The 72089-nt window shown below is 38.4% G+C and overlaps 3 protein-coding genes and 1 long non-coding RNA gene across 6 annotated transcripts in view; 3 read left to right on the plus strand and 1 right to left on the minus strand.

The window, feature by feature from the left end:
* Positions 1–5462: 5462 nt before the first annotated feature.
* Positions 5463–8994, plus strand: LOC113973699. The gene is made up of 3 exons (XR_003536375.1): positions 5463–5655; positions 5757–5971; positions 8682–8994. It is a non-coding gene; the product is annotated as an uncharacterized LOC113973699 (long non-coding RNA).
* Positions 8995–17987: 8993 nt separating this feature from the next.
* On the plus strand, positions 17988–34951 carry TTPA (alpha tocopherol transfer protein). 2 transcript variants are annotated; one of them, XM_027705450.1, is made up of 5 exons: positions 17988–18242; positions 25462–25615; positions 26730–26923; positions 30076–30186; positions 32124–34951. In XM_027705450.1, exons 1-5 carry the CDS (start codon positions 18003–18005, stop codon positions 32301–32303), a joined length of 879 nt encoding a protein of 292 aa, XP_027561251.1. In that variant the 5' UTR covers positions 17988–18002; the 3' UTR covers positions 32304–34951. The 2 variants fall into 2 exon arrangements, with proteins under 2 accessions (XP_027561251.1, XP_027561332.1); XM_027705531.1 differs by lacking the exon at positions 30076–30186.
* Positions 34952–35133: 182 nt separating this feature from the next.
* On the plus strand, positions 35134–50672 carry GGH (gamma-glutamyl hydrolase). Its single transcript, XM_027705658.1, has 9 exons — positions 35134–35336; positions 36191–36305; positions 37695–37745; positions 40660–40744; positions 43810–43948; positions 44809–44915; positions 45012–45102; positions 46371–46508; positions 48667–50672. The coding sequence occupies exons 1-9, from the start codon at positions 35198–35200 to the stop codon at positions 48786–48788; spliced, it is 987 nt and encodes a 328-aa protein (XP_027561459.1). The 5' UTR covers positions 35134–35197; the 3' UTR covers positions 48789–50672.
* An 18507-nt stretch (positions 50673–69179) lies between these two features.
* Positions 69180–72089, minus strand: part of NKAIN3 (sodium/potassium transporting ATPase interacting 3) — a 357930-nt gene continuing 355020 nt past the window's right edge. For both annotated transcript variants that reach the window (XM_027705861.1, XM_027705785.1), the window contains one exon: positions 69180–71100. In XM_027705861.1, the coding sequence (XP_027561662.1) occupies positions 71087–71100 (14 nt within the window). In that variant the 3' untranslated portion in view covers positions 69180–71086. The remainder of the gene's footprint in view (positions 71101–72089) is intronic.

Below are 72089 nucleotides of genomic sequence, written 5' to 3' on the forward strand. Positions count from 1 at the left end.
AACAGGGATTTTCAAAATATGCAATAGGCATTCTGGAAAGTACATTGATCATGAAAGAGTGATAAAATTACATGGTATGTTAATGTTGTTGATGCACTTTTTGGGAATGAGGAAGTACAAGCTTGGACTTAGGAAAGAGTTTGGAGGAGATCATTATATGAAAGGACTGCGAAATTGTAAGATAGATTGTAAATAGTTGTAGAATAAAATCATAATTGATGGACAGTTAAATAGAATGTGATATCTCAAAACTATCTGTGAAAGAGTTAAGCAGCTAAATTAGTGTATGGTGTCTTTAGAAAAGAGATTACTGTGTTTAACCAACAATGATTTCACCTCCTAGATACTTTGATTTTATTTCCTTTGTTATGCAATGTATTCTTTTTGGTGGACTCCATTATCTGGGAGCATGAGGTAAGACAAAAGCTTTTCACACTGGCAAGCTCTTCTCCAAATAGATCCTAATGTACAGTATTAATATATTTGATACCAGTCTGTGCTGTCTATTTGGCTTAAAGGGAGCATGTAGCTGTATTACAGTAGGCTGGGTCTACAACAATGATTAATTACTGATAGATCTTCTCTGATTAGTTCTTATGAAAGACAGTCTTAAAAATTATATGTATATACTCTATTTCTTCCATCTCTGTGTGAAACCCTCTCCTGTCCTTCAGTCTATTTTTTTAATTTAAATTTCATTCATATTCTGTTTAATGTCTCGTGCTGTCTTTGCTCCTAATCCCATAGAGCAATACCCCTTTTGGTGTACAACGTTGCTCATCATAATTGCACGTTTGGGGCTTGGCCCTGTCATCCTGGCTGCAGTCCAGAGGGCACAGTAACACTGTGCTACAGAAGATTCCCAGTGGACATAGTTTATGTAGCTAGGTTACTTCTGGTCTGCATCATAGTGCTATTCAGATTGTACTTTTCCCAGTCCGTTAGCAAACAGCCTATGGCCTTTTCCCGCCTGTTTCAAATTATTTCATATGCCAGACCAGAAAAAGCATGGAGCTGTTCTACAGACACTGCTCAGATACCGTACAGTTTGTGCAAGTATTTTAAGGTGACCTGTAGTAGGAAAAGCTTCTTTAGTTCCATTTAGCCTGTGACATTTTTACTCCAGGACAGCTGCTTATATGTTTCACTCCTATCTCAAGATCTGGCTTGGATGAGCTGTAGGTAGATATACACAATAAGCATTTTAGGAGCCTCACATGGTAACCTTCCTGCCTGAGAATATGCACTGAATGCTAATCTCTAATTTAAACTATAATTTTCCTGATGTTTAAGAAAAATTGTCATGACCTGGATTCTGTAATTATTTCAAAGACAAACCATGTGATTCCTACCTCAGACATTAGATGCAAGAATAATCTTTTTAATTAAAATGAAGTTTACTGTATCAAAAAGACCTGGTGTGCATTTGCTGAGATGGTCACTTATTCCAGAAATTTGCTTAGGCACTTATTTCGGAAAAAAGGATTAAATAGATTATGGAACGGATACATGATTCTACCACCGTTTTAATGATTTTCTGTTCACTGTGGTGGAAAATACCTGTAAACCTTTCTGAAGTCAGATTCTGCATGTAACTGCAGCATTTTGACTCCTGCACTTTTTGTCTGTTTCATTAGATCAATGAAGCATTTTTACTGCCTGGTTCTTCATGTCACAGGAGTGCCCTGTTTCTCTTTTTTCACCTGAAAACTTTTACTACTTTTTTAGTCAGAAATGGCAGAAAGTCATGCCTTTTTGCAAGTATTCTGTGTTTTTCATTCTTGCTCAAGAAGTCCTGCAAATTTTCAGTAGAATGAGGGGTTTGGCTCTGCTCCCAGCATCCATACAATGTCCCATTCCATTAATCTGATTTCTGAACTTGGAAATTTTTCATCAATTTTATAAGCTTACAAAACTTTCTAAAATCTTTCTATCACTGATGCTTACATTTTGTCCTAGATGCCTTTTGCTAAGTAGTTCATTAGTGGTTAGATTCAAAAGTCGTATAGCATAATGTAGATGTTAGCTGCTAACCAGAAGGAGAGGTACTGGAAGGTTATCTCCAGCACTAGCTCCAAGCTCACTTTCTTTGACAGATCCAGAGAGAATTAAAGCAATCCCTCTCCCAAACCCTGTACCTCTGTCTAGATCTTGCTGTCTACAGAGGTATGAATATGCAAGATGAGTCCTCTGTTAATGTTCTTAAACCATTTATATAAGGAGAGGATGTTGTCAGACTTCATTATTTGAGTGTTTAATGTCTACAACACCAATATAATCTCTGTTGTGCTCCACAGAATTTACTGAAATTCAAATCAGTGTGGTGTTCTTCCTATCAGAAGCAGTATTTTTCATGCCATACTTTTACATGTTGGGTTATTTCTCCACACTTCTTTTTTTCTCAAAAATATTGCACTCTTATATTGCACCCGCACCAAGTAAGGGTGTAATAAGGCAGTAAGTGAAGAGTTGTGTTCCTGAAAGACATTTGCCTTAGAAATATCTACAATAATTATCCTTTCTTTCTGTCTGTGTCATGTTGCTCTGCTAAATTATATGCTTATTTTATACATATCACTTTGTATTATCACTTATATTATCACATCATGCATAATTGTGTAGATTATATTGTAATATTTGTTTATTTAAGATCTATTTTAATGTTCAGAATCAGCATTTTAGAATTAAGCTTATTTACAATGAACTATGGTAAATTTGTTCTTGGATGGCATACTGCATGTATCTCCTTAAAACTGTTTACTGTTTGGGGTGCTGAAATCTTGTTAAGAAATCCTGATCCAGATAGAAGCCAGGGTTTCAGAGTCCTTGCAAGCACCATTCTGAGTGGTCAGAAAGGTTGTTGGTTTTCTCTGTGTACTTTGAGTGCCATGGTCTCCCATTGACCAAAAAAACAGGAATAAGTTCTGCATCCATTCTCCCTGAGCAATGCAAGAGGATAAATTCAACCCTAGTATTGGTGTACAGTGTCAGTGGAATTTTGCTCATTGACACTAGGCTGAATTTGACCCTCAAAAACATAGAAGCTGCAGAAGGCAGCAGGTGTTAGTTCTGCATTGCTAAACCATCATTAGAGTTTACCTTTGCTAGCACAAAATCCAGCCACCCACCCTTTTATCAGTGTGATAATAAAAGAAATTAATCACCAAAGGATGATAGAATGTAGTTAATTTTTCTATTTGACTATTCTCTTGACCATAATATGTGGGAGAAAGAAACCTATGAATCAGAATATTTGATATTTTGTATTCAGTCATACCTTCCTGTAAAATAGCAAGTTAAATCTAGACTGCGAGTTCAGTGTAAAATGGCTAAAAAGTACTTTCAATATACAAAAAGTAGGACTAAGACCTTTCTTTTTCTGAATATAGATTAATTGAATAAATAAATATAAAATACAGCTGACATTACTAATTAAATGATGGAATCCATAACCCCTTGTCTATTGTGAATCCATTTTTATTTCAACAGCCTCCTCAAAGAGAGATATACAATCCTTTCTACATCCTGTATTTCACTGCAGACATAGAAGCTGTCCATTTTTTTAAGGCTTTTCATTAACCCATGTAATCAAACGTCTGATCAGCTGCTGGATCAACACCGTTAATTCTAGTCCACTCAAAAGTGTCTTCAGGGAAGAGAGCTCAGGATTATTTTTTTCTGACCAGTGTTTTCTGCTTTCAATTATTTTACTAATTTCTGTTTGCCTATTGCTGTTTTGATCTTTCTTACTGTTTTGATCAGTAACTGCGTCTCGTAAATGGTCCTGTTGATTCTGGCATGACAGTGCTTTCTCTTACTGCTGACACTTCACAGTATTTTTTCTATTTTACATTTTAGTTGCCTAGTCATGTCCATCTTTATTCCCTAATCTTAATTGCATGGTCTGCACTGGCTAACTCCCTAATTAGACAAGGCACAAGTTCTCAGGTGCTCAAGATTTGGTACCAATCCTCAGTCAGGGCAAACTCAGTTTACTTTAGGCTGACCACCCATCATTTAAAAAATCTCAGTATTTTATTGTTTTCAATCAAATCTCAGTTTCTCGCAACAGTAAGTCTGAAGTCTTGCTGAAAAATGCTCTTCATAGGTAATATTTAATGTATGGATTATACACATTATGATGCAATGCTCAGATCCAATGCAGAATTTAAAATAAATAACCATCTCTCATACTTAAATCAACAAAAAATAATAGAGGTATTAATAAATTTACTGTATTGATTCTTATTACATTATTTTTGTTTTAGGAAATTGCTGAGAGAGGAGGCCTATGAAGTGTCTCTTAGATTAATATACTACATTTTTTAAATTATATACTTACATAATTATATAGCTACATTTTACTGACTAGTGAAATAGGATTAGAAATGTCTTCTTTGGTTAGTTAAATGACATCTCAGTCTTGTTTTCGTTTGAAGGCAGAATTTAATTTTTCTTTACTTAGGGAATTCTGATCATTAAAGACATATGTCTCCTAATGTTTTGGGCCTAACGAGTTGGGAAAAGAATGTCCTATGCTGAAGCTCAGTTCAAGACAAATATTGTGCATCCTCAAACAGTATTTTTTTGCCTTTTTTAATTTAGTGTTTTTCAGAGCTGTTGTGACTTGCTACTAACAAGCAATCAAATAGCAAGATTTACAGGAGGGAGACTGACAGCTGCCATTTCTACCTTCAAAAGGAAAAATATTTTGCTAATTGCTTTATTTTTGGTAACTTTTAAATGGATCCACTAGGTGGTGCTTGAAATAAACTACCCTGGTGTGACTTGCTTATGGCTGCCAAGCCCATCTCAGAAATCCTGGTGTAACAGGAAGTCATTGTGACTGAGAAATATTAACCTATATTTCATTAGTCAACACTCTAACAGGAATATTCTGGGCAACATGAATGAGATTGCTATCTGAGTGCTTGGGTTCCTCCTTTTCCAGAATTGAGTTTTCTGTTTCAGAAGTAAAACAAGATGTTCACCATTATGGAGATGCACTGCTCTCCATTATAAATTGAAGTTATTCTTCACCTCTGGTACTCTCAGACCTCTGGTACTCTCAGAATAGATAATTTTCCATTCGTATCTTTGGCATTTGAAGAAAAACTTTATTTCCAGGCTCAAAGTGATTTGGATAAAGACAAAGCTTGGCACTACCTGAGCGCTTCATCAGTCCCAAAAAAGGTTTAACTTCCAGTAGGGAATAAAGGAAGACTGTTGTGATGTTACTGCACATGGCCACGGGAAAGGGCAGGAAGGCCCCTATGGCCAGTTATGCAGGTATGAATTATGGACACAGTGCCAAATTCCTTGTGGAGACCAAGGCTTGTTTTTCTGAGTTATTCTTTAGCCATTTGCTGTGTAATCACTCATCCTAATGTAAACCAACTTATTTGGACCTTTAAAAAAATCACAGCTGCCACAGACTTCTTGGTCAGCTGCACACTAGTCAGTTGCCCAATAATTCCCTTGCCTTTCCATCTGACACTGAAAGCTTCTGGCATAATTATTTGTTCCTGACATTGCTTCTCTATGAAAGATGGTGTTAGTCCTGTCAAGCTGCTGCCCAGTGCCCTGATGGGAGCTCTTAAGCCCCCCAGCTGCTCAGAGAAGCTGTGACACTCTTAATCCTCAGGTCACCTCCAGGTGCCTCTGCTTCTGCCTTGAGGGTGAAACCAGGCTTCACTCGTGTTTTTGAGGGAAGTGCCCTTCAGAAGGCATTTCTCTGTTTGCAACTTTCTTTGCAGATTTCCAGGAGAGCAAACTCCTTCAACTCATGGCAAGTGGGGGATAGATGGAGAAGGAGAGGGAAGAAACATGATGAACTTGTTCCTATCCTTTTTACTTGCCTGTGCTCAGATGCTCAGGCAGGTGGCTGAGGGCAGCTGCCTGGGCTGTACCCATGCAGTGCTTACACATGCACCACCCATTCAAGTCTTGCCTGAGAAGCAGGCTGGCAAAGGTGAGACCTGTGAGAGGGCTCTGATTATTAGGGCAGGTCTAGAAGAGCTTCAGTTTTGGGGTGAGGGAGCTGAAGAACTGAAGTGGTGGAGCCCAGTGGGAAAGTCAAGGTAATACTGAGAGCTGAGCAGGAATTGGAAGTGCTGAACTAGCAGCTACTGAAGATTGGGAAAATCAAAGTAACCACAGCTGAAATAGTTTAAGAGACACAAGCCAAATTTAGAGTAAGCCAGGCTTCTGTTATTCACAGAAAAAAATGTTTAAAATTACTATTGAGGTAGGGTATGCAGGAGAAGCATGTGTGAATTGCCAATGGAGGAAACTGTAGACAGTTTGTTATAAAAGCCACTAAAGTGTTCACATCTCAACTCAGATAATATAGGCCTAATTGTTGGTAAGTGCACTGCAGTCAAATTTAATCTGTCATTTAGGTGTAGTGAAAAGTCGGTTTTGCTCATGGCCAAAGCACAAAGGCTCTTTTCACCACAAGGTTGGGAAGCAGAGTAAGGTATATAAATTAGGATGATGTATATGAGAAGCTAATCTTTCACCTTTTGTGTGTCTATATCATGCTAGGTATTTTTTGTCTATGAAGAAACAGCCTAAGGATATTGATCTTAAAGAAAATAAAGGATCTGGATCACTGGAAAGCTATAGAGAAGAAATTAGTCAGAAACTCAGCATTTTGTGCAAAAATTATTTATAGGACATGAAAAAATAGGCTTAATTATCTGCTGTGCATCTTGGAATAATGCTGATATCCATAATCTGAAATATGCAAATTAGAAAATATTAGTGCAGCCCTTAATTAGTATGAACTTGATTGTTCAAAGGCTTCCTTCTTCTCTTTTTATTTGTTATTGTAGGTCTGAAATGGATACAAAAGTTTTATATTTATACTACTTTCTTTCTTCAGTTTGTTGTTGCTGCTCAAGTTTAACATCAGTTTTAGTTTTGTACCTGAGCGTCTTCATTTTTGAAATTGCTAAATTGCCAAAAATCAAAGTCTTTTTTCTAAACCGGAAGTCACAGTTGGATTGATCAGGTAGTTAATTTTATTCTTTATTTAGCTTATTTATTTATTAAGTTTGTGGGAGGGAGGTTAATAACCTAGTTCTTTTTTTACTGCTTCTGTTTCATTTTCATGTGAAGAGGCTGATAAAATCTTTGTTCATGACCATGTGAGTCTGCCACATAGGCAGGGCGAGAACTGTAGGTGGTCATCTGAGCAGAGAGCCAAGAAAGAAGCCCTTGGCTCTGTGAGCCCTCAAAGTAGGGCGGGAGCTACTCCCTGTGCCAGGCTCAGGATAGAGTGTCTTGAAATCCAGACGCAGAAGGAACATGCTCTGATCTCCATGCTTTAACATTGCACTTATTGTTATGATCTTTAATGTTATTTGAAAAGAGAGAATTCAGTTTCAAGAGCTGAAAATAGATCGCTTTGGTGGGACTTCAGCTAGGAATGGGAAAGAGTTAATTTCTGTTTCACTGGCATAAGGTTGTATAAATTTTCACTTGTTTAAACAAGGGATTTAATTGTCATTTCTTGTAAAAAGAACTAAAAACAATTTATTGAGTTTCAGGATTAAAATAAGACTATATGGCTTTTTTAGTATTTAATGCTAAGATAGGATAAATGATTTTTGATTTCTTCAGTTAGTCTGTAAATTTTGTGATGCAAGGTAACCAGAAAAACTTAGGTTAAGTACGGAATTTTTTTCTCCTACCGTGTTCTGAAATTGCTATTAGTTTTAAACCAGACCTAATTAATTCTTGGTGTAAGTCCACATCTTACAATAGGACAGAGATGACTAATAAGAATTCTGAGGTAGAGTACAGTATGTGCTCTGATTTGTGGTTGTATTGCCTTCAGATATATATCAAGTACCATTTAATTCTATGCAATCGGTCATGTTCTTTTAGGATTGTCATATCCACTTCTCACTTCCAAAACATTTATCACTGGCAACTAAAATACTAATATGTCTTTCTGGCTTCCTCTGATGGATGATTAGCCAACAGTCTCTCCTTCACAGCCTAACCCTTTCCTGCCTTCTCCTTGCTGCTGTGGCAGATGTCATCCCTCTGCTGTCATTTTGGCTATACCTGAACATCTATCAGGTTTCTCTGTATCTTCATCCCTAGATCACACCTCCTTTTTAAATAGCTCACTCTGTATAATGTGACCAGGATAGAATTCTCTTTGTCTACTCACAAAACTAAAGTTCTCGTTCATGTTATGGTTGTCTCATTTCTTGAGACCTTTTTCTGGTCTTGTCAAATTCAGTCTTGCCCTTGTCACACCTACCTACAAGGCTGCTGTAAAAATTCCTTTTTGTGCACATCTGAAATTGTTAGCTTTCTGTGTGCTTCTGTATACTCTCATTTCTCTGTCACATCAAACCTAAGATGCTCACCCTCAAATCAAACACTTTTTACTGTTGCCATCTAACCTATGGCATCAGCTTTTCTTTCTCTGTGAGTTAGAATTAGGTGCAGGCCACTGTCTGCCCTCACTGTTGGGAAAAGTTCCACAAAATGAGTCGTCTTTCAATCCCTACTTGAAGCTCTTGTCTAGGCCATTTGTAGGCTTCTCAAGACCTGGGATGTAGACATGCAATAATTTAGCCTTATTATTTTGACCAGTAATGTTTCCACTGTTTTCTTGTCCTCTGTCTAACTCTGTCTTTTTATGTCTCTTTTATATGTAGGTGTAGGCTGCCTGAGGCCAGTGACCAACTTGTTCTGCATCTGCAGAGAACCTCAGAGAACGGAGTAACCTCAACCATAGCAGTCGTACCATCAATGCATACATAATATTCATCTTGCATGATTTTTTTTAATAACAGACATCTTTTTGGATTAACCACATCATAGAACTACCTTCTCAGTCCTTCTGTACACATGCCTTTTATTTAATTTCACAGATATTATACCAAGTTTCCCCACCAGGACAGCTAAAAGTACATCACAGTGAAGGACTGTTTCAGTGCCTAAGAGAAAGAGTGCACTAAAAGAAAGTAAAACATTAACAAAAGATAGAAATGGCTCTTGTATGATTCCTTCGATGGTGCTGCAATAGAGACTGTTAATATGATTAGTATTGGCAATATAGACAGCATTCTTTTCTAGTTGAATACACTGAGGAAAACAGTAAAGGAAATTAAGAATAAAAATACCTAATGTATTTATTAACTCATCTGAATCAGTGAATACCCGGTGATTGCCAACCTGGATTAAAGTTTATATCTTATTGAAGAACTCAAATATTGTTTCACTTGGCAGGCAAGGGTCTAAGTAAACAGGATTTCCCTGAAGGTAGCAAGAAATGTTGATGCAATGTGGTTATTTATTAGCTTTGGTTTTCCTTTTAGGGAGATGGGCAAATAATGCCCTAGTGCTTAGAATTTAAATGGGTCAAACTATTTGTACTGCTTAGACTCTGCCCAATGTCTTCGTAAGTTCCTAGAGATAAGCTTCTCAATAGACATAATTTTTTAGAAGTCCTTTATCCTCCTTTGGTACTTTGTGCCAATTTAAGCACTTTTGAAAATCAAGCTATTCATCTAGGTTTTGCAGTAAAACTACCCAGAACCATTTCTTTGCAGAAGATATTCCTCATTTAAACTCAAAGCTTTCCCAGGGAATTACCAATCTGCTTGCATTGAGATCTGCCCAATTTTGATTGAATTTTTTTCTTGAAATGTCCGATGTTAATGGTCTAGTCACTGCAAATGCAATATCTAAATATCCATCTAACATCTTAAATCCAAATATTTTAACTGAGAATCTCTCATAAGTTTTTGTTTTTATAACATAAAATAAAAGCAAATTTTGTAATCCTAGAATGCAGTAAATGGATGGTTGTCCTCTGGACAGATTTATTCACATCCCTAGCTTAAACTGGTGATTTGAAAAATATATAAATAGGTCTTTGTTCTCAGTTTAAAGAAATAGCAATTTAAAACTAATTTGTCCTTTTCTTAAAAAGCAACTTCCCTGGGAAAAAAATACTGATAGTGAGATCTTGGTCCCACTGATGAAATCTGCTTTCCATTTGACTAGGGGAAATTAGTTTTGATAGTGATGCACACCAGTCTTACTTTAACAATGCCCAGCAGACACAGGTATCACATCTATACTTCTAGTCACTCTACTCACTTTTATCTGCAATATTTCTGGCATATAGTTACCAGCCAGAATTTGCTCACAGGTCCTGACAGCATCAGTATGCCTTATCTACCAAGACATATGGCTCTTTGCTGCACACCTTGTATATAGAAGTAATGCAAACCAAATGAAGGCCTGCCTTGACTGTGCCTTTGCAAAATTTTCCTTGGTGGTCTTCTCTGACATACTATGTGTTTTATCTGGCTACAGAAAATGGGACATCTCTTACCCAATATTTATTTTATTTATTTGTCTGTGTCAATGGGAAAGTTGTAGGAACATTTTTTCAGTGTTGACTATTTGGCACCAATCTAGGCTTTGTTTTCCCACTGACATTTTTACCAATGTGTGAACTAAGGCACCTAATGTTGTAACTTTATATTTTTCAAGGTTTTCAGGCATTACCATTGCTCTTATGTAAGCTTTACAAAATTATAGACTTTTCAAAATCAGTGCCAAAACTCCTATCGTCCACCATTTTAAATACAGCAAGTGGGATTAAGGCTACTCCAATGATACAGCAAATCCTATTAAAGTCATTTAGATTAGACTTTTAATGTTACTTAGGTTCCTAATTCTCCTTTTATCCGAGTTAAGATGAGGTGCGTAAATAAATTTACCGCTCTGGGGCTTAAGAACTTTTGAAAATCCCACCCACCAACATACAATCTACAGTTTTTTGTATGACTTAGAGATCTGATTTCTCAAGGAAATAAATGTGGTCATGTTGCCTGCCTGTCTCTCTCTCTGACACTCAGTCTCTGACCTATCTCTGTCTTATAACTTTTGAACCTGAGACCTAATGTTGGCTACATTTGACAGAAAGGCAAGAGCCCAAAGGTATTAAGTCATTACAAAGCATAATGATTGGAGAAAGGCAAGCTGCAGCATAATCTCAGCTGTCCTCACTTCTCTCTTTTCTGCACAAGCTCACAGGTCAGCACACGTGTTGGTCACAGCCAGCACAGCACCACTGTCTCTGTCAGGCAGAGGATCTTAGGTCCAGGAATAATCCACACAGAGAAGGCAGCAGACACTACTCTGATGAGGATGGTGAGGGAACTTGAAATATTTGTCCAGTGGAAACTGGGCCACATTGATTTCATCATCTAAAACTTGTCACTTGCTAACCTGCAATAGCCAACAGTGAACAGTAACTTCTCAACACAGCTGGAAAAATGCTATTGAAAAATGACACGTTTCCTCTGAAATGGTATCAACAGATTTTATTTAAAAGTAATTGTTCTCTGGACCTTCACAACTTTACTGTCTTGCAAAGAGCAAAAAATTTTGATGTGTCCCAGTGGCAGCAGCTGTACTGAAGAACTGACGTTGATGCCTACTCTATAGAAGGTTCTCCTATCTAGATTGGCTCTGTGACATGCCACCAGCAGCACATGCACTATCATCCAGTCATGGTTCACAATGGATATTACTTCTCATCCCCCAGGTTACCTCATCTTGATCCCAGGCAGTAGGACATATACTGTGTCAGGACAACTGGAGATCTATCCGCAGGCTGTGGCTCTAACTTGACTTCTCACACTTGAGCTCTTTTGTAAATGAAATACTGATGTCCAGGCCCATGAAGCTTTATGTCATCAAGGCAGTAGACAATATTTTTACATGATCAATTAAAAGTACATTAGGAAACTCAGTAGAGGTGATTGACCTTCAGCTGGAAACAGAGAAGCTGGTGTTAAATGAAATTGAGTAGTCAAATGGCTCATCTTAGAAATTTGTGTTGAGACAGTACCCATTGGAGGCAGCACAAAACAGTTTTTAAACCAGTATGTGGAACAAAAATTAGGATAGAAGAGTAGCTATTTTCTCACCTACTCAAAAGAATATTTGTAAAAAGTATTTATAAAGAGTTTAAGCCAGTGATGTATCTGTCTGGAATCAAACAGTTTCTTTTCCTATAAAGACACAGTGTTTATTGATGCCTGATTTTTTTTAAGTATCTAAATCATGATAAGGTAAATTTTTTTTATTTGCTTGAAATAAAAGGCAGTGCAATACATTCTTCTCCACCTCACAAACCTGTTTAGCAGTAGGGATGCGTTCTGATAAATACCATGTACCACTGATGGTACAAGAGTACATGAAAAGATGTGAGGGCTAAAGTTTTTATTTCAGTTCAGGTATAATGTAAATAATGCATAGATTGTGCATAGCAGTTTGTTACAGGAGCTCAATTCTAGTCATAGCGCCTATGTTTTGGCAGTCCAAAACTTGTCTAGGTGAGAAGATGGACATTGTTTCAAACAGAATGGTGGTTTGGTCACATCTAATTGACTTGATGTATCTTGGAACTGCTCGTTAAAATATCTACTAACAAAACTGATAAACAGCATTATTCAAAAAATAAATAACTCTGTGTTTTACAACATAAACATATTTTGAAAAAAAAATTACAATACCACATTTTCTTCATTATAATCTTAGATATGGCATGTTGTCCGTTTACTGTAAGAATTGATCTGTACAGCCATATTCGTGTATAGTATTCCAACAGACCTCAGCTTAACACATATCTCAGTGTTCTCCAGAAATAAAAGCTTCTCTTTTCCATATAACTTAGGAAGAATAACTGTGTTGCATGTCTCTCATTCTTTTACAGTGTAATATGCTGGATTCCCTCCTATGTAGAAAGAGAATGACAACTGCATAAATTCATCAGGACAGATTATTTATTTAAAGCATAAGTAAAATAAAAACCTAAATCCTAATAAAATATAAGATCCAAAGAAAAGTTTGCATTTATCTTGCTGAGGTATATAGAATTATAATAGTCACAAAAATAAAAAAAGAGGAAAATGTGTCAGCTTATCTGGTATGGAAGTGAAAGATAACTATGTATGGTTAGTTTTTATATTTCTGCATGCACACGTATTCATGGTGCATCTGGATATTCTTTTTTTTTTTAATTTTGCAGGTGCCCTTTTCAATATTAAGTTTTTATTTACTGGCTTCAGCTTGCAAATGGTTTTACCAGTGTCTCTGTCTATGTTATTCTCACTTATAAAGCATGCAGTAGGTCTGACTCTGCTTTTTTCAGAATCTTTAAACTTCCAGATTTCTGAAGGGTGAGTGTTTTCAAAGGTTCACAACCTCCACTGAACAAAGTTTACGATATACTAATTAATTCCCTGGAAATTGATTTTAGTAGTCTTTGTAGTGCTATCTTATTTGCCAAACGTATTTTTTTTCTTTTTTGTTATATTTTAGTGCAGAATTCCAGTGCAGGGCTCGAAGATAGCCACATCTTGAGAGCACACAACATCTAACTCCCTGGCAGGTACAACTTCATTTAAAGTCATCTTCTCAGGAAAAATTTGAGTCAGGACACTGGACACTGCTTCTGTGCCAGGGCTTGCATTTATTATTCTGTGTATCCTGCTGTGTAGCCTAAACAGGAATAAAAATACAACAGGATGAACTAGCTGCAGAGTGTGATCAAATTCAGTACAAAGCAGCAAAGAACCACACCTTGAAACAACACACTTTGTTTGAGTACTTGGCATTAAAGGTAAAGGAAAGAGGAACTTGCTACAGGAAATCGTAACCCATAGACTGCTACCTTGCAGGCAGAAACCATATGCTGGAATGTATGCAGGAAAGAGAAGGCATGTGAATGCACAAATTTTGCCCGCAGCTTTTCTGTGATCCCCGGCAACCTGAGTTAGCATCTTTTACCATCGGTATGCTTATACAGTGGAAACGTTGACAAGCTGCAAAAGCAGCAAAAAATTGTGAGCAAAGGTCCCAGGGAGGGACACTATTGCCAGCCAGACCAAACACACTGTCACAGACAGAAGTTGTGAAACACAGAGATGGAGGGAATAATGAGAAGTTTATTGAAAAGCTGTTGTGTTTGCTAGTTTGGGAGGGGTTTTGGCTCCTCCTCACTACCTCACCAGTTAACAGAGTTAATTTGGATAAATTTCAACTGTAAATGAGTGATAGGTAGAAAATTGTGAAAGGTGAAAATAAAGCCTGAAGTATTTCATTAAATATACAGCCAATGGGTAAATCCTTCCCATTAGTTATGGGCACAGGTTAAAATGAAAGGGGGAAGACATGAGAATTAAGGAACTTACAAGTCTTTCCTCTCTTTAAACACATACAGTGTGCTGCATATTCTCACAGCCACGAGACAGAGCTGGGTCTACCAAGTCCTTATTGCTTCCATAATATGCTCAAACTTCAAGGGGATGTCCATAAATCTGGCAGTAAATAAGCCGATGATTCATACTGTTCCTACAGCAAGACAGCAGGATCAAAGTCTTTCTCCTTCATCACTTGCTCAGTCCTTGAGTTACCCTGCCAGTTCCTGGCCATGAGTGTTTTTCATTATTTCATCGCACATCAAGAATTGCAGTGTCTTACAGAGCAGAGTAAACTAGATTTAATTTAAGTAGAAACTTGGGCTGTGCTTATACGACACTCCTTTTTTTAAATTATTTTTACACCAAGATGGTTTTGTAAATAGTCTATTGTGCTGTAAAATGAAAGCCAAGTTCTCTGCCATGTACCTACCACCAACTGTCTGCTGAGATTGCTGAATTATATTATAGAGTAAGACTTAGGCTATTGCTAAGTCGCTGAGTCACCAACCAATCTTGCTAGACAGTATATTCTAAGCTTTTGGTCTAGCACAATAGAAAAAGCTTTGACATAGTTTCAAGCAATGCTATCAGCACCAGTAAGTAGACAGACATCAGGAAGGATGGATCATGGAGAAATTCAGACAAAAATCAGAAAGTATTTACTGCAACCACACCAGTTACACTTTAGGGTTTCAGTTGCACTGAAAGGCTGACAGCTTCCCCGCTACTATGCTGGGTCATTCCTACAATATGGATTCAGAGAAGGATGACAACCATTATACACTCCTTTCAGCTGTACAAGATGGTCAGCCTTCAGATACAGGCATGAGTTCTCAATTCAATTTTGCTTAGTTTGAAAGATTTCTTTCTTCAATAAAAATATTCCAATTTTGAAGTACTTTACATGAACAGATTCCTATGAAAAACTGGGAGTCCTACTGATATGACTTTGTTCTGGATTTCACTGGAAGCTTGCATTTGTATAGGAGTTTCCTTGTATAGGACTGTTGGTTTGGGGGGTTGGAGTTTTTTTACTTCTACATAATAAATACCAGAGGGATAGATAATATTTTTTCATGTGCATGCAATTTCCTCTTTTTCTAGTTAATAAATGTTTTTTTAGCTCTTACCAAGTATCTGTTCACCCTGGAATATGTGATAATCTTGAAGAATAAACAAGTATACTTTTTTGTTAGAGTAGGGTTATTTTGTTTTACCTGGTGTATGCTTCTTTGAGTAGAAAGACAAGAGGAAAGAGCAAGCCATTTGGCACCCCATAAATCAACTGTCCCAATTATTGTCTTGATTTCTTTACTCACGTGTCTGCATTTAAATGTTTTAAATATGTGAATTCTTAGTACAAAAATGAAAGACCTGAAAATTAAACATTCCATGATGGCTTCCTCTGCACAAGTTTCAGCAAGTTAACTAGGAAATGCTGACTACCTGCTATGACCAGTGGCTGAAATTAATTGTTCAACATCTATGCAAGTTAAACTCTCAATCTTGATCCTAATGAAATTTATTACCAATGCTAGCTTAAATGCATATGCATGAAAGACAAGGTCCTTCTATTTACCCATAACAGTCACAGAAAGAACATACAAGTACTACTGTAGGGTTGAAACTCAAAAATCTTTTACAATTTTTATAGTGTCCTATAAAAGAAAAGGGCATAGGTACATGTATATGTTAGTCAGTCTAACATGGTTGCCTCCACACCTCTTGAGCACTTTCCACAGAAGACCTGTTAAAATACCATGTGAGTTTTACACAGACATAAAGCTTCTGCTGAAGGACTGCAAATTCCACCTATCTGTTAAAAATCTGTTTGTCACAGGAACATCCCAAAAGGGAACATCGAAGAGCTATTGCCACAATTTCAAGTCTTTGTTGTAACAGTAATCATCCTGGTCCAAGGACACAAACAAGGCAAAGTTTACAAACAGGAATAATTTATTTAGGCAGAGGTTTTAGACACTTGAGCTCTTATCCAGATATAATTAAACAAAAAGAAGTCTTTGCCTACAAGATTCATCTTGTAACAGGTTTTAATTGCTCTGATGCAGTGTCAAGTATATAACATATTGGCTCCTAATAATAAAATAATAAAAAAATGTAACAACCCCTTAAATTTACAGATATTTTTGTAACTCAGTCTTGAGGGAAATCACTGAAACTGCTAGTAAAACTAACTTTGTTCATATATGAAGCCAAAATCACAATCCATATTTTGTAGAAAAGCTAGTTAAATGCTATGAGTTGCTCAGCTGAGAGGTGTAATGAAAAATATCTCTGTTTTCCCACCCTTTTTGTTTTCACAGACAAAACACTTAGTTGTAAAAATATAGAGATGGCAAAACTAAGTGCTCAAAACTTGTGAAGTGGTGTTTAAAGGCCCTGTATGACCTTGCTGGAATATCACCTTGTTTGTCCTGCCACCCCTGATTGGGTTATACGTTTGCATCCCAATTTTTCCCACAGAGGCTCTGTCCTGCTCTGTGCAGAAGCAAAAGGGTTGGGTTTTTTAAACAGTGTCCCCCATGTTCTGTTCTCTCTGTTTCTTCCTATATTTCCAGCTTGCTTTTTCCTCTTGATCTAGGGAAAGTTCATACTTCCTCCCACGTCCTTGCCATTCTACCTGTCCATATCTATACACTCTTGACTGCACACTCGCACGTTTCCCAGTTTTTATCCTTTCCTTCAACACTTTCCCCCTCTAAGTTTATATTCCCCATTCAGTCCCTCTACTTTCTCTTCTATTTGTTTTCTTTTTTTTTTAGCAAAAAAAACCCACAACTCCCACTTTCTACCTATCTGCCTTTAGATAGTCAGATTTTTTTTACATTTGTAAAGCTGAGGAGGATACCTGTAGACATTCCAGCAGTATGTAATAGTCCAAGACATGGTAAGATATGACCAAAATGTCAATCAAAAAGTATTAAGTGTAGCTGTAGAAAGCCAAAAAAAGGAGAAAGTAACCTGGAACAAAGTTTTGTAAACCTTTTACTAGGCCTAAGTATGCCTTATTAGTTGTATGTTAAGTGAAATAAGCTTTTTAGCCTCAGTAGGCCAGCAAGGACACCTAAATATAGGAAAAGGTTATAATAAAAATATTATTAACAGCAATGAACTCTTCACCTTTGATAATTGACCTCAGTGATGGGCAGCAAAGTTGGACTAAAGCTGAATTCAATTTCACCACCTTTTCTCCAGGTAGAGTGGATATATTTCTATTACTGCATATCCATGTCAAGGATTAGGTGCTCTAAGGCAGTTTTCGGCCAGCACCGATCTCCCGTTTGCACAGCACTTCCCAGCTGCAATGAGGTTGCAGCTTTTTGCCATAAAATATCTATAAATGGGTTATTTCCGCCTAAAAGACAGGCCACCACCCTTAGCGGGTTCCAGGGGTCCGGGATGACCCTCCTGCGGCAGGAAGCAGCGTCGGGGGGCTCCCAGCCCCGTGGGGCCACCTCTCGCCTTCCCCAGGGAGCAGACACAGCTCGCTTTTAGGGCTGTAAGCGAAAAACAGGAGATGGGCTTAAAGCGTAAAATTCTAAAAGCTGGTCAAGTCCATAAACGCGGAAAAAAACCCGACCTCGAAAGACGAGGCGTCGGAGCCGAGCCGGCTGGGGACGCGGCACACCTGCCTCCTCCCTTGCCCTCGGGCCCGGGAGGGCGCTCAGGGGTTAAGCCCATTCGGGGGCGGAGGCAGCCCTGCCGGGCTCCGCCGCGCCGCGGGTCCCAATGGGGCCGGCGGGGCTGAGCGGGCCGTGCCCTCGGAGCGGGGCGATGTTGCAGGGTCCGCCGGGCGCGAGGCACCCCAACGACCTGCCCGACCACGCTCCGTGGGTGCGCAGCGCCGTGGCCGAGCTGCGGCAGCGGGCGGAGGCAGAGCCCGGGCAGCGCTGGCCGCAGCCCCTCTCCGATGCCTTCCTGGTGCGGTTCCTGCGCGCCAGAGACTTCCACATGGACCTGGCCTGGAGGGTAAAGAGCAGCGGTGGCCGCCCGCGGAGAGGAGGGGGAGGAGGGGGCGGCGGCATCTCTCGGTGCCTGGGTAGCCCCCGCGGTGGCTGTCACCGGCCTGCCCCGGCCCGGGGACGTGGGTAGCAGCCGGACGGGGACTATCGCTGGGTGTTGGGTGGGTGAGTGAGCTCTGCCCTTCTGGGGTCGGCCGAGGCCAGCCGAGGAGTTTCAGGGTGTAACTTAATTGCTTGTCACGCGTGTCTTCAGCGTGGCACCGACTGAATGTGCTGTCTCACATTCAGCGTGGCTGGTTCTGTGCAGTGTCGATGAGGTAACATAGAAGTTGTGGTAAGTGTGGTACAGTCACTCCCGTATGCAGTAAGTGCGGTAAGGTTACAGCTCCCGTTAGGAAACAGTATCCTTGAAAGGACATCCTTGTCATGATTGTCGGGCTCAGGTTACTCGTTACTAGCAGCGATACAATTACTCTAAAAAAAACTATGTGTAAAAACTTCTTTACTCTTGAAGTTTAGTCATTTACACCACTCCTTGCAGGTTTTGGTAAATCATAGTACTTCCTGGCTCTTTGTATGGCTTTTTGCCACAGCGCATGCATATCTTTAATATCCAAAGGTACAGATTGTTACCTTTTTTTTTTTTTTTTTTTTTTTTTTTTTTTTTTTTTTTTTTTTTTTAAAGAAAGACTGGCAACCACTAAACCTTTGGAACAGAAAGTATTTCCAAATCTTCCCAGGGCAAAAGCTGATTCACAGTGTGCCAACTGGAAGCTGTGTTTCCATGGAATTTGATGTTGATTACATAGCGTTGCCCAAGAGACTTCACCTATTACTTTCCGACTTCTCTGTACTGTAGATTTTCCAAGTTTAGTCACCATAAGAGAAGATTGTTTGCATACAGATGTATTGCAGGACTGAGATATCTAAAAAAAAGAATGTGAAAAACTGAATTAGGCCCTTAATCATAAATAGCTTTAAAAATTAGATTTTTGTTTTTTTCATTTGACTCATGGGATTTGTGTCATAGATTTAAACCTTTCCTCCTCAGCAGAAAAACTAGGGAGTCAATTCAGATTCCTTTGGGTATTTATGGATCTTACTTTTGCTTGAAGTTCATGAGATTTTTTTATATCAAAGCTGTGCACTAACAGTTGTAGGACCATGTTGGTTTTTTTCTTTCCCAACAAAAGCCATTTTATTTTCCTATATTCCTTGGTTCCAAAAAGCAGGGCTTAATGAGGACAATATGCACTACTGAATATCCACTCCTGCTTGCATTGCAGTTGGTTGTTACTCGTAATCCTGTAGACAGGACAGTGAAATTCAGAATTTGGCCCATGCACTTCTGCACTTTGATGTGACTAATCATGAGGTCCATTGTAGGTAGGTCTAATATTTGAGAGTGTGGAATCTAAGCTAGGTTTAGGGATGGAGTCCATGAAGTAGCAAATTTCCTATACTCCTCTTGAGAATCAGTCCTCTAGACTGGGGACCTGCTTTGAAAAAATTAAGTCTTTTTAGAATCTTTTATTTTTTTTTCTGGGTCTCCACAGGCTGCTAAGTTTCTGAATTTCAGCCCTTTCTTTGAATTGAGAAATTCTGATGTCCAAACCAACCTGTGTTTAATGTTTCTGTCTAGAATTTCTGTTCTCCCCATGCTGTAGGTATTTGTGCTTAATGTTTCACATACTAGCTGACACTTTTTTTCTAGAATACTTCTCTTGCAGCATAGGAGGAATAAAAGAAGCATACCCCCCCTCCCCTTTGGCCAAAGGAATGTGCTTATTGCAATCGGGAGATCAAGGCCCAAGAGAATTATTGTGCAAAAATCTGTGGTGGTCACAAGACGTATATTCATCTAACCCAAGTGAGACTTCATGCAGAGGTTACATTAGTACTTCATCCTAGACAGAGCCCTCCTGCCATCAGTCCAGAGAGTAGCTGTTCCCTCCCATCCTGGTTTGATGTTGCCTCTTCTTTTGGAATTCAGGCTGATACAATCCCTTTTTGCCCACTGGGCTCCTGTGTACCTACTGCATAGGACTTGTAGAGCAGCTAAAGGATAATCAAAGTTCGTGGCCCTGTCAATGCTTTTAAGCAACGGTTGTCCAGCATCTTGGTATGGGCTTACAATTAGCCTTAAATATGAATCAAGAGTCTGTCAACTGACCAGACTGTTTATTGATGGTTAATAATTGACACAGATTTATCTGATGTCTGTTATCAACATTTGGAAATGCTTCAGAAAAGAATAATCAGGTATAATCTTTTATGGTGACTAACTGCAACATCAATCTTTTACATTTTTCCAGAGGCAATTCCAGACTTGCTTTTAACTACTGACATATTGATACCTATCATGCTAGAAGAAATAAATTCATACCTGAATATAAATTCATACCTGAGCTGAGGGTTGAGTTAGTTTGTGGAGATACATTTAACTCCTTTATATACTGTAAACTAAGAAGCAGGGACACAGGTCTCTATTAATTGTGCTAAAGCAATGGGTTTATATATCCCTTTTTTAATGTACCAGCTATGTGTGTATGTTTGATTTTATTGTTATCATCAAAACCGCTGTCACTTGGATTCACTAGTGATATGCAAAATCTGGAGAATTAGCATCTTCTTTCCACCATGAATGTTTTTGCCTAGTGCATTTCATTATGTCCTTGCATTACATTCCCCAACTCTTCTATAGGACTGATTTTCAATGACTTCAATATGCTGTCTTTTTCTACTTGAAATGCATTATACTCTGGGGAACAGAATGAAAATCTTTAAATGCAGTAAAAATGCAACATTGAAACTCTATGCCCAGAGTTTTCATAACATACTTAGCTTTTACGGCACTGAAAACTCTCTAAATATTTAGGATCCTTTTAGGAGTTCTGGTTGATACAAAGGTATATGGCAAGACTTAGGGTTTGCTCTGCATTTGACTTACAGAGGAATCAGGACTTCCTAGTGTGTTGTGCTGCAAAGTCAGTAACTTACAATAACTGTGCTGTCCAAGAAGGGTTGTTTTTCATAGTTCCAAATGTACTACTGAGTCTCAGGCATTGTCTCTGAAGATCTTCACATCATTCAAACATAAATACTAAGTTTAAATCAGTTACTTGGCTACCTTTCTTCCACCAATACCAAGGGATTCCTCGAAAAGGATGGAAGAGCCCTTATTAAGCTCTCTGGGCTGACTGTTGAGGAAGCACCAATCAGTCAGCCAGACTTCCCTTTGCGCTAAGCCAAATATCTCAACTTACACATGCACCAGTCCTTTGCCAATGGCAAAGAGGTAATGCATGTGGAAATGAGAAAGTTCTGTGTCTCTATAAAATGATTCTCAATTTTTTCTCTGTGTATATTATATGTTTAAATTCTGGGTATATCTATATACACGTATATAAAAAGAAATATAAAATATATATGCACAAAGGTGTGGATGTATATATATATAGATGTATGTTTATATTCTAAAGTTTAAGCTGTGGTTTTTCCTGCTAAAAATGCCAATAGAAATCCTTTTTTCCTAAGCATTGTGGGCATTGGTACAACTGCTGACACAATAGAGGCTTAGTTCTGTCTAGCGTCCTTGTTAACATAAATAAATAGTTATTAATGAAGAAAAAAATAATTAATTTACATATACAGATGCATTGGTTTCTCCAACAAGTGCATTGTTTTCTAGTTCTTTTACTTCTAAGCAAAGTACTAAGTTCACTTTTTTTTATAGCACATGAATTTTGGTTTAATTAGTAACTTTATAATCTCTGATGTTCAGAAATCTGGAACTATCCCCAACAGACATCAGAAAAAAATCCTCTTAATTAATGCTTAGCTCCAGTCCAGAGTTTTTCCATCCAGCTTTACCCATTTATCAAGTTATCTTGCATCTATTTTCAGGTGCTGAGCAGATGCTAAGTAGGTTATTCAGTTTGTAAACACATATAATTATACATTGTGATGTTTTCCTTGTGTTGCAAGTTCCTAAGCCACTTTTTATGCTAGGTAATGAATGTGCTTGTTTTTCCTGACACTAGGTTTTTCTATTTATATCCAGACTGTTTGTTATACAGAACATTTATGTTTTCCTTGATGTCTTTACGGAAAAAAAAAAATTTATAGATTTTGCATTAATTTTTGTGTTTAAATAGTATGAGACTAGAAAACCTGTAAGTACCCACTGCTAGCTTTTTAATTCTGTTACATGTTTAAGGATTACTCATTTAAGTAACTATGTGTGATCTGAGCATGTCCAGCTCCTAAAAAAAGGATTGTTTACGTGAATAAAAATTTACAGAACTTCTACAAAACTGGTTGTAGATGCTGTGGAAGATTATCTAACCTTTACTTCAGTTCTAAATCATTTCAACCTAATTAGATTAGGTTTTCAAAATCTGAGAACTCTTCAGCACTTCTTGATTTTCTGGCCAAGTGAAATATGTTTGAAGCTTAGCCATGTTATATGTCTGAAAGATGCACCACTTGCTCATGTTGTGAAAAGTGTCAGATCAGAAGTATTCCAACTATATATTTACTCCTTAGTGGATGCGCCAGTAGGTAAATTATGTCTTCTGTATGATCTTGAGTGTGTCACAAGCTGCTAAACACTACTCTCTTTCTTCAAAGGTCCAGAACTCAAAACCTTTTTGTTTCCAACTTGGAAAATGTAAATATTTCTGAAAATGAGAAACTAACTGTACTGACAAGATGAGGGTATTAAATGAATGTATCATTTTTATTCTTATCTTAGTTTTGGCAGGCAGCTCTTCAAAGAACCATTTAAAATATGTAATTAAAATATGTAATTGTTATTAGGTTCATTAAGTTGTCATACCAGAAATTTTAGAAGAAAAGTGAGAAATGACAAAGCTACAGATGTTTGCCTAGTTGTTCTGTATTGTTGCTTTTGTATTTTGCTGCTTTTAAAGTGTCTATTTTGGAAAGACCAAGGACAAGAACATATGTTGACAGTGTTGTCTGGTTGGCACAAAGCGGCTGGAATTGGTCAAACAGTGTCCTTTGTAGAGAGTCATGCACTAGAAGAGTGAGATAATCAGAGTACCTCATCAGGCCTATTTTTGCAATTATAGTGAATTTCCCTTCCACAAATTAACTTACTTTCCCTATTCCCCCCCTCCCTTGCCTTTTTCCTTTGCTTGTTAGTTTTTAATTTGGCCTAGGCTAGAACTGGTTTAATGTAGTCAAAAGGCTTCTAGTAAAATTCTCATAATGATTAAATATTTCTTTATGTGATGTATGATTTAGGATGAGGCTTTTAACCACTTTTTCATTGCCAAATTAAGTGAGATATTAGCATGGCAAATTAACTTTTAAATTTTTTTTGTTCCTAAATACGTATTTATAGGTGCTATTTCCATAAAGGATATAGCTAATTTCTGATCAGTATATCATGTATTTGTAAGTGCTGATAAACAATAACATTTTGGAAATAGTTTCCTCATAATAATTCATTTGAGAGACCTTCAAAATCATTCAAGACCTCAATCTGAGCAGAAGAAAAGGTATGTTTTATGTAAAATGATACAAGAAGCTTGAAAGTAGAGGAAAGGGTAAGAAACAAGACTAATTAGCTGACATGCTATGAGGTACAGGATGGTGAGTCTCAGGTCTCACTCTAAGAGCGTGTAGGTAACCACCAGCATAGCTGATGCTGTGATTTTCCAAGGGATGAAGTCAATTCTACCCAAGTTCCTTCTGACCATTCTTCCAATGAAATGCTGAAGAAAATTATGCTTGCGTAATACGAGAAATTTGTAATTTATTTATGGTTATGTTCTATTAGTTTTAGCTGACAGCTCTTTTAACTGTAATGTTTCTATTGCAAAATATGGAGTGATTGATAACAGAATAAAAATTAGTTGCTGTTAATACTAATTAACAGAAATACAAGACTGTTGGTTGATGCTCTCAGTGGCTACCTTTAAGATTTTAACCTACATTTCAGTTTGTTTTGAAATGAGCCGCTGAAAAATTCTGATTCTCTTAGCTCCTTTGAAATTCTTGGGTTAAAACTCTAAGCTGTAGCTATAGAGGAAATTAATTCAAAATCTAAATTATTTGCTATCATTCTGCCCTCCAAACTCAGTGCTAGAAAACTTAGCATGGGTGATAGAGCAGAGGCAAAATTTAGTTGATGAACTGAGAGAAAACTTTTCAGAAGACAGTCTTGCATAGCTTCCTACTTACATAAGCAAAATATCCTAAATAAATTTTAGTTGCAGGGCACAGCAGTTCATTTTCCCCACCACCACCTAATTAATATTAAAGGAAAAACAGTAATTAGATTTGGAAATTAGAACTACTGCATCACCAACTTAATTTTTCATGATCCATCTCTAAGATGACCTTTCACAGAGCTGCCTGTAATTCCTCTACATAGATGTCACCTCACAAAGGAAAGCCTTTAATTGCCTATTCCTTGGGGTTAGGCCATTGCCTTTCAACACACAGCTCTTCCTGTGCCTTAGAAATACTAGTTATGATGCTACCTTCCAGCCTTAGGAACTAGGGTAAGGATGTCCCTGGTAACAGACAGGATCTCTGTTTTAGCCAAACAGGTTCTCATTATTTCCACTCTGTGGGAGGGAAATTGTGTCATGTGTAATGGACTCATTACTTTGTTATATTCTGCCATTTTAGAGGGGTAGGAGGGACTTCAAAAATGTTTTTGGATATACTAATGATTATACCTGTTTCAAATAGTAAACTAGAATTATTGATGACTGTGTGTACAAAAAAAAGGAGGGTGGGGGGGAAGGGAGAGGGTACATGAGTGAAGGAGAATGTTCCTCTGTAAAAGTTTTGAACATTTAAATTCAAAAAATGCTGAATGAATCTGATGCAGTGTCAAACTGAATAGCCCTAAAGGTAACCTGAGTGAGAAAACTGCAACTTAGATGCATTTTACGCAGAAACTACAGGCTTATTCTACATCCAGTTTTCTTTTCTGATACAAAATGACAACTTCAGTCCACTAACAATTTGACAGGGTTCTAAATTCAACATAGCAATTTACTCACTTATTTGATCCAGTATAGCAACATTCTGTTTCTAGGACTGATTTGCTTAAATTGTACAATGAAATTATAGCCAATGTAAAGAGTTAAACCTGACTGTGACCACCTGTGGAAAACATTTTTAACTGTGCTCTTCATACAATAGCTGATGCTTACCTCACATCCACCTTTATTTATTTCCAGTTATTGAAGAATTATCAGAAGTGGAGAATTGAATGCCCAGAAATAAGTGCAGATTTACAACCATCTTCTGTTCTTGGTCTTTTGCAAGCTGGCTATCATGGAGTCCTTAGATCAAGGGACCCACATGGAAGCAAAGTTCTAATATACAGAATAGGTGAGTGACAAAATTAGCTGGAACTGTTTCACACCCAGTTCTGGCACTGGTATTTTTTGTTTGTTTTGTGGTTTTTGTTTGTTTGCTTGCTTTGTGGGGTTTTTGTAGAGTTTTTTTGTGTTTTGGGGTTTTTTTGGTTTGGTTTGATTTTTTTTAATATTATCACAATTTCTGCAACAAATCAAAAATATGTTATGGTTACAACTGTCACCAGGCAGCTGTTGGTCAAATCAGATAATATCATGTCTTGACAGGTAACATATTGATGTTCTCTGTTAGAAATACCATTACATTAATATAAAGGTGAGTTACTGAGCTGTGTTACATCATTTTACTTATATTACTGGTATGGCTAAAGCTGTACAATTCTTAAGAGAGAACCCAATTTCCTTCTTAGTGGAATTCTTGTCAGTATCCAAAGAAGTCTTAAAGCTTAAAACTTGTAAGATTATGTGGTTATTTGGGTCTGAGTGTCTCAACAATTATTTGTATTCATATAAATTTTCAAACCCATGGGCTAAGACTGTGGTGCAGGTGCAGCACATAGAGGGAAGAACATAAAAAAAAAGGTGTATACCTAGTCATGTATCAATGCTCTGTTTAGGTGTGGATGAACAGTTCACCGGGTTTTCAGTGTTTACTTGTAGCCAAAGAGCCTTATCTAACAACACTTAGAAAATGTTTGAAGCACTCCCAAAAGTCTTTTTAAAACAGACATAGTTATGAATATGGTTTAGTTATATGAATCAATTGGATATAATATAGTTATATGAATCAATTGGATTTGATGACCTGTACTCTTAGCTAGCATGACTGAGCTGTTCCTGTCAAAACCTTGCTCTGGAGACTGGATCCGTAGGTGGAACATACTACATTAGGTGATGTCTATAACCATTTACCCTTAGGTGATACTATCTACTGAAAAAGCATAAAAGATGAGTGACAGAGCAGGCATACAAAGTAACTTATGTACTACAAATCAGTTTATTTCAGGACGTTTAATATTGCTGGTTAGTTCTTGTTCCTAAGACACACATTAGAAGCAGTAGCAAGCAAAACTACGGGTATATGGGGTATTCTCATGGTAATGCAGAGTAATCTATATACTCTTCAGGACAATGGGATCCCAACTTATTTACTGCATACGATGTGTTTCGTGTAAGTCTCATCACATCTGAACTCATTGTAAAGGAGATTGAGACTCAGAGGAATGGAGTCAAGGCTATCTTTGATCTTCAAGGCTGGCGATTTGCTCATGCATTTCAAATCAGTCCAGCAGTGGCCAAGAAAATCGCTGCTGTTCTCACAGTAAGTATGACACACTGTTTTATGCAGCTTCATTGCTCTAACTTTCAATTTTTCATTTGTTCTAAGCTATAGTAAATTTTCATTCTGTAGACCTTCTCAGTCTGTGCAGCTTTAAAGAACTAAATCCTAAATCCATTAATAGGCATAGGTTGTGCTTGATTTTACTTGAAGTATGTTCTTCGATAGCAGTAAATGCCCTGTAACTTCTGGTATCTTATAAGAACTCCACTGACCTGTTACAACACAAGAATTTCATGACTATAAGAGCAGGCAGTTTTAGAAGGGACATGCATCTCTTCTTTTCCATTCTTTTGTGCATTAACTCAACATTCAAAGACTCAGAGAATATAATAAATGGCATGCACTCAGTAGTTAAGAGCAAGGCATTACTAACTCGTTACCAGTATGAATCTTCCATCTGCTACCAACAGAATGTATGGTGTTTATGTTCCGCTTGCTTTTTGCCCCCAGCATGAGAATTGTTTTGTGCAAATCACTGCTACCTCACCTCCTATTTTCATAAAACTTCTAGGGACTTTAATTTCTTTAGGGCTTATGCCTTTCTACCAAATTCAGCTGAATTTTGCCTCAGGATTTGTGAGGAAAAAAAAGAATGAAAGAAAAAAGAGAGGGACAGAGAATTGCCTGGCAAGCTACAGTGTAGTTCTATAATCCCATTTTCCTTCAGAAGTTGGGTTGAAAGTCAGAAATAATAAAACTGTTAGCCTGTGATGTGGAAATGAGCCAGAGAGATAATCTCTTGCTCTGATTTGGTAAGGTTCATATCTGAGGTTAAATCAAAGCTTAGTCATTGAACTAATATCATCAGAATTTCAGCTGTTCTTCCTTTTTGGTATCTACTGTAAAACTGTAGTGAAACCATCAGGTATTCAAAACTTTTCACATCTGGAATAAGAACTCTTGGTGTTATACAATCTTGAGCCAGATCTCATGAAAACAAGACAAGTTAGAGAGTTTCAGTTGATTTCTGGGGTAGTAAACAAATTGCTAGTAATTTTTTTAACCTTGAAGTAGAGCAGAAAGGAAGTAGAATAGGATTTTCAAGTACCTCTAAATGTTTCAATCCATTACCTCAAAGCAGGAAATTCTTTGAATGTGATGTTTCCATCTTGACCTATTTCAGATTTGTTGCATGTCTTTCAAGCTTCTAAATGTTTATTACAGCTATTGAAAAAAATAATTAAAACTTGTGTGTTTCCAGTGTTCTTTTCTAAGATGAGAAAGAATTTTAACTCTTTCTTTTTTTTCTTTTTTTTCCCTGATTTCTTTCATCGCTTTAACTGGATTCATATATTTCACCCAGAGATTGTCTTAGAGTTATTCAATATCATAGATTCATAGAATCATAGAATATGCAGAGTTGGAAGGGACCCATCAGGATCATCGAGTCCAACTCCTGGCCCTGCACAGGACACCACAAGAATCACACTACCGGCCTGAGAACGTTATCCAAACATTTCTTGATCTCAGACAGGCTTGGTGCTGTGACCACTTCCCTGGGGAGCCTGTTCCAGTGCCCAACCACCCTTTGGGTGAAAAACCTCTTCAATATCTAACTTAAATGTCCCCTGACACAGTTTCATGCCATTTCTATGAGCACTGTCACTGGTCACCCGAGAGAAGAGATCTGTGCCTGCCCCTCTTCTTCCCCTCACGAGGAAGTTGTAACTGCAATGTCTCCCCTCAGTTCTCCTCTTCTCTAGACTGAACAGACCAAGTGACCCCAGCCCAGCCGCTTCTCATATGGCTTCTCCTCAAGATCCTTCACCATCTTCGTTTTCCTCCTTTGTATGCTCTCTAACAGCTTACTGTCTTTTTTATATTGTGGTGCCCAAAACTGCACACGGGACTCAAGGTGAGGCCACAGCAGTGCAGATTAGAGCAGGACAATCACTTCCTTTGACCGGCTGGTGGTGCTGTGCTTAATGCACCCCAGCAAATGCTTAATGCACCCCAGAATATTCTTATAAGTAAATAAGAAACCTAGGTTTTTAACCTTATGTTTTACTTAAGAAATGTGTCTTGCAAATTACTATCCTGCATGAAGAAACAGAAGCTAGTAGAAAGGAAATATGTATTAGGGAATGGAAAGCATAGTAAGAATAGTAAGTGACATTATCTTGAAAAATCTGTTACCTCAGTTGAAACAAATTGTTTCATGAAAAACATGGTAGTAGACTTTAGGTATATGATAACAAATAATAAGATGAAGTAAAAGTATAATCGAATAGTTTTTAGGTCTTTATCATACATTAAAATCTAAAAGGAGTGGCACTTAAGAAACGTGTTGGGTTTGAATTTTTTCATCTTTCGAACTACAGTACTAGAGAGGAGAAATGTTTGTCAGAAGTACGATTCTTACAAGTGCAAAATGTCTGGTTGCAGAGCCAGTATCAGGTGAGATATAAATGGAAACTGTACTTTCCCCATTGCACAATGCTGGTTTTGAGAACTGGCATATTTTCTTTTAAATTTCAAATATCTGGGACTTTTAAATGAATCTTGAATGCAAGTAGAACTATTTCATATTATAAAGAGTTTATAGCAGATAATTTTTTTAAATTTTCATTACAACAGAAATTTTGTTGTAAAGCTGAACTTCTGGCTTGGCCAAATTCCCAGTAATTTCAAGGCTTGTCTCTAAATTATAAATATAATTTATTTAAATTCAAGTTAGTATCTTCAATAGTTCATATTTGTAAATATTTACGTATTATCCTGCAGGCTGTGAGTTGCCAATAAAAGCACATACCTCAATTCCTTTTTTGTAAATTAGCAGCAGAATCTCTGTTGTGAAGAATTATACCTTAGAGGAAAGGCTGAGCACAAAGTTTGTGTACAATATTTATGTGCAGTTTGGTGGCGGTTTTCTTTTTTGTTTTTCTGTTTGCTTGTTCTAATAATCAACCTCTCCTCTTACTGATTTTTTTTTCTTTCTAATGGGAGGAACAAGATATGATTTTTTTAAATGTTGTTGTAGCAGTGTGAATTAAGAACACTCCAAAATGCAGGAATTGGCAAGATCAGGAGGAATAGTTTAACCTATAGACTAGGCAGGTCTTATCCTTAGCAATAGAATCTTTTCAATAATATTTTCTTTTTCTTATGCTGTTTTTCATGTATATTGACAGGATTCTTTTCCACTAAAAGTTCGAGGTATCCACTTGATTAATGAGCCTTTATTCTTCCACCCAGTCTTCGCTCTAATTAAGCCTTTTCTCACTGAAAAAATAAAGGAACGGGTGAGTGCACACAAATATTTCTTTCTGCCACAAAACCCTAATAAGACAACCTGTAGCACTTCCCTTAGTATCTGTCACTCCTGAGCTTTGAAGAGCATAAATCATATTTGTTTGTTAGTGCCATACTGGCCTCCAGAATCTAATTGTAAAGCATTTGCAGTTATCAATAACATGAGAGTTGCAAGTGGTGCTGTTACCAGCACTCTAAAGACAAAAACCACTGTTACACAGAGAGGTTTAATAATTTGCTTGAGGTTACAAAGCAATTATTCTGCAGAACTAGAAAGAAATAGGTCTTGGATCTCCCAGTACTCTGCCTGTAAATGACAGAGAAAAAATATCACTGAACAGTGATGTTATGCTCCAAGTTGTGCAGAATTAGTAGAAGACAACTGCTTAGCTCTGAAAGATGCTCAGAGGCATTTATGCATCAAAAATAGGTCAGACTTATGTTTGAAGTTTTTTTCCAAATATCTTCCTAGTTGTTTTCAATAATTTTGCAGTTATAAATCTGCAAATCTTCCAAATACAAACCTATTTGTATTTGGACGCAAAAGCATGCCAAGAATTCTGGTTAATTGTAGCACGGAAAGAATATTGGACTTTTCAGATGGCATAAAAGTGAAGTGTTGACGGCAGGACTAAGGTACAAAATAAGCACTCCTGTCTATTGTTATTCCCATTCTGAAGCCTCCTTTTCTCAGCACATGGGTCTTGTACATTTACAATAGCCACTGCATTCCAGGACAGTAGACACAGATCTTTCTGGTCACTGTTAGCTGTAATTTGCCAGTCCCCTTTTCCTAGTGTGTGTGTTGCTATGAGAAAGAGGAAGCCTTGTGCAGTCCCTCACTCTCAAAAGATGATAGAAAGAGGGAGTATGTTCCAGCAACCTGAAGCCCTGGCCCACCTTTTCTCACATTAACACCTGTGAAAAAAGCCCATATCACCTGATCCAGTTTTGAGCTAGAACTTTAAAAGTGGAAAAGAGGGCAGATGGACACCAAAGGCCTAACCCAAAACAAACTTGGTATCCTAGTTCATTGAGTGCAACAGAAGCAGCTTGTTTGCCTCTTAGTTTAGGATTACAGGTATGATCTGAAAAAAAACAACCCAAACCAACCCAACCCTAAGGGCCAGTTCCCCATACCCTTACAGAAATAATTACTATTCACTCATTTATCTTACTTCCTGATGAGGAAGTGTTAGAGGAAAGACAGCCAACTTGCTTTTGAGTGTATATCCTTATTGTCTTTGCGTAATAATAATTGCAGAAAATTCTTGTCAAGTGTTAATAAGAGGCCTATAATGAGAAGAAACAAAACTACAGTATTACGAGGGTTAAAGTGGTGGAGTAGTCCAGGATCTAATTTCAGTTGATATTGAAACATAAGGACTAAGATATAAATTCTTTTGAATATCTTTCTTGACACATGCCTGAACCAACATACTACATAATGTTGTTTTTAAACACATGTGGCAGGACCAGATAGTGTTGGCTAGGAGCCAGACACTATCCTTTTCTTGGAAATGACTGAAAGGGAAGCACATGATATCATGACTAAACCAATCTCCAGTCCTCCCACGGTTTAGCCTTTGGGATGTTGTGTGTACGTTTGTCAGTGTTGCTAAACCCGTCTGGAAAAAGTGTGTAGTTAGTTTTGGCTCCTGTGCTCACAGCTACATAAAATGCAGTTATCAGGTTGTAGTTTATCCTTCAGCAATATTCAGATACTGAGCAGACAAAGTTTGAGCAGCCATGGGAAACTCACAAAGTATTTCCTTAATTTTTTAAGGGGCTAATTATGAACAAGTACACTTGTTAAGTCAAACCATGCTGGTGGCTTCAGCTCTTCAACAAAATCTGTTTGCTGCCTGTTTTCACTCAGTAGTCTAGCATTCACATCCAAATAAATGCTTTTCATATTTTGTTTTAGGTGTATATGCATGGAAATAACTACATGCAGAGTCTGACTGAACACTTCCCTGTCAGCATTCTCCCACTGGAATATGGGGGGGAGGAAGTCTCCATTGAAGAGCTGGCTAAAGAATGGACTGACTTTATAATGGCATCTGCAGATTATCTTCAGAGCATTTCTCTGGTTGCACAGGAATAACCTTATATCAATTCTTAAACAGTGAAAATGGAAATAAGTTTAATATGAAAACATTCATTTGAACTTGAAATTATTGCGAATTAAACCAGTGTATCTTTGCAGGGCACTGAATATTATATTGGCTGCACTTTATACTAACTGGAGTCTATCAGTATGTGTGTCTGAAGAGATTAATGAATTCTACATATTCGTAGTACTGTTTGTAATTGATTAACTTGTATGCCAGAAAGTTGAAGAATGCATTGGATATCAGATTGATACTGCTCCTATTAAGTCTTTGGAGACAACTCATTTGTAATAATGCAGTCCAGAACTTCACACTCAGCTCTTGGAGCTTGGCTTGTCAAGACAACAGGATACAAAACAAAGAACGGAATGTGGCTAGGGTAGAGTATGAGTACGGGGCTAATTTACAAGGAGAGAAGAGGCTGCTTTTTGGATTGATTCTCAGGGAAAAAGGCTATTTTGTTAGTCTGTGTCAAATTGAAAATTAGTTAGCAATAGTAAGACATTTGTGTTAATCTTTGTGCTGCTTGTGCAACTTCCCCTTTTGTGCTAATTAACACAGTATCTTCCAGTTTTATAAAGGAAGCTGGGGAAAACACCATGTACCTATTCTTCAAATGACAGTATGAATCAGGAGGAGGAACTGGTAAGAGAGCCCAAAAACAAACTTGAAAATTATTTTCTTTCTTCAAGTTGATGTTGTGTATGGACAACTATAAGCAACTCAGATTACCACCTTTAATTCTTACTGTAGAGGACTACAAAGGTCAAGAGCTTTCAGCTTGTTTGCATTATCTGTTTGTTTCAGAGTGAAGTAGGATATTCTTTGTGGATCTGAACTTTAGAAATACCTGTTACATAGTTTAAGGGTGCTTTGAGATCACTGAACCTCAGCATAGGAGATGCTGGGTGTCTTTATTTTCAGAACAATAATTGACAAATTGACATTCTATTTGCTGTTAGGCACTGAAATTTTTAATTTCTATTAAGCCGCCTTTGTTTCTGCAGGGGTAATGAAAAAAATCTCTATATACTTACTGGAAACCAGTTTCTGTTTTGTTTTGGTTTTCTAAGTGGCATTATTGAGATATGAACGCTGTATATGTAAAAGCTATCACTCACATTACATAGCAGTATCATCCTGCAATCCCCAGTATCTAATGATCTAAAGTATTATTTTACTTTTCACTCAGCTTTTTCTTAAAATCTCTGTTAGTACAATAACTACTGGAGTCCATTTACCCAGTTTTTAACTTTGTTTTGCAATAAGCCAAGAGATCTTTGCATAAGCGGTATATATTTAAGCATTCCATATGAGTCTTCATATAAATGAATCTGTAACAAATGCTTTGTTTCTCAGGTAGCTATAAATAATAGCTTCAGTTATTTTGGAATCTTTAGGACATTGGGATGCTATATTCATATATGCTTAGGGGAGAGAAATTATACTATCCTGTTAAGTCAGAAATGTCTTATTTTACATTATGACTAATACTGCATTATTGTGAAAGTCATTGGAAGCTATTCTTTATTAGCTAGAGGAATATCTATGAAAGACACATTAGAGTACTTGTTGGTTGTAGTTTCTTCTGCTATGGTAAGGTCAATGCCAGAAATTCTTTAAAAACTGACAAAGCTTCTTAAGCTTTTTTTCTTCCAATTCCCTGATTTTCTCAAGTGTATTTTTCATTCTCCTCTTTCATGATATATTTGATATGGAGCCTAAATTTAATTAAACCTTTTCCAGATACTTTTTCATAGGATCATATATTTCATATATCTTTTTTTTTTTCTCAGATTGAACTATTTTGTGATAAAAAATCTCCTTAAATAGAGGAGTTCAGTGAACTGCTAATTCTTTTTTATAAGAAAATAAACTGAGTAGTCAGGCATCTGGCAATTGTTCAAGTGTGTATCTGAAGTTCCAAATCATTTACAACTGGAGAACTGAAGCTATTGTCTTAATTTTTCAGTCCTTCAATTTTAATCCTTGAGTGTAAACTGCACAAGGGAATGAGCTATTTTTCAGTGAACAGGAAAATTTAAACTTTTCCCACGAAACCAATCTCCAGTTGTTGCTGTTTTTTGTAGCAGAGACCTCATTTGATTGCATATGTATATGCCCATGCATATGTAGCTGTTTTTTAGGTTTTTATAATCTTTATTTGGACTACACCAGCTCTGTGGACATAAAGTCCTAAATGTCTTCAAAAATATCCTGAATCTGTTATTAAGTGGTAGCATGTTTGCATAACACAACAGTTAGAGCACTGAGTGCAGTTACTTTTTCATAAACTTAATTATTTTTTAATGTTTACATATTATATAAAAGGTGGGAACTCTAATTGCACTTGCTGCTAATAGTAATGACACAAGATAATTGTAATATTTGCATAATTAATGGTGAGGTATTAGTATGATAGGAGATGGTGTGGCAGCTTTGAGCATCAGTCAAAAAAACAAAGATCCCTAAGTTCATTATTCTTCAAATACATCAGAAGTGCCTCTAAAAAAAGAAAGTTCCTGTTAAACAATGCAAACGTAATTTACTACTGACTGTAAGCACAATGTCATGCACAATGTTTTTTAATATTTTTTTACATATTAACGCCATTTTAATTAATAAACAAATTCTGGTCGAACTATCCTCGTCTGTCACTGTTTGGCGGTACAAGCGTCCCTTTCCCGGCACGCAGAGAAGGAAGAGGCCGCGGGCAGGACCGAAGGCATCCCTTCGCGCCGCACACGCCTGCGGGGCGGGGCGGGGCGGGGCGGGGCGGGGCGGAGCGGCTCGCCGGGACTGCATTTCCCAGGGAGCCGCGGCGCAGGGCCGGGCCGGGAGCCCAGCCCGGAGCCGTTGGGTCCGGTCGGCCGTGGGCGACGTGGCCATGGGGCGCTTTGCAGGGCTCCGTCTCGGTCCGGCCGCCACCCTCCTCCTCCTCCTCCTCCTCCTGGCCGTGCTGCGCTGCGCCACCGCCTTCGTGGTGCGGGAGCGCTCGGCGGAGCGCAACGACAAACCCATCATCGGTAAGGGGCGGCCGCTCGCCGGGCATCCCCGGCCGCGCCGGGCTGCCTCGCAGCCGCCTCGGTGGTGCCGGGGAGGGAAGCGCTGCCGGTTTCTGGGTGGAGTGAAATGTCTCACCGAGCGTAGGCTTGGTTGGAGCAGTTGCAAGTAGCGTTAACGCTATACATGCTTTCTCTAAAAAAATAAATCTTAACGATAGGCTATTTAAGAAGTTGTAGTGCTAAGCAGGGAAGCCGAGTCTTCGTCAGGTTATCTGTGTTTATGCGGTACCTTGTGACGGGGCACCGTAATTGATGCCCCGTTGTCTCCGTGCCTGTAATTCCTCCGGGCAGTAAATATATCACTGCAACCTGTCATATAGGAAATGGGAGTTTAATTAATTAATTAATAAGACCACAAGCCTTATGAGGAGCGGCTGAGAGAGCTGGGGTTGTTTAGCCTGGAGGAGGCTCAGAGGTGACCTTATCACTCTCTGCAATTGCCTAAAATGAGGTTGTAGCCAGGTGGGGGTCGGTCTCTTCTCTCAGGCAGCTAGAGACAGGACAATAGGGCACAGTCTTCACCCGCACGGGAGGGGTTCGGTTGGACGTTAGGAAGAATTTCTCCACAGAAAGGGTCATTGGAGTGGAACTGCCCAGGGAGGTGGTGGAGTCACTGTCCCTGGAAGTGTTTGAGGAAAAACTGGACATGGCACTTAGTGCCGTGGTCTAGTTGACAGTGTGGAATTCGGTCAAAGGTTGAACTTGATGGTCTCCGAGGTCTTTTCCAACCTAACTGATTCACTGATTCTGTGATTCTTCTTTCAGTGTGTAATATTTGACATGTGTATAGTGCTAATTTTCTTTTGACCTTTCAGGGATATTGGCACAGGAATGCCACTTTGGTGAGTTCCAGAGCTTTGGAAGATCTTATATTGCAGCTTCATATGTGAAATTTGTGGAATCTGCTGGTGCCCGAGCTGTGCCAATAAGGTAAATTTTTTTATATCCTTAGGAGTGGATAATAATTGTATTATGTAAGGGTACCACCTTAGAAACACAGAAAGTTGTTGTGCTGCTTTTCTGAGTGTTTATTGCTCCTCAAAGACTATTTGAAGATGTTAGAATTTTCAGGGAGTCTTTAGAAATCAGCATAAAAGCAGAGTGGACATGTACATTTTAATATTCCTTCTTACGTTAATAGTCTTTTTTTGGAAAGTGCTAATTTTTTTTACTTGTAAAATTGCCCTTTGTCGTTTGCATCCGTGGTTTTTGAAGTTAGCTGGTTTAAGTCTTCTGTGTAGTGCCTACAAACACACATAGATATCTAGATACATAGATACCTACTATCTTTTGTCACATTCTGTAGCCATAGAATTCAAGGAATCAAGCAAGGCTACCAGTACTCCTTTAAGAAACCAAAGTCCCGTTCTGTTCAAACTATGGGTTACTAACTCCATGTGTTGTATTTTGGTTGTTGGATAAAAAGTAGCAGACTAAGTAACATAACTGACTGTACTTCATAGCCAGCAGCTAGCTATAAAATATTAAGTGCACTGAAATCAAATGATAAAATTATAATTGTCAGAACTTAAAAACTGTACTAATACATCTGCAGAAAATCTGCACAGTCCAAAAAGAGCACCAATTAAGTGCCTGAATTAGAAGCCAACATTCCTCATGTAGCTAGTGGGACTTTCAGAATCTTTGTTGACCAGAAGCTTCATCCATAAATGGATGCTTCTAATTCTGGCAATTAAGTTAGATGCAGCAAAGCTGGACACTTTGACTTGTACCCAGCATATCAGTTTTTCAGAAGTGTAGCCATCTGTGCTATCTGGTTTTGGCTGGAGTAGTATTAATTCTCTTCACAGTGGCTGGAATAGGGCTATGTTTTGGAGCTGTGCTGAACACAGGGCTGATAATATAGAGATTGTTTTATTATCACTGAGCAGTGCTTACACAGAACCAAGCCCTTTTCTGCTTTTCATACTGCCACGCTGGCAAGGAGGCTGGGGGTGCATGGGTGTGACCCAGCATTTGCAGCTCTGCCCTTCTTGGAGTCAACTGGAAACCGGAGTTGCCGGTCTGCAGGAAATAATAACCATACCATTCCTGTAAAGGGTAAATTTTTTGAGCGTCTGCAAAAGGGTCTCAGAGTACCTAATCCTGAACTATACCTGACAGGGCCCTATTTTCAATCTTGTGGATTGAGTTGTTTCAAGTGAAATGATTAATTTGAATTGGGTCTATTGTATTCTGTTTAAAGCATGCTTTCTACATATTTTCTATGTCTGATGCTTCTGTTCAATAACAATTATATTCTTGTGGTTAAATATGTGTATTTCTTATGTATTCTATAATTATTTTTTGGTGTTTCAGATTAAATCTTACAGATGAAGAATATAGTAGAATATTCCACTCTATTAACGGGTGAGTTTTGAGCACTGATTTTTTTGTTGAATCACATGATAGTTCCGTTTTTGAGCTCTGCTGTATTCCCAAGAACACTGTCTTCCTACTCTTTATGGAAGTTGTGCTGGGCACTGCAGATGTGAAAATATATTCTAAGAGAGGGAGTGCATTATTTCATCCAGTATCGATGTGCTGCCTTTCCTTCCTTGAGGAACACAGCAGATAATCTGCAACAGTGCCAAGGCTCATCTTGGCATTGTCCTGTGCTAGTCTGCAGGCAGGCAGAAGTGGCATCATAGTTATTAACAATTTTTCAAGTGAAATATCCCACTTCCTCTTTGTTAATTTTTCTCTCCTCCTCATTTGAGCTGTCACCTTAATTTTGATGTTTCATAGCACTTGTTTGGTATTTCATCTCTGTTCCTACCCTTTCCTTAACAGATTTTATTATGGGCTTAGCAAAGTCAAAACCTTTTATAGTTTTTTTTAGCCTTGTGCTAAAAGTGCACTTTAGAAGAGTAAAATCAGCTGATGCTGCACTTCACAGCCTTGATTGTATATGAGGCCATAGCATGTGATTGGGCTACTTGTAGTCATGAGGTGAGCATCTTAAACCATGGATATTTTTGTTAAGCTTATGCATATGCTGGAGTGTTAATCAGCATGTGTAGAATTTTTAGAATTTAGACTTTTGGCTGTCCTTAGAGAGCACTGTCCTCATGTAACACATCATGCCCTGTGCACTAAACCCCTGGGTGTTTGCAGTCTTGTGATATATAACCAAGTATTAGACAGTGACACTTTGTTCCCTGTGGCTAATCATGTTAGAGACAAAATGAATAATTTCATCCCTTTCTCATGGCTACCAGCCTCTCTTTGGTTACCAAAAGGTCTTTTCACCAATGGGGTCTTCCATTCTTTCTACCTCACCACCTACCTCAATGCAGAAGAGGGTGTTAGGCAAGTAGATCCAGTTCCCATGTCCTTCTATCTTTGCAGTAACTGTCAGTTGAGTTTGTGCTATGTAGGTGAGTAAGGATGTTCTGTGTTTCCTCTGCTAGCCCTCCACTGTTACCTAATGGCTTCCACAGTATAGCTGTGTGTATAAAAAATAAGATTGCTGGAGGGAATTACTTCTCTTTTTATGGAAACTTAGAATAAGAAGGAGATTCAATGATCTTTCATGTTGCTTCTTTGCAGTTGGAAATTTCATATTATTAAATGCTACCTTCTTAAAATCACGAAATTTGCTATGGCAGAGACATAATTTTATGAATATAGCAATGTACACTTGAGGTAGCCTTTGAAATGCTCAGTGTACCTCATCAGCTCTAACCAGTTAGAGATACTGGAATACACGTAGTTGCATTTCAATCTGCTTATGACAATGTCAAGCCATTATCATTGCTACTTAATGGGTTATTTCCTTTTTGTATTAGCGAAAATGGCAATCATTTTTCCTAATTAGTATTGACCAGTTTTTGGTTTGAACAAAAGGAATAGGTGGAGTGAATTTTTCACCACTTCCAGGTAAGGCTCACCTTTATTTGTTTAATTAGATCTCTGAAGAAATCTATAATCTAGCCTGTTTTAAAAATACCTTCAGCTGTATTAATTTTCAGTGTTGACAATGGAGAGTAATCTGATTTATATATTTGTGAATACTGTTTTTCCACCAAATGCTTGGTGGCTTTTGCATGATCCTGTGCACTGTTCACCTTAAAATAAACCCGGTCACAAGGGTTTAAAAGCACAGTTGCTCTGCCAAGACATGGGATCACTTGAGATGTTAGTTGTTTCTAACTGCTTGTTAGCATCTCATTGATGCGGGTTGCCATTTTTATAGCACAGAAATGCTGAGGAAATCCTTCAGCCATTTTGGTAAAAAATCAACTAGTGGATGTGGCTTGAGTAAATCTAACTAGGTTCTGCAGCAGTGGGATAAAGAGCGCTCACACATCCAGTTCTGTTCTGTGGGCACTGTTGCAGGTACAGCCAGCAGAGGCTTCTTTTATGTTACTGTTTTGATGATATTTTATTACTTTCTGTGTCATCCTGTGTACATGTGATATCTCTGCAAGACTGCACTGAATCTTTTTTTTTTTGTGGTGTTTGGGTTTGGGAATCCACACAGGGAATTGGTTCTGATGATTATTTTTTGTGGTGGAAAAAGCTTGCGCACTATTTTTTTGAAATTGTTTCTGAGATTGCTTTGTCTTCAGCTATATGGGATCCTGTGTGACCAAAGGTTATGGCCAAACATACTTTTTTTCCTTTTTAATAGGAACTTTTTGATCTGTGTTGTCTGCAATAAGAAGATCACTCTGCCAGGACCACAGTTCTTTAATGAAACTGAACAGGATGAATTAAGATCTAGGCCAGAATTTTAAAGGGTAGTAAGAGTCAGCTAAAAGTCAGCACAGGACTTGACAGAGTCATGGCATATAACCCTTTTGTATACCAGCTGAAATTTGTATGTTTTATGTATTTTCTGTTTATTCTCTTCTATATGTTGCGGTAGGCTTGATCACTACTTTGTGGTAATAACCATTCTTCAATGGAAGGACAGTAAGATTTAGGATATGATTCAGTTAAAGACTAAACACCTAAACTTAGCTGTCTGCATGTGCACTAGCTGCCCAAAGTCACACAATTAATGGAATGCTAGTCAGTACAGTCAGTGGAGCCAACAGGGCTGTTCAACCTACCTACCTGCCAGTATCTGCTCTAGAAAACCTGTTTGAATCTCCAGTGGCTTTCCTGACTAGATTCCTGCTGTCCATAATGGAAGCATAGATGCCTGTGTATAGACTTCTGAAACCTAGACATGAATTATACCCTTAAAACTGCTATCAGACATTTCTCTGTGTACGTTGTCTGCATTCTGGTTTTATCACTGTTGCTAATCATATTCTTGGATGTTGCCTTTCAGGGTACTTTTTCCAGGAGGTGGTGTGGATCTTAAGACTTCAGAATATGCGAGGGTTGCTAAGATATTTTACCACAAGGCGTTAGAGGTAATTACTGAGGAACAATCTGTTCTTGTTATTGTCACTGTTCAGAGATCAAAATGACAGGTTCATATTTTTCAGTTTTGCTCTGGCATCCAGTGTGTTAACTGTAAGCCTGAAAATAGGTAGCTCACTTCTTGCTTCTGCATTAAAAAAAAAGTCATTTAGCAGCTTAATATTCAGACTTCTGACACCCTCTTCTGCTCAGAAGGAATTCTGGAGAGACTCTCAAATAAACCAATTTACAATAACATAACACTAAGGCCTCCCTTCACATGTATGTTACAGCAAGTGAAACACCTTTCTACCTTATCTCTTAGTAGATTTAAATATATCTTTGAAGGTGCAGATGAGGAATCTACATTAGCACCTTATGCCACTTTACTTATTTCTTTGCATTGGTAACTTTAATATAGCAGATTTTTAAAGTAAACACTAGCTTAATATATAACATACAAAAGAAGTGGGAAGAGTACTTGAGAGGTTATATTAATTATCTCTAAATGTTTATATGATCATTAGCTTTATTAAGAAAAGATTTGAATTTCTGAGAAAGCCGTTTCTTTTAAAGAACATCAGGAAGACTCTGAATCCTTATTAAAGATTTAATTCTCTTACAGCAGAAGAGTTTCAGGTACAAAGCACACATTTTGAGGTAAAACTTGCTTTGTGGAAAGGCATGGAGATGCACTGAGCTTTATATACAATCCCTGTGATTTGTTAAGAATCTCCTGTATTCAAATTGAATAAAAACATATATTTTCTTCCTTTTTTCCTCTTTACCAGCTTTATTTTATTTTCAGCTAACACTGATTAAAATTGCCACAGAAGCCATACTTTGGAAAACTTTGCGCAGTTCTAAAGGCAGTTGTGAGTAGTGCTTAAACTGTTACTGTGGTAGAAGTGTTCACTGGCAGTCAGGAATTCCTCTTCCACCCTTGCTACCAACTTTCCAACAGCAAGCAAGCAAAGCACAGGCAGTGGCATTCACAGGACCAGTCACTGATACTACTCAGTAATTAAGTTCCTTTCTCTTCAGTCCCCATGACACCAATGTTTTTATTCTTTTGTCTGTCTTTATTCATGGTGATTGCTAGTCTGTTGCCTTAAACCTGAGTCTTGCAAGGACTGTCTCACTTTTATGTGAGACAATTAATCTCATTTATCTCTTTGGAACTGCTCACTGTGTGAACTGCAGCCTGTGTCTTGGTATTGAGTACTGGGGCAAGGGTTTCTCATGGTTTGCACTATTATGAAATTCTGTTTACACTTCACAATGATGAACTGAATTGCTTATGTCATTTTATGGTCAGAGAGGCAGGTTTATTAGCTGATGTGTGTACTACCAGTGAATGAAAGGCAGAAAATAATTTTCAGTTCATCATAGGTAACTCTTATTAACAAGCCAGGGTTTTTCTTTTTCTTTGCTGTTTGTTGATTTTGTGTTTTGATTTTCATCTTTCAAGACTTAATTAGTGCTATAAAATATTGATAGTTTTACTAAGGTAAGGTAAGCTAAGACTGAATTTTATGTTTTCCTAAAACATATGTCAGGTCCTTTTCATTTGCCAATGTTCACAATGATAAATTACTTTGATCTGGCTCTGCTGTAATATGAATAGAGGATGAAAAATGCTAATCTTCAATCAAGTCAATAGAATTTTACTAACTAGGCAAAAACCTAAATGAAATACTGTTTTCCAGCTTTTGAATTAGTTTTTAAAATGTGATGTCTTGGGTGGTGTTTAATACATGCTTAGCCTCTATACTATTGTTTATTTAAAAAAAGGGGGAGGAACACAAAATCTTGATGTGTCATTAATAATTGCTTTTAAACTGTAGTTTATTATTTGCCTTAGTGGTTTTAGCCCTCACTTGCAACTCCACTGTCTGCCTTTCACGTGAGTCCTGTGCCTAGCTGTGCGTGACAGGTGGTCATGAAGACTGCAGTACTGTTAGCCTTCCTTCTGTATATCTTCCATGTCTTGCTCTGGGAAGTACTTCTCTGGGCTTTTATTATCATACTGTCAGAAATGCAATACGGTAACATTTTTATTCTAAGCCTGTCATTTCAGCTTTCTCAAAAATGGCTTTGAACAGCAGCTCTCTGGGGGCGAGGAGAGTGTGTGTATGTGTGTATGTGTTATGGTATGCATAACTTTAAAATGTTTAGAATCAAGTTAAGAAAGACTACTCAGATTTCACAAAAACAGGAGTTCTGAAACATGTCACAGTCTCTAACATGTGCTTACTCTCAGGTATAAACCATGTAAAAATGCAGATTTCCACTGCATATATGCAGCGTGCTTAGTTAAGTGACAGGGAAAACTAGTTGTGTTCTCTTTTTCTTTCTTTTTCTCATTTTTGCTTTTTTTCCCTTGTTTTCACACTAATCTGCCAATTTTTGTGCTTTTCAAAATGATTACCCCTTTTTAATGTTGCTTAAACTCACATTTTCTCTTTCTGGAACACAAGTCCAAACCTGCTAGTTAAACAAATTTAGAAGTATGTCACTTATGACTGTAGTTATGTTAGTAGTGTAATTCATGTTTTCTTAATACAGGTGGGTGGGCATGAGCATGTGGACGTTGCAAAGGTCCCTTGCTATGTGGTCATAGCATGCTTCATATAAAGTCTGAATTGTAATGGATAGGCTTTTTCTCAAAATAGTGATGGACTCATTTGTGTTCCTTCTAATGATTGTCCTTTTTATGGAAATGTTGCCATTTTGTGGTTTCTCTTTAACCTTCTCTCAACATTACTTATTCGTAGAACAGAACGGCAAATCAGTATCAACATTAGGCTTTTGCTGCTTCAACACACGTGTGTATTATTTCATGTGTATTATTTCATGTGTATAGTGTTCATATTTTGGGAGAAAAACTAAGGGAACCTGTGCTTATTTCGATAGAATTATTATAATTCCTCTAGTAGCAATTTGTCCTACTGTAGCAATTATACTTCTCACCTACACAAAAGAAAGTGAAAAGAGTAGGAAGTTCTTGTCAGTCTTTTTTCTGTAAACTTTCATTACTTTCAAACTTTCATATGTTGTTACTTTTATTTTGAAGGCTAATGATAACGGAGACTATTTCCCAGTATGGGGAACATGTCTTGGACACGAAGAGCTTACGTATCTCACAAGTGGCGAAGTTTTACTTGTTAATACCAAGACAAATGGTTTTTCACTCCCTCTGAACTTTACTTCAGGTGAAAAATTCATTACATCTCATGTCTGAGTTTTGCTGAAAGGTGGTATATTTTCATGAAAAATATGGAGGGGTAAATGTTTGGGAGGTTTCTGATGATTATCTTGTTAAATTCTTTGTTATTAAGTTGCCTTGATGATTTTTAGAATGTCAGTGCAACTCTGTCATTTCTGAAGTAGAGATATGAGCACAAACCATTTGAAACCAACAGCAGCCAGCAAAAACCACAGTTGTGGCTCTTTGAGTCATTTGATAATTTGGACCTACAAAAATAATGTCCATTTAGGGCCCTTTTTGTTGCCAGGTTGAACAAAATTCACAGGTTCAGAACGTATCAAACTTGGAGAGAATGTGATTTTGAGTTTTTCAAATCACATCTTTCCTAATGATGAATGTTAGCATTACTGTCCCATTTGAACAGTACTGAAATCAGAGACATCTCTGAAGATAGAGCTGTGGCACTCAGCAACACTTGTAAAATGTGGCCTCTGTTGATACTTTACCCTTTACTTTATGACCAGTCCATCTGCAGATCACGTAGCATTCACAAGTTCTGTCATTTGTGCTCATTGTGAGTGGAAAGGCTGTTGAAATGAGCATCAAATAATGATGCTTATTTTAGTGAGAACTTAGGTAGCAAAGTTGGATCCTCTCTGAGTCAAGACAGTGGTAGTTAATTCACTGATTTTTCTTGCAACGTATTCTAAAATAATAAAGTTTTACTATCAAAAAAGTTTTATTTTAATGCAACATTTTATTTTAATGCAGCATTTTATTAATTGTCTTCTGTTCGGTATTACTCCATTTGATAGCAGTTTGGGTAATGGACAATATCCTTTTTTCATTTTTTTTTTGTAATAGCTGCAAAAGACAGTAGATTGTTCAGGAATTTCCCTGATGATGTATTACACGCGTTTGCTACTGAGCCATTGACATCAAACTTCCATGTATGGAGCCTCTCCATGGAGGTATTTGATCTTTTTATTTCCTGCGTACAAACACATTTGTTTTGTTAAAACTAGAAATAATGAGCAAATAACACCTTTGCCCCTTCTTTATCACAGAATTTCACAAATAATGAGAAGCTTCGTAATTTCTATAATGTTCTGACCACTAACACCGATGATGGAGTGGAGTTTATATCTACCATGGAAGGTAGGGAAATTATTTTGCTTTGGAAACTGACTGTAACAAACTAGTTCTTTAGAGGTGTTGTGGCATTGATGTTAATTCGTGTTGCAAGTTGTTAGAGTAGCAGGATGAGCATCAGCCCTGTCAGTGCTCTGGCTTTGAGGAGCATACTCTGTTTGCGGGGATATTTTATCTTTTGAGTACATAACTGTGAGCCTAATTACTTCTCTCACCTGCTGTTTCCCTTCCAAATATGCTATTACATTTTAGCACTGGCATATTTGAGTGCTGTGATGTGAACTACACAGCCCTTGTCCTGTAGTAGTTTAATGCCTCTGCAGTGGAGTTGTGCCTCTGTTGCACCTTGCTTTCCATCTGTCTGCTTAGGCTTGCCTTCCCTAGATGCTCTCTATCTGTTTACTGTATGGGAAGAGCAATTCAGGCTGCTGAGGGAATAGCGACATCCCTCATTACTTTAGTGGTAATACTGGTAATTGCAGTCCTCCAAAAGCCTTTTGCATTACTTGCCTTGCATTGTCTGTTTTGCACTAGGCTTGCTCAGCTCAAGAAACAATTTAGCTCTTCAGGGAGTGCTTTATCTTGATCAGTGCATCACTAACAGCCCTACAGTAAGGCCCAGCTGTCACCATGGGATTCTTCTGTGTGGCATACTGGCTGTCCTCCAAAAGAGAAGAATAGCACTTTGATCAGCAAACCTGATTAGGCTAATGACAGGCATCATCCCTGCCTGCAAGCAGTTTATCACAGAGCAGTCATCAGCTGCTGTGCTGCTCTTCTCTGTAAGAAAGGAGTGACTCCCCAGCATGGATCAGGCCTGGCCAGAGCAGATGGGAGCTGCCCCTGGATTGACCGGGCCTTCAAAGAGATACTAAGGCTTGGATCTCTCCCATGGAACTGGCATCGTGTGTGGCTGTGAATTTTGAATGTTGAGTGATGCTGGCAGCATATAGGAAGCTTTGAGACTGATATACTTGTAACATTATTTTTTAGTGTGTATATATATATATATTAATTCTGAAATGAATAATCAAAAAAGTGATGTACAAATATTTTCCTACATGGAATGAGACCCTCCTTTTACAATATCCATTTATTTTCCTTCAGTTCTACTGTGATTTTAACAGTGTTTCAACTTGTTGTTTAAGCTTTTGTGAAACTGTTGATAAGTGAGGCATATCTGTGACTCGTCCTTTGAATTTCTTTTGCAGTAAGATTAAGCATGTAATTCTTAAGGGATATACCTTGCTTACGTGTTTTGTGTTTTGTTGTAGCATACAAATACCCAATTTATAGCCTGCAGTGGCATCCAGAGAAAAATCCTTTTGAGTGGAAGGATTCTCCAGGCATTCCACATTCCCCATCCGCTGTTAGAGCAGCATATTATATGGCTGATTTCTTCGTTAATGAAGGTAAAAAGTTTATCTATAAATGTTGGGGGGGGGTAGAGTGAAGCATTAGTGAAAATCTTCGAAGACGGCAGACTTCTTTTTCAACTGTCAAAGTTCAATACCTCATACAGCTTTCTAAGAAGATGACTGCAAGCTTTATAGGCTTGTAAAAAACCAAGTGATACTAGAAATAGAATGGCTTAGTGAAAGTGACATCAAAAGGCCAAGCATTCCACAAACTCTTTTCAGTAGACTGGCTCTAAAACTGTGCTGTGCCTTTCTACCATTTCAAAATATCACTGTAACTTTTTGACCTCCCTTGCACAAAGACAATAAAACAAAAAGAGTACTCCATAATTCTAGAGGTTTCTTCAGTTCCAAACTGGCTTACGGTCATTCAATATCTTCTCAGTTTTGCTTGCAAAAATGCATGTTACTAGGATTATAAATACTGCTTGGCCAATATATGGATGTGTCAAAGGGGTGCAATATAGTGCCCAACAGTTGCAGACTATAGACAGCACAAAAAGTTTTTTAATTTTACAGAGGCACTAATTTGTTTGTTTATACCTTAAGAATCTGAAAGTAATTAGTGCATAACATTTTGATATTTTATGACACTTCTTGTCTATTTGCTATAAATAAGCAGAATATAAATACAGGAGTATTTGAAGGAATCAAACTTTATTCCTTTATTTATCCCTCTTAAACCATTCTGCTGTACTATTTATGAAATTGTCTTACCTGATTGATTGGCACTATGAAGAACATAATCATTAAGCTAATCGAGTTTGGTCTCTAGACATGATCTCTAATCAAGAGTCACCTAATTGGAGAAAGTAGACACTGATTTAAAGAAATACAACTTGTGCTGACCCTAGTCATTGAGAGTGTAGAAATAAAAGTTGTACTTCGTACAAATTCAGGGCACTTTTTTGCATAAAGTAGTCCCACTCCTCTTTGTGAAAAGGTAGCACAACCATGTAGAATTCCTTATCAGTATCTGTAAGCTTCCTGTATTTTAGGAATTTCAATAGGGTGTTTATGGCCAGGCTGAACTGGGGCTCTGAGCAGCCTGGTCTAGTGGAAGGTGTCTCTGCCCGTGGCAGGGGGGTTGGAACTAGGTGACCTTTAAAGTCCTTTCCAGCACACACTGTTCTATGATTCTATGAGATGGTGGACTAAGACAAAAATAACAGGGGAAAAAGGAGAAAATATAGTATGAGTCTGTTTTTTCTTTTGTAGTTTAATACTACAATGCAGTGTGTTTTCTGATTTTGCTCACTACTTTCCCTAGCATCTCTTTGCACACTGTGTTACCAATAGAAGTAATCTTGCTCAGGCCATTATCCAAGTAAGTGTGGCAAAAAAACCTGCCAACTCTGCTTGTAAGTCCTGTTAAGACACAATGTGAGTTCTGTTGTATATGTTTACACGTATACATATGTGGCACTATGGTTGTGCATAGTGCCACACTGTCACTAGCTTTTGGATCTGTTGACCTTCAATTCTATAGAGCAAACTTGCTTCAGCCAACTGTGTGTGTCTACCCCCATCTCATCTACCAAATTAGAAGTTATTATTCATTAGCTTCCCAATCTGTTGGGAAGGTAAAGAAGAATAAGCTGCTTATACTAAGTACTTCGTATCATAACTTTGTGATGAGTAATTGATGTTTTTAGCTGATGAAAGGTTGAGTGTCTTCCTTAACTTTGAAAATAAGCCATAGGGTAAAAAATGTAAACTATTATCAGCTGGCAAAAATACACTAATGTGTGACAAATTAATAACTAAACCATTTTGCTGAAATACTATTTTTGTATCCATCCATCATTAATTTTAACTTATGTGGAGTTGCCAATGTGATACTTTCAGTAGGCTGATACTCTGATGCATTTATTTCAGTGTTACAAGTGTTAGTAATACTGGTATTTCTGGTATATACTGCCAGTATTTCCTGGATAACTATTTCTGTACAGTCTTGGCTTTGGATTTTCCCTCTCCAGTAATAAACTATGCTATAACGAGCTTTGTGAAGATATTTCTGCACAGTTCTTCACATAGAAGTTACTGTAATTGCATTTGCTGTTATGCTACACAAAATAACTTAGTTTACCAAGATAGGTATTGTTGAGGAGGATGACAGTAGAGTGATCTGTACTTTTACAATGTTTTACAGCCCGGAAGAGCCTGCACCATTTCCCCAGTGAAGACGAGGAAACAAAAGAATTGATTTATAATTATGCTCCAGTTTACACAGGAACATTTTCTGCATTTCAGCAAACCTATTTTTTTGATTGAGTATCTTGTCAAAGGCGCAGTGTATCTTGTCAAAGGTGCAGTGTTGTTATTTATAAATGGAATTATTTGCCAGCATTGTGTAATTAAGCTGATATATTGACAGAAAGCCAGAACAGTTTTCCTTTACAATGATTTATTCTGCACTGTTGGAACATTAATATAAAAATTTATATTCAATACCATAATAATCGTCTTGGATCACACCTTAAGACAAGCTGCAGAAAAGTGCATTTTTCTTTCTAGGGAAGAGGACTTGATTATGCTTTTAAACTTTGAAGTAATCACCTTTAGTACAAGGAAAAGCTTTCATATATTTTAAAATATGAGAGTTATCTTTGAAAATGTTGTGGACTGTGATAGCACTAGACACTTAGATATATTGCTTAGTAAAATCCTGTCCTTTTCAAATGATTTAACAAATGAGACTCTTGGATTAATCATAAATAAGTGTATGCAACCAATTTCTTGCCAGGGATCTTTTGTCATTTCAAAAATGGAGTAAGGAGGCATGATAGCAAAAAGATGGTTTTGCCTAAGAAGCACGTTATATCCATTCTGTGAAACTGTTTCTCCTGTACATTCAGTATTGTTTGGAGTCCTTATACCTTGTAAGGCCTTCTTAAATATGAGGATGCACTGTAAAGTCAGCATTGCAAACATCAAATAAAATAAGTAGGTTTGGAGGTCATAGTTAAGTGCTGATTCCACTTTCCTTTCTTTTCAATTCAGTTCTATATATCCTCCAAGAATTTGTCTGGGAGTTGAGAGTAAATGTCAGATATGAGATCAGACATTCATTGTTTTGTATTTAAAAGAATGTAAACCTAATTTTTTTCTCTGAAGAGTCTGACTTTTCCCGTAGCTGGGTAGAATTTTCAGTTGGAGTCAAGAGGTAGTTTGCCATTAATTTGGTAAAGACAGTAGTTTCTTTCTGTCTTGTTAGGTAGCTCAGTGCAGCTCGAATTCAAACAAAAGATGAATGTATGTGAGAAACCTATTAAAAGCAACGTAATGTGATAATAGCAGTTGCATGCAATACACTGATACCTTTTTTCTTTACCTTGCTTCACGCTTAGTGAAAATTTTGTTCAGTGGTTTTGTGTGGTGTCCAAAAATGAACTGAGACAATCACATATAACTCTCTTCTATAGCACAGCTTCAAAATTGTTGTTAACATCAGTAGGGATTTGGAGTTTATGAAAAATTCAGGTTTATACCTCAGCTCTGTTTTGTAGAACCTTGTATTCTCAGGTACCGTATCTGAATAAATCTGCTAAGTTTCTCAGGTTATTCTTTATCATGAAGCAACTGCATAAGAGAATGTGAAATACGTCAGATAAAAAAAAAACAACTGTAAGGAAACTTTAACTGTGAGTACCAGAAAAACACTTCCAGGTAGTTACAAGCTTAAATATGTGATATTACAACTTATTTTTACCTTTGTCAGATCAACCATCTTCAGGAAACGGTTATTGTTTTAATATAGGTGACTTTATTAACTGACTCCTGAGTAGAACCAAGTGTAAAAAGAGGGTTACGCTCTACAGTTGCATGTAAATGTAGCAGCTAGGATACTTATAAACCAAGTCCATTCTTCTACTTGTTCAGGCTGAGTTCTTTGGAATAGCTCTAAGAATTTGCCTAAGTAAGGAGGGCAGCTTTTAGCCTTAAAATCAGGGATCAATCTTGCAAGTGAAATCTCTGCCAACAGCAATGGTAATAATTAGTTCATAAGTGTGTAACTATAAGTAACATTTTGTGTAATATGGTGAGAGCAGTTTATATATTATGAATTCATATGTTTCTTTTCTTTATCTTATAAAGCCCTACTTGATGTTATGCATGATTTTTCTATGATACATGAAATAAAGTTTTATTCAAGCAGGTGTGTATTTTTGTTCTCTTCTAGATACCATGGATAAAGCATTAATAGTCATTGTCTTTTTGTTTCCATCTGTGATAGTCACAAATCAGGAGGCTACTGTACAGGTTACAAACTGTGCCTGATTGCTATGGTTAAAGCAAGTCATGGTCAGGATAAGTGAGATCTGTGGCCAGGCACAAACATACCCACAGCGCAGCTCAGACTGGGACCCACATCCAGAGCCTGAGCTTAAATGTGGCTGCTGAGCCAAGGGGCAGGAGCTTTCAACAAGGCCACCCACAATTCATTCTCATACAGCCTTTTCACAGCAGGCTCATCCCAGAAGCAAGAGTGTCAGAGGTTGCTTGTGCCATGGGCAGCCGAACCCCTATGAAGGTGGGAAGAGGCTGGAGCACTGGCGGGGCTCTCAGGGCTCTGAAAGCCCATAAGCAAAGAAACTGCTGTCTGCAATGTTCAGTGAAATGGAAACTTCTGTCTGTTGCTTATAATACATGATATCTTCTATCATGTTCTCCAGTCAGAGGCAAACTGTAGGAACCCAGAATGAGCTAGCAGTCACCCAACAGAGGGTTTCAAAGAAGTTTCATTAGACCTTCTCTCTGCTCTGAGTGATGTATAATATGGTTTTTCGTTGCTCAGACAGAAATTCTAACGTTTTTAGAATTCAAGCTAGAGAGAGAAGAAGAGGAGCCTGTGGCCATACTCTCAGCTTATTGAGAGTCTGGCTTATGAGCCTAATCAACTTGCTTGCTGCTGTGTGGGAAAAACATTACCATCAGCAAGGTAACCCCATGTGTCTTGCAGATTATGTTAAATCATCTTTAACAAGGAAAAGGTTGAAATGGTTTCCTCTGAAGTATTCTGCTTTTCCCACTAGATGGCCTACAAGAACCAGTATTTTATGCAATTCTGTAATCGGGTGTGGTGGTGTCTAAAATTGAGTAAGATGTTTACTGTACTGTGCTATGTAGTTGTGTACCAGGGTATTTGGGATGTGGGGGAAGAATAAGGGAGGAGACAGAATAACACTGGACTCTTTCTGGCACAACTGGGACTATTGGCAGGATTGCATGAGAGAGATTATATGAACATGGAATTAATTCATCTGGGATTAAGCCTTGTTTCCAGTGAGTATTTAAACCTTTCAAGCACTAGCTGGAGGTAACTGGAATGACATCTGTCTTTTCAGGTTGCTGTTCCTCCCCTATAGCTAGAGAATCTTAGTTCTATTTTCTATAAATATTAACTAGCTCATGCAAAACAGGACAGCTTTAGGTTGCGAGAACTGAGAATTTGATCTCAAAAAACCTTTTCCGAGGAGGCAGGCAAGACCAGTTTGAATTCCTTCAGGTAAGGAAGAAATTGTAGGGAAGAAGCATCCTGAATAAGTGCTGTAAGTACTGAATTAAAGAGTAAGAGCCTAACACACAAGCTGCATTGTGGGGAAAAAGGACCACAAAAAAAACCACAAAACAACTCACCCAAAGCCCCATCACTTTTTGGCTGGCAAGCTATGCAAAATTCCCTGACAAGCTAGTGAATCCAAAACAGAGATTAGTGTCCAAGCAGGCCATGACCCTATTCCTACTTCTATGCTGAGTAGTTTGGTTTTAGGTTAATTTTTAAACTTTTCCCCTTCAGCATCAGTGCCACCTTATTCATTGCTGTGGATGCTGCTCAGCACACCAACAGCAAAAGCTGGACTGTTTTGGACAGATTTCCATAGAAATTAGTGACCTATTAGGGATGTGGTGGTTCTTTTCTTGGAACAGCAAGAAAAGTATGGGAAGGGTTTGAACAACCGGGAAGAACAATAACGAACAATTTCCCAGTTGGGTGTTATCCCTGCATTGCCCTTAGGAGGCAGGAGCCCTGAGGTGAGAGAAGGAGCTGTGTATGTAACCAGGTGGCTGAAGACTGCGTGCCAGTGGACACTTAAGAGTGTTTGGGTTTGAGGTGGGAAGGTGTACACAAGATTTCACAGTCACTTTTACCACAGTCATTAATTTTTTATTTTATCTGGGGTTGTGTTTTGGTTTGGTCTTTTTTTTCTTCTGTGGAGGTCCTATGTATGTATCTGGTGGTGGTTTTATCAGAAAAGCTGTATGAATTGTCTGGGGTCCAAGATCCATTAAGGTTTCTAAGTGCCTTTTCAAATTATTTTCGTTTGAGTACTTACATGGAAGACAGATTGACAGATACTGTGAAGTGATTGATTACCTTCCCTTGTTAGCCTTCTTTCCCAGGGCAGACCTCTTCTCTAATACAGTGCTTATTTATAGGGCAAATAGTGAAGTATATTCCTGCCTGCCCAGGGCCACCTGTTGATAAGGATACTGTTCCAGCTTTCATCACTTCCTCATTATGTTTATATCGGTTTCATAATGTAAGCAGTATGCTTTAAGAACAAACTTCCTCTGTCAGTTTTTATATAACCAAAAAAATTCCAAGACCCTTTTATTCAAAAAAAGTTTAGATCGTTTAAAAATAGCTGTCATTATTTGGAGGAGAACTTGATCAAAGTGTTTACTCCATATTTAAGCAAAAAGCTCTCAAATTCTCTGTGATTCTCAAAAATGTAGTGAACAAACATCACTTGCAACTAAGCTTTCTGAAAATGAAAAGCAAAAAGCAAACAAACAGAAAGGTTAAACGGAGTAAATTCTAGAATATGTTGCTCCTGATCATCAAAATAATTGGGTTGAGTACCATTAGCCTGTGGGCTGGTGTTGGCTGGGGTAGAGTCAATTCTTTTCACAGTAGCTGGTATGGAGCTGTGTTTTGGATTTGTGCTGAACACAGTGTTGATAATTCAGGGATGTTTTTGTTTTGGCTGAGCAGTGCTCACACAGAGGTAAGGCCCTTTCAGCTTCTCACCCTTCTCCACCAGTAATCAAGCTGGGGGTGCACAAGGAGCTGTGAGAGGACATAGCTGGAACAGTTGATCCCAACTGACCACAGGGATATTCCATTCCATATGGCATCATGCTCAGCATATAGATGTGGTGGAAAGAGGAGGAAGGAGAGGACATTGGGAGTTACGGCATTTGTCTTCCCAAGGGATTGTTAGACACGACGGAACCCAGCTTTTCTGGAGATGACAGAACACCTGCCTGCCTATGGGAAATGGTTATTTAATTTCTTGGGTTGCTATGCTTTCATGCACAGCTTTTGCTTTACTTATTAAACTGTCTTTATCTCAGCCCATGAGTTTTCTTGGTTTTTCTCTTCTGATTGTCTCCCCCATCCCTCTGTGGGGGGAGTGAGTAAGCAGCTGCGTGGTGCTTAGTTACTGTCTGGAGTTAAATCACAGCAGTTTGTGACTATGTAGCTCCCAAACTTCCTTTGATGGTCTTTTTCACTGTATGCTTGCAGTTATATGAGTCCAAGAGCTGATATTATATGTGTGGTTTCTTGCTATTTCCTGAAGAATAGATCAGCAAAACAGAAAGATTAAAATAGCAATTTTCTATCTAGAAGCACACTAGGAAATCAGTTTTTCCCTATGAATTCTTGATGCACCAATGTAAACAGGTTATAATGACCTGAATTCAACCTCAGACTGGGAAGTTTGAACTTCACTATACTTGACTGGCATTTATGCAGCAGCTCTTGCACTAGGCTAACTCCTAAGGGCCTGCTTTTTCATGAGTCATTTTATTGTGACTAATTACTCAATTATTATTTTATTAAGTACTAATTGTTAATACTATTACTAAATTTTATTAATAATAATGCTCTTATTATTGGTGTTACGGAAGAGACACAAAGTACAGTGAATAGTTTACACCATTTCTGAGATTTTTACAAAGAGTTCATGGCAGAATGGAAGTACTCCAAAGATTTTGGCCAAACCAATTCTCACCCCAGATGGAGCTAGTTCTTTGAATCCTTCTAAGATCCTAAATTAATCAGCAGCATTTATACTGTAGTACCATTGATGAAGGCCACTTGCAGCCCCTCAAAACAGGTCTAACCATATCTAGTACTTTCAGAGGAAAAGAGAGAAACCTGAAAGACCTTATTACCTGCTTTGCTTTAATTTGAGGAATATGTACTGATTGTTTCTCATTAATATTTGCAAGAAGAATCTTAGTCCATCCTTTCAACCAAAAGTACCAGTAAGTCTTTTTTCTCTGGAGTCATACCCGCGACACTTTTGTCTCTTAATGTCACTAAGCTGAACATAATAAAATTTTCCTCTTACTAGGAACAGAAGCTAGTTCACCCTCCGTCACTTACCCACTTTGGTTCTTGCAGATTGCACTACTTTGTGGCTCCTTAGGGAGTTTAGTTACTGTATGAGAACTTTGAGCCAGCAGTCACTACTTCTTTGTGCAACAGCTGCCATAGTCATCCCAAATTACTGACTGTTCTACTTCAGGTGCAAACCAGGGAACTAACTTCATGAATGTAACACTATATGCTCTGTAACACTGTAAGACTAGATGCTCGAGCAAGCCCAGTAGCTCCCTGGCCAGTGTGTGTCATCTGAAGCTGAAGCTCAAGCCGTCCTAGCCTGAGCGATGGCTAGACAGCAGTACTTCAACATAAATGTCTTTCATGTCCTTTTATTCTAAGTATCAACACCCTTGCCCTCCCTTAGTTGGATTTGCAAGGTTTCCCTAAGAGATCTGTTCAGAATCTGTGAGTGGTTTTCTCTCTATATTCCACACCCAGGGAGTCAAACGGGTGAAATGAATTAATCTGGACTAATCTCCAACTGTTTTAACTGAAAGTGAAACTTGAGCTTGAGATACACTGTAGTTTTTAAACTGTGCTTTAGTGCAGTGAGTGGGGAAAAGCTATGGTACAGATGAAATATGTATCTTTATACATCAATTTTATTTTAAGAGATGTTGAATTGCATCATATCAGTGTGGGGAATACCAGTCCAGACAATAACATCTCTTTGAACAGCAGGGCTTGCTGACCCTCTTTTGTTTTCCCAAATTCCTCACTGAAGCATTTTGATTGCCAAGTCCGGGCTATTTTATAATATACTATCCATTTGGCAGCTGTTCCTGCAAAGACTCTGTATAGATGGTGATGGCAACACTAGGACTTTGGTGCTAAACCTGGCGATATTTCCCTCTGCAGCTTGGCTGCAGTCAGGTCACAGAACTGCATGGGGCGAGGATACAAGTCGTGCCTGATGAGGTTTGACAAGTCAGGGTTTCACAAAACACACCCAATCTGTCATGTCTCACTCGCATTTAGACAAATTAGGAGAGTTTCAATTTTGCAAAAGCAGAGCAAGCCCAAGGCTCATAATCTGCACTGCCACACCAGTGAGTGCAGGTGCATGCACAAAATGTGCCATGTGTTTGTGCTGTTTAGAAGGATTTAGAGTGATATTCAGAAAGGTCATAAGGTGCCAAATAATGTTCTTTTTTTCTTCCTTCTTTATAAGAGATAAAATAATTACCTATGTAGCACAATGAAACGATTTCTATGTAGAAATTTTATCTTTTTTTCTGAATAAATTAGATTCTTTTTTTCTCTTCTGCTGCGTGGGACCTTGATAGAGTAGCAGTGGTTCCTCTCCTGCTCACCTCTTCAGTTTGCTGTCTGTATCTCTATGATAATAAAGAAGCAAAGAGCCAGGCATGTAGAGGTGACATCAGTCCCATCCTCTGCTCCATGGATATCCCTCCCAGCAGTAGACATGCTTCCTTACTGCTTCTCTACAGCTGTGTGGTACAAGGAAGATGGTGGTGACCATGGTAAACCTCCTGGGCACTCACTGCAGCTGAATGCTCATCCATGCAGTGGCATCGCTAACAAAGCTGATGTATATTTTGAATTCCTAGAAAGCCTATTTGGTTTCTGGGTGACATGAAGCAGATCTCTCCTGGGATCTGCTGTCCCTAGGTTGAGGAGTTACAGCATGTTTATACAGTACCATTAGAGCTAGGGTTTACTGTGGGAAGAAAAAAAATCTTATTTAAAATAAAACAAAACAAAAAAAAACCCCAAACAAACAAAAAACCAAACCAAACCAACAACAACAACAAAAAAACCAACCAAACCACCAACCAACCAAAAACAAAAACAAAACTGAAAACAACAACAACAAACACCAAAACCAAGCTCTCTTTAAAACAGAACTTGATTGTCCTGCTCAGTGCTCAGTTACAAGACAGATGACTCCATATGGTAAATGAAGGGCTAGGCTGACATTTTTCTTATGAACTTTGCTGCAACTTCTAAATCACTACCACATATTATTTTTATTCCTTTAGCACAGCTTTTCTCCTGCAAAGCTAATTAAAAAGAAACATGATCTCATACTTTCATGAGTAGCAGGATTTTTGGTAGTTATCTTGTTCTCTCTGTCCTGAAGAACTTATTGATAAATTATCATCTAGATACCAAGACTTCAAGACAAGAAAAATTGAAGAGCTTCATTTCTGCAATTTGAAATTAGTCTGGAGCACTAAAAAATAAAGGTAATGAAAAATTGGGATGTCTCATCTGCCTGATTAAACATCTAACAAGATGCATGACTGACACTCCTCTCCAATCTTTATTTATTTGTTTAATATTAAAAAATTCCTCAGATGTGTATAAACCATCTGCTGTTCTCAGATTCACTGAGCCTTGGTATATTATACATCTGCAAAGCATTTTCATTTGATGCCATTAACTATGAAAATTTGCAAATGAAAATTTCCATTAGAAAAAGCTGATGCTTTCTAAACATTTCTCATTATGGCCCAATCTTTCCTGTTTTGTCCTCAACAGCTCCATTTTGATCATTACAGCTAAGATGCAGATTGCTTTGGCATGATAAATAACACTGGCCAAGTGACAGCAGCCAGGCTGGGTCCTTCTCAACATGTTTGGACCACTGAACCCGGTTATTTCCTCAGCACACTGCAGAAGTCTCCACCTGGAGATGGAGCCCTGGCTCAGCCAGAGGACTAAAGAGCAGCCTGGAACCTAGACTGTGGTGTGGTAAGCGTCATGGTCTAACAGTGCCGGGGTGAGCGGGAGAGCATGACCGTGTATGAGGAGTTTCAGACAGAGGAGGAAGCTCTGTCTGCTGACCTGGGTGTCAGACAGCCCAGGGAGTGAGCATCCCAGCTGGCTATAATCTTGGCTGCCTTCTTCACACCCCCCATGGCAACTAAGGTAAGCTGAACGATGCCTTAGCACTGCCCCTTCCCCTCCTGCAAGGGCAGGGAAAGCCCACAACCCTTCCTGGGCAGAAGCCCACGTGGTTGCAGGGGGATGTGGTAGGAAGCCCAGCCTGGGTCAGCTTCATCCAGGCCTGCCATGCAACTGGTGTTGAGCTGCTGTCCCCTCTCTGACTCCGTTTGCCTACCTACCTACTGTGCCTTCTGCCTGCTGAAAGGTGTTGTACGTTTGTACAGTAATAAGTGTGCTGGGATTTGCTGGGACAGCTGCTGTAATACAGCAAACATATGGAAATTAGAAGGAATACATCAGTGCCATGAAAGAAACTAGCCCTTAGCTCCTGGATGCAAGCTGAAGCAAGACAAGCTGAAGCAGGTGCAGTCAGTTAACACTGTGTTACTTCAGGCATTGGACTTCCCGATTGACTCTTGTTCTTGATTTGAACACATACCTGTGGCTTTCAGTCATCCTCCTGCCTGCCAGCTGCAACATCTGAAAGATGTAAATCCCAGCCTTGTGCATCAGGCGGGGCATAGAATAACAGTGTTCTGTGGATAGATACCATTTGACCTTCAGTGCTAATAATCTCCTTCCATCAGCAAAATTCCAGGAGAAGACCATGCACCAGGGTAATAGTCCTTAACCTTCTGCTTCAGGGAGCCTTCTATGTAGCAGCAATGCTATGGGCCTCTTCAAGTCCCCTGAGGGAAAAAATGGTGATGCAGAGGTACCACCCTGATGAGTGAGGCATAATTTTACTGTACCAGGCCCCATCACATCATAGAAATGTCTTTCTCTGAGGAAAGGTGGTGGTTGACCCTCTACCTGTGCACATGGCACTGCTCAGCTTCCCTGTCCATCAGTCGACACACTTGGACCCATGGAGGGGAAGTCATAGGTGCCACACAGCAAAGATTTTATTTCACTAAAGAAAAAGGTGTGAATGGAGAATGCAAATTCTCATTTGTGAAGTATGAAACCAATTTTCAGGTCAATCCCTGTATGACTTGGGCTTGTCTTTAACTGCACCTGCACCAGCACTTCCCATTCACCCTGCAGGAGTAGAGATATGTGGAGCACATTTGTGGAGCAAAGTGAACTAGACACATCTGAAGAGATCAGTGAGCAGTTATAGAAGTTGATGGACACAAGAGAACAACTGTGGAGATTATCCAAATGTCTTCTTGGGTCCAGGTCTCAATTATTAATACTGTCACCAGGGCCAGTTTCAAAAACAGACAACTTCCTATAGCTGTCTGCAGGATTGCCCAAATAGGCACATGCTATATATCATTAAACATGCTGTGTCCAAGGTGCATGTGCCCTGGGGCACTGGACTTAATTTTCCTGTACCAACAGTCTGTATATTCATACTGAAAAAAATCAAAGGTTGTTTGTTTACAGCTAGTTCAAAGCTAATACTCACTACAAGCCAAAACACCCAAAAGATTATGAGATTACTAGAGATCTGGGAAAAATCCCAAGTCCTCAGACGATGAATCCAAATGATGCCAAGCAGGTGTAATTTCTGGAAGGGGAGAAGGGACACATCCAGGAGTGATGACCATGAAACAGCCCTACACAAGGGAATCCCTATAAATTAAATTCTGTTCTACTATATCAGTCTTTGCACTGTTTTTTATAGTATACCTCTTTATTGCAGTGTGGTTTTCAGCAAGGTCTTTTTGTCTGCTTTGTTAAACCATTTAATAAACACTTCTGGGTTTTATTTGATTTTGCAAAAATAACAACAGTAACCCAACATAGCACTGAGTATTGGTGAGAGCAACAGGATGTCATGAGGTGTTAACCACAGGAGGTACACAGAGTACTAGTGCTCAGTTACTAAACACTGAAGTGCAAGCAAAGTCTGGGGACTGTGTCAGATTTCCTCAATGTTTTGAAAGTGCTTTAAGTGTTCAGGAACACTTTTAACTACAATGAAGAGTAGTATGTTTCCACTTGAATCTTTTAACCTATTGCATGGACAGTTCTGTGGTTTATGGTGTGTTTTGGTTGTGTGTTGGTTTGTTTTGTTTGTTTGGTTTTTTGGGTTTGGGACTTTTTAAACATCTCTTACTTTTCCACTGAGGGAAAAAGAAACATAGATAAAACCCAATCCTGTAAATGACAATGTGTTATTTTTAGTTCCTAAACTCTGCTATGCTTAGTTAGTTTATGCAGCTGAAAATGAAAAAGAAAATCTCGTGTCCTATAGCAATATGCATTCATGCATAGCTCCTAAAAACTTAAATCCTTTAATTTGGCTGTAAAGGACACCCATTAAAGTTGTGTGTAAAGAAAGCAGGACAACCCTTTGTATATAATCCTCATACTTAACAAAGTACAAATACTTTTTTGTATAAGTGGGCAACTTCACTGTCAACCTGCACACACCCTTAACATGCCCAGAAACAGGCATCAGAAACCCAAATGCAATGGAGGAATCTCACCCTCTCCCTTGGTTTCCTGCATAGCTCTTTCTATTCTGTTGTGTTTGCTTCTCATATAACCCAGGCAGTTAAACTCTCTGTGACTGGCATATTTTTTCTAAATTGCCTCTTCTCTCTGAATATGGAATATTCCCTTTCTTATGTTTTCTTCTTTGATGCATCTTTCAAAATTCTCATCCCCAGCTGGTGCTTTCTCCCATTCTGGGCCAGCCTTGCCAGGACTTTGAGTCAGCCTGACCAAAAAGCATACTGAGGAGTTAGTGACAATGCAACAGCAGCAGTGGGCAAGGGTTGATGCCTAAGGCCCTGTCCTACATCAGTGTACTGACTCATACGGAGCCTGTGCAGCTGCTGTGCCCTCATCTTTGCCAATCACAGCTGTGGGCAGACCTTGGTCCCCCTCTTCAGACTAGACTTGGGGGGATGGAGGGGACAAATGAAGGAATTTGATGCCAGCACAGATTTGCTTTCTGAATGAGGTACATCTTTGGTCCTTTGTCTTTGCAACCACATGACAATTCCCATCTGAAGTCAACAGAAATTGAATTGAATCTAGAAGGTGACCTGGGAACTACTAGTAGGGCTTCCATACAAACACCAAACTTGGTAGTCAGCAGCTCCACTAAATAAGCCAAACCTGAGTAAAATCCTATTTCTCTGGGCAAGTGCTACATAGCTATTCTTATGTTGCAGAAGAATGTGATACCAAGGATTAAATATTACTGTGCAAGTCCCACAGTGAGATTCCATGCCACAGCCACAATACAATGTGGGCCATTAGGTTGAGTTCTCACTAAACAGTTCCTTCAGAGAAGTCCCAGAGTGTCTGCTGTTCTCTTAAGTTTCTGTGGCTGATATAGGCTAGCAGGATGCCTTGCAATTTCCTAGCACAAAGAGAAAAGGCCTGCATTTTCTTCTTGGTTTTCCAGTGAGGCTTGGACCTCAGAGTAACAGCTGTGTCAAAGTAGCCACATCTAGTCAGGAAGTCAAGCTTTTATTCTCCTCCAGGAGGACAAAGACATATCTACACACCATTAATCACTAATGCGTTGGCCCAAGCAGGTGTTCATCAGTCATTTTAAATGCCATTATAGAGGATGTAAGTGCTTTCAGAAGATAGCTTTTGGAGTGTATATTCCAGTCAGCTCCAGGAAGTCATCTGTATGTAATTTAGAAGCAGAAATTGTATTTGTTAAGGAGCTCCCACTTTCAACATGCTGCCTAATGTTATGCTAAATTATATGTCACACAGAGCAGACTGAGAGTCATAATAGTCACACTTGATGAACAGAATGAATCTCAAAAGGTAGGAAGCGGTCCTGCAATACATTATTCATGGTTGGCCAAATTAGCCAGCCCCAGAAACTGTAATAGGGGAAAAAAGGATAAAGCTCTCTCTTTGGAGAGCTTTTTTGCTCTCCAAAGATTCTGACTCCAATGTCATATTTGCTCTGTGCACAATCTCCTTGCTTAAGCAATCCACAGAAAGAGTTTTCAGAGTGATTAGATTTTTCTGCATTGTAAGTTTAAAAGCTTACAATATTTTAAAACAAAAATACTACTACTACTACAAAAACTTTATTAAATAAAAGTATTTCATTTTATTTCAACAATCAATTGCTTCTGAACAGGAAATAACTAGTATTTTTTCTGGTGAGGCTGGCATTTTAAGTTATTTGAATGGCAAGTCATCCTTTAAGAATATGAACCTTCTGACAAGACAGAGAAATGAGGATGATACCTGAATGTATCAGTAATTTTGTGCTGCAGATCAGTGCTCCAACAAGTGCATTCCCTGGACTAGAGGGAGAGAATCCATCCATAGCCCTCCTACACATATAAAACAAAACTAGTTTATTATCTCTGAGCTAGTTTGCATCAAAAAACAGGGCACAGACCTTTTTTCAAACAACTACATTAATAAGAGTCTCTAAATATTCAAAATGCAGACAGTGCCTGACTTTCACATTCACTTTTACAGAGTTAACCTTTAAGTGTCTTGCTGAGAGATAAACTAGATAAAGTTTCTCTATCACCTGTCATGATGAAAGACTGTAGTAGTCTTTGGAAGAGGAGTTTTAACTATGCATAGTCATTTCTCATGTGTCCTGGATAGGTCATCTGGTTTGGGAGTTAACCAAGTCATAGAAAAAACTCCAAAGACCTAACCTTTTCAGGTCCCACTTCTATTTCTCGAGATGCCACTTGAGCGCCTAATTAATAAATGGGTTTGCCTTAAATATGTTTTTGCTTTATCTAAGTTTCCTCAGATGCTCAGGAGCTGACCATACTCTGAACTATCTGAAGCCAAGTATGCTTCATTGAAAGATCATCATGGCTGGGCTTCGCGAATGAAGATTTAGGAAAGGCTCTATCCGCATTTGTTACAAGCACGCTGGTGGCTAAAAAGGCCAATACGAGATAGAGATAGGGAAAGTAAAAACACAGGATTTGTACATTTGTTTCACATTCCTCTGACTTAACTCTGGGTTGGACTAAGATGCCCAAATTAAGAACTTGATTACCACAAACCCCATATAGGAGCAAGAGAGACACAGTTCACTTCCTCCTGTTCCTTTGCTAATGTCAGGACTGCTAAACTTCAATATTTTGTATTAAAAAATGCCTAAGTTTAAGTAAGATGACTCTATTTCTACCCATACACAAGCCATTTGGGTCTAATCCATTGGTTTTAACAAAGATATTCTCCAAAGTTACTTTATTGTAGCTGAGGCTCTGGCCATCACCTAACTGACTGTACACACCAGATCATATCAATTCGGCCAGCTTCCATTTCTACTTCCTTGTATAATTCATTCTAATTTAAAATTCTAACCCAATCTTTGCTAGTGCATATTATGAACTCTTGGCTCAAGTGAGAATCATATTCTGCTGAGGTTCTGGATTTTTTTTACCTTAAGACTTTTAGGTCATTGTAAAATCCAAGTTCAATCATTAGGTGTACATTATACACATCCACGACTGGAATTGCATGTTAGTTATCCAATTGAAAATAAATAATATTTATTGTTGTTAAAGTGAAAGAGGCAAAGAAATGATACTTCCTGGAGTGGATAATACTATGTGCTTCCAGGTAATGGCAACCTACTGAAACAAGCTCAACATAGGAATGTAGCTCCACAGGAGAAAGTGTTTATGGGTTAGTGTCAGGTCAGTATTGGATTATATGTTATGTTAGCAATATACTTGCAGTAAAACAGCAAATTCAACTGTTAAAAGGAGATGTGTTTTGCAGTGCTTTGTCTCTATATATAATTCACAGATTTGATCTTAACATTCTGCAATGATTGATCCCAGTGGGACTTCTGACATTTCAGCACTATGCACCAATAACTGAGACGTGCTACTCTTTTTCCTCTGCTACATTTTTGAAACAGCACTGAGAGCAGTGGTGTTTCTGTCACTAACCATGAGGTGGCATAACATGATCAGCAGAACAGCAGTCAAACCTTGCTTTTAATATTCCTTTGTACATCATATTTCTTGGCATAAAAGGCTTAATGGTGAAAGACAGGCTGTAAAACTAGTTGAGCTTATTAGATACCTTTCACTATTACAAAAGCAATGACAAAGATACATATTTGTGTGCTTGTATTTTGTGGTGGTTTTCATTCTAGTAAATAATCGTTTTGAGTGTACTGCTACATGATGATGTTAAAAATAAAAATCCCTGTTCTTTTCATTTTTTCTTCCAGTTCACTTTCCACTACATAGTTCTGATTTTAGTGTGCTGCCTTTTGTAAGTCTGGCTTCTTTCTTTTCTCAAATCTCTTCTTCTTTGTAGGGCTAGCCTGTCCAGGCTCCATTTTTCCTTTCAGATTATTGTGATGTGAAGTAGGTTTGATGAGTTGGAAATAGCCAAAAGTCTAATTTCTTACAAACTAGACGGATTAATAGAAGTGTCTTTTAAATCTTATACATATTACACATATGTTAGCTACATACCTGAGTTTAATACTTCTCCAAGCACACAGCTTACCTTAGGTAGACCCCTAATTTAGATAGTAACATCTTTATCACAGTGCATGAATTTAAGGAGAGTAGGCTGGGGAAGACCTCATTGCAGCCTACAACTTCCTTTTGAGGGGAAGAGGGGGGGCAGGTACTGATCTCTTCTCTGTAGTGATCAGTGACAGGACTCGAGAGAATGGCCTGATGTTGTGTCGGAGGAGGTTTAGGTTGGATATCAGAAAGAGGTTCTTCACTCAGAGAGTGGCTGGGCTTTGGAACAGGGTCCCCAGGGAAATGGTCACAGCATCAACCCTGGTAGAGCTCAAGAAGTGTTTGGACATTACTCCTGGGCACACGGCATGACTCTTGGGGATGGTCCTGTGCAGGGCCAGGAGCTGGATTCAATGATCCTTGTGGGTCCCTTCCAACTTAGCATATTCTGTGATTCTGTGATCACCAAAAGCTCATAAGAACTCATTTCTTGAGATCTGCCTTTTGTATTTTTTTGGGGTCAGAGAGGTCCAGGCAAAGACACGACCACAGCACAGCGCAGGTGAGTGCTATAGCCCAGGGTCGAGGCTTAAATGCAGGTAAATGCAGCCCCCGAGCACGGGGGCTCTCCAAAGAGCTATTACCCAGCAGGCTGTTGTAGGGTGCAGAACCCAGGGGTGAGACCCCGATGTGACAGTCAGACCCTCTTGCTCCTGTCAGAACTTGAGTATCCTCCAGAGCTGTCAGCCAGTGCTGACCCCACAATGGGTCTTGGGAGTGCTCTCTTTGTAGGTGTTATTCTGGTCTCCAAACACCCAGAGGGACACTTCCTGCGGCAGTCCAGATATAGCCTCCTCTAAACTTCAGAAAAAACAGACTTATTTGAATTATAAGGCCTTTAGAAACCAAAACATGATTCTGAATACACACACACACACACAAACACACACACACACATATATATATATGCATAAGACTGGCATAAAAGGTTACTAGATATCACACACCTGAGAGTCTGGCTGCAATTTATAAGCCAGGCAGCTTTATTTGCTAAGAAAAAAAAAAAAGAGCAATTGCAATGTGGATTATTTGTATCAGACTAAGGTTGTTTAAACAAATGTTTGGCTTGCATTTGCCCCAGAACTTGGTACTCTACCTGCTTGCCGCTCTGGTTCTGGGTATGCAGATAAAGCAGTATAAGTACACCCTAGTGACATTTTATTGAATAGTATGGGCCAACATGGGTAGTTGATTTGTTTGCTCATGTGTGACACGATTCCAAATATGTCATGTGCTAGGGGATGCTGTAACCCTTCCTTGTATATGATGCTCTACTAATTGGGCAGGTACTCAATGTTGTGGAAAATGAGAAATTAGATTACTCTTGGAATCACATTCTGCCAACTTGAAATTCAGCTTCAGCAAGTCTGCTTGGCACTGACTTACAGGAGTGTTTTGAAAGCATGGTTGCATGTCGCTGGTGTGAAATAAATAGGAAACTGGGACAGAAAGCTTGAAGAACTGATATTGGGTCCTAGGGGGATAAGCAAAACAAGGAGACTCTTTTTTGCATTCCTGGTATTATCGATGTGTGGCTGCTGCTTAGTGAGACTATCTTCAGAGTTTGTTGCTGGTTTTGAGAGGCAACAGACCATGCAAGAGCAGCTATTCCACAAAGCTGACATATCCAGGACTGTGTTGTGTGACTGATGAGCAGGTACTCATGTGGAAACAGGAACTAAATCCAGATGTTTAATTTGCTTAAAATCAAAGAGAATCATTCAAACTGAATTCTGTGAAGGAAGTGGAAATTATATCAAGAAACCATCATTTATCAGCAGATAAGACAGTTTATCAACCTGGGGAAAATGGCACAACTCATATGTAGCTGTCAAACAGCAAAGGAGTATGGGCCAGATCTATGTTTTTAACTGCTAAATAATTATTTAGGGTCCTGAACAGCCTAGTGTCCCCTTATAGTGAAGTAGAGTCCTGCTAGTAATGCTGGGTGATCAGAGCTGCTCTGACACACTCTGAGCACACCACCAGCAAGCAACGCAGACATAGCTCTATAGGGCAAATGCTGCAGCAGTAATCTCAATATGAAATTTCTTCTTTATGTGCCTATTTCACAGATCTGAGTTCCCTGATTGTCCATAACACATGTTTTAGTTTGCTTATCAAGCCTCTGCAAACTAATGAATCATTCAGGCTGATTCCCAGTTACAGTTGCAGGGATAATCAGCTCCCTGGACAGAGAGGGGAGAGAGATCACTTCTTTAAGGCTGCATGGATGAGGGCACTCTCCACCTCAGGGTGCAACCCAGCCACCCTGCTGTAAAAGCGCTATTCTGGCAGGCAGCAACATGACCCCATCACTGTGTTGGGCACTGTGTTGGACATTTTTTTCTGTCAAAACACTCATAGCAGGTAAGAGATTAACTCATTTGCAAAAAAACATCCTTCTGACTTTGAAGCTTTACATGGAAGGAACATTTTCTCAACTTAAAAAGAATTTTTTTCAGTGTCTAAAAGAGCTTCCAGGTTGTAATTTGTTATAATTAGACTAGATGAGGCTGATACTGGAAGGAGGCAAACCAATTAGTTTGGAATGTCAATTTTTGTTTGCCACTGTCAAAGTCTGTTAAAGGACCTTGATGGATTTCTGGGTTGGCTTTTTCAACATGATAATCCTCATGTGAAAGACAGGCAGGCAGTTGGGTGCAGAGAAGCACATTGCAGTCAGTGTTGAAAAAAAGGCTGCACCTGCCAACATGGTGCTTGGAGGTGACAATGGTGTTGCAATGCCTGAGCTGTGGGCAACTGGAGGGAGAGGTGAAACTCAGGATCCAATCATGGAGAAGAGACTTTCATGGCAACTGAGAACAAAGAAAGCCTTTACTCAAAAGTTGTTTGAAAGGGACAAGTCAGCAGTTGTTTGGACTAAAATCTGCCATTTTTTTGAGCCAGACTACAGGCTTTTGAGTGGCCCAATTATGTGTTCTCAGGTTTTAAAGAAAAGTTAGTATTACCACATGCTAACCAGCATACCCCTAGCTTCAAACTCTAGTTATTAATATCTTATAAATATCATCTTCTTTATAGCATCTTCTGCAGTACTGAGAAGAAGGAGTTATTGGATAAAAACAGATATAATTCCCATGATTTTAACTGGTAGAGCTCTATTATTTAGTTTAAAATTATTTATAAAATGTAGTTAGTGTCATATCCTAGCACTAAAAAACCCCTTTCAACTAATCCAGGCTCTGAACTGTTTCGTTTTAGAGAGCACTTTCAGATCAAAATTGAACTTAAAAAAATTTATTTATTTCAAACTTTTCTGTAAAAAATCTCTATGGATATGAAAAGTCCAACCAATAATTCGAGAAATTGTAATATATAATCACTGTATGTCACTGCACCAGGAAAAAAACAGTTCATTTCTTTCTATAGTTTTTGTTTTTAAGTCCTGAAGACATCAGCTGCTCTTTTACAAAACTGATGGTACCTGGCTCAGTCCTGGATGAACATGTAGTGCTATATTTCTGTAGTTACATCTCCAGTTTTTCTGTCGGTTAAAGTACTATGGCAAATCTGATTCTCTGGGAAAAAACTGAATTAAGCAGAAACTTGAGGAAAGGAAAAATAAGTCTAAAATTTTGAAGGATAGATTTTCAGCTGCCCTAAATTGTAAGAATATTACTTACTAATGCCACCAGAACAGTTTGCAGCAACTGATAATCTCTAAAATTTTAAGATTGTCAGCAAATTCTGTTTTGCAGTAAAAACCTAGTCATTTCCTGAACTTGCATGTTACAGTAAAGCTTAAGAAAACTATCCAAGTTTATTTAGAAAGTTAACATTTATTCCCTACATAGCTGGCTCATCTGGGACTCACCTAACACCTTATTGAAAGTATGTTTTATAAAAATAAAGGAACTACTGCTCAAGGCTTCCTACAAAAATGTTAGCCAATATCTTCTACTATATTGGAGGACACAGCAATTAACATTCAAATCCATTTATTATTCTCAAGATCTTTTTCCCCTAACATGTACAGGTTGACTGATACTATTTTGTGTGTCTCAGTCTAGAAAAGAATGACAGTTTCTTTTGGCATTGCCATCTGCCTTTTGGCTGGTTCTAATGAAGACAAATCCCTCTCAATCAGGATTGTTCTGTTCGTTAAGTGAGACAGATGGTGCACTCACTGTATTGGTAAAGATTCTGAGATTTTAAGTGTATTTGGGATATACTGGATTGCATTCCCCAGCTAAAAAGTGATCAATATTTCAAATGGAAGAGAAGTCAGGTTCTGTCTTTGCAAAATTTTTGTGACATGTACACAGTTCTGAAGGACTTACAGAAAGACGGGGTTTAGACACATTCAGACAAATTTGTAAAACATGGTCCAGCAGACATGTCTGTCTTGGCAGAAAATCAAATACACACTTCCAAAGCTCTACCAGAACAGTGTTGAACCTGTGCAACCAAGAGGAATGTAGCGCTCCTTTCTGTTCCTCCCATCTGGTCCTGAGGGCAGCACTGGGTTCTGTTGGAGGCCTTTAATCTTCTAGCCCATAATAATTAATGCAGGGAAATTAATGACGGACTGTAAAGACCAAAAGGGGAACAGTGTTGATAATGGGAATCATTGTGCTAGGTGCTACATCCTGGCCTGTCTCTGTACTTGAGAAAGCTGAAGCAAGGTAGCTTCTGGAAACTGTCAGACACTGAAAGGTGCTCAGGTACTCCTATCTCTGAAGTTCTGGAGCCATTACAACACGAGACTGAACACACTGGCTGGGTAGACATCATCACTGTTTAAGGCATCATGTAAAAAAGAAAAATAATCTGTTGGGCTAAACAGAAGTAATATATTATAAAAATAGATAAAATGTGTCTGCCTTATTGAAATTATACAGATATAAAGCAATCCACACTGTGTCTTTTTCATGATGCCTCAGAAATTATATTACACCTATTAATTTTGTGACGTAGGACTTGGGTTTTAGTGCTAAGATGAGGTTTTCAAGATGGGACAAACCTGGTACTTTGCAATATTCTGGAATATTGGAGAAAAGAGCATATGAGGGAACATACAAATACATGAGAACAGATGGCATCTTCATACAAAGTATCCCTCTTTCTGGCCCAGTCTGATTTCACACACACAGTCATACCATCTGAGGTATATCCAGTCCCAGAAATACCAATAAAGGTTCTTTTTCAGTTGCTGTTTCTTGTTGTCTTTCTCTTAACATTTACTTCATACTCGGTTTCAGGGAAGGTTAACCCAAGTTCAGGTTGTGTTTTCTCCAAAGTTGGTGACGTCTTTGAGTTAACTAGATGGAAAGCAGATGGATGCACCACAAGACCCTTGCTGCCTGAAAATGAAAGACTCTACTTCCACTGTATTTCTTAGCATCCCCAATAGATTCATACTGGTAAATAACACAGATTTTAGGAGGGAAAGGATCAAGACAAGCTTTCATCTAGCTCTCACCTGCTCAGACTTGACAATACACAATACAAGAGAAGACTGCAAATTTAGGATCTAAATGTTTAGATCAGCTGAAGATTGCCTAGGGTATTTATGAAGGAACTCTGTTCAGTCTCTGATGGAGAGGTAATGAAACACACACCAGAAGGAACGTCCTTCCTGACAGTCCCCGCCAAAAAACCATGAAGTGAAAATAGTGCAAAACCACAAACAGTCCCAAAACCCCAACAGAGACACAGAGGTTCTGTAGAGACACATGACTTTCTAGGGCATACAAATCTACACAGCACTTTATATTGTAATTAAGAAGAAAAAAATAAAATGTTCTGTTAAAAAGACTGCCAGTTCTCCAGAGAAAATAGCTTTGTGTATCACTTTATGCTAGTGGTGACAGAATAGAAAACAAAATACCACAGTTACATACATGTTCTTTGTCTAGAAGTATTTACAAATAACTTTACAAATTTTTACACACATTTCCAGTTTTGCTTGTTTACTTTTAAATTAAGAGAAAAATTAGTCCCCAGAGGCTTCTAAGGCTTCAGTTGGTACCTTGTACTGTACATTCATGCTTGGCTTCTTCCTGGGAGAAGGGAGGAAAGGAGTTTAAAAATGTGCAAATCACAGACATCTAAACAGCCCTGGATGTAAAGGTTCCTAGAGACTGACACCCATAGAGCGGTCGTCCTACTTCTCTTCAAATCAGAGATAGCTTCTGGTGGTGGATTCAGGGCAAAAGAGACTATGAAAGGAAAAGGAATCATATCTGAATTGCTATAATTAGGTGAGTATGTTAGTGCTTGAACATCTGGGTAAGAAGAGTCATAGATCAATTCCTACCACATTCAGCAGTTCAAACAATGCAAGGAGTGGACATTGTGAATTCTAAATACAGCATTGAAATGATCTCTTGTACACTGTTAGGATTTGACCCCTGCTGCATATTTTGGAGTCAAAACTACTGTTAACTTACACAATCTTGACCAGGCACAGTATGATCCTATCAGTCAAAAAATACTGACATTTTTTAGAAAGACACACCCTTCTAGTTTTCACAGGTTGTTTTGTTTTCATGCCTCAACACTAAACGTTGTAAAAATATTGAAATTAAAAAAGAAAAAAATTTACAATTTACAAGTGTCCTTATAAGTAAATTATTCAGAAATTAAAGATCATCTACAAGGATCTACGAAATAACAACGCTGATAATGACACAGCCTGTGGGAAGAACATTCCACATGCCATGAGGAACGGATGGTGGGTTTCTTCCAGAATGATGTCACAAGGTTGGTCTTTTCTTCTAAAATATGTTTCTTCAGCTACAGCAGCAGAAGTCTTGAGTCCATGTTCATTACTTACTTCGACCTAAAAGCAGGATATATGAATTACTTACAAATGAAAACTCATTCTGTTTATCTCCTAATTTGTGAGCTGTAAATTCACACTAATGGACAGGTTAGTAAATAATGAACAAGTGGATAACTCTCATCTGGTCACTAATTTCCTCAGCTGTAAGACTCACATATAAGGTCAAGAATGAATAATTAGGTACAAAGCAGTAGCTTTGTATTATGTATACCACAAAAGCAAGAAACATTTGGGGAAAAATCCCACAGCTGGTGAAACATGTCTAAAGCTCACACAAGAACAGATTCAGTTTAGCATAATATATTTTAACAGTGTAAGATCCATTTTCACCCCATTGCAAAATTCTGACATGACCTGGTTATAAACTTGTGCATTTGAGCTGGACTCACACTATTTGTAGTTCTCACCACAACACACCTGCTGAATCTATGTGTTCTCACACGACTCCCTGTACACCATGTTTACTTGTGTAATCTGGAAAAATCTATGTTGGTCTTTCAGAGCAATTTTAAGATGGGTAAAGTCTCAGGGGAAGATAAAAACAGGACGGGATCACACAGGTCCATCACAGAGTAATAATCTCTCCACTGTCACATTTTCTCATACACTGAATCAGTTCCACGAGCAGAAGTTAGCAATATAAGCAATATTCTTAGAAATGCTAGGGACATCCCTAACCGGAATTAGGGATTCAGTCTGTTTAGATATGGTTGCCCAAAGCTATAGTAATTTTATTTTATTATATTATTATTATTATTACAATCATCATAATAGTTATCATTACTATAGAATATTATTATATTAGTTTCTGACAATATATTATTAATGCATTATAATACCATTATTATTAATAATAATACTATCTAATGCAAGCCAAAATGCAACTTCTTATTTTTTTCTTCTGGTCGCCATGCTTCTCTCTTTTCCAGTGGCAGTACATGAAGCAATTCTAAATACTACAGAGTGACGAGACTGTTGATACAGAC

The sequence above is a fragment of the Neopelma chrysocephalum genome, unplaced genomic scaffold (assembly GCF_003984885.1).
Source record: "Neopelma chrysocephalum unplaced genomic scaffold, ASM398488v2 Primary Assembly neopelma1_22, whole genome shotgun sequence".
Classification (NCBI taxonomy): domain Eukaryota; kingdom Metazoa; phylum Chordata; class Aves; order Passeriformes; family Pipridae; genus Neopelma; species Neopelma chrysocephalum.

Excerpts from the sequence above, each read along its gene's own strand:
- TTPA (XM_027705450.1), top strand. The coding sequence starts at position 18,003 with ATGGGGCCGGCGGGGCTGAGCGGGCCGTGCCCTCGGAGCGGGGCGATG. Across the intron at positions 18,243-25,461 it reads ACATGGACCTGGCCTGGAGG|TTATTGAAGAATTATCAGAA; the intron begins GTAAAGAGCAGC and ends ATTTATTTCCAG. Across the intron at positions 30,187-32,123 it reads CTGAAAAAATAAAGGAACGG|GTGTATATGCATGGAAATAA; the intron begins GTGAGTGCACAC and ends ATTTTGTTTTAG.
- GGH (XM_027705658.1), top strand. The coding sequence starts at position 35,198 with ATGGGGCGCTTTGCAGGGCTCCGTCTCGGTCCGGCCGCCACCCTCCTC. Across the intron at positions 37,746-40,659 it reads ATATTCCACTCTATTAACGG|GGTACTTTTTCCAGGAGGTG; the intron begins GTGAGTTTTGAG and ends GTTGCCTTTCAG. Across the intron at positions 40,745-43,809 it reads TTTACCACAAGGCGTTAGAG|GCTAATGATAACGGAGACTA; the intron begins GTAATTACTGAG and ends TTTATTTTGAAG.